This window comes from Scleropages formosus, chromosome 24 (genome assembly GCF_900964775.1).
Source record: "Scleropages formosus chromosome 24, fSclFor1.1, whole genome shotgun sequence".
Taxonomy (NCBI): Eukaryota; Metazoa; Chordata; class Actinopteri; order Osteoglossiformes; family Osteoglossidae; genus Scleropages; species Scleropages formosus.
The window spans coordinates 16,252,751-16,318,070 of record NC_041829.1 but is presented as its reverse complement, the minus strand read 5'-3'; the positions used below and the strand labels follow the sequence as shown (position 1 = coordinate 16,318,070).

Here is a 65,320-nt window from a genome sequence, read left to right as displayed (position 1 = left end):
CTCCGGCTATCCTCGTCTACCTTCAAGGTCTATGAAGAAGGTGGCCAAGAAAGAGCACAGTCTGGATTCTGCAGTATTATAGCTCAGCCCTTCCTTTCCCTTATATGTGTGCACAGGAGACTTATTTAATATTGAACAATGCCCGGCTGTGCCCTTGCCAAGGGAAAGATGATGGCTAATTAGACACAAGGCGCTAGTTGAACCCAGAGAATCACCCCCAGCTAAGCGGTTTGCAATTATTTCCGGCATAAACATGAAAATATAATTAAGTGCTGAAGCAACAACCACTGCCAATTATCAGGCCTATATATTAGACAGGCTCTTTTCTTATTAATTCATTTACAGCACATTAAACTGTTCTCCTGACCCATCTTTCGCTTACGATACATTAACTGCCTCCCTTTTTTGTTGGGAACAGCAACATAATTTGTTTACTTGGAGTAACATTCTGCAGAATATCTACAGTGACTTTGGCAGCTACCTAAGGAATTTCTAAAATACCGCAAGGTCCTATCCCACAAGTTACAGTATGTCAGGCTGGGTGGAAAATTAATATGGTAATGTCCTCCAAGCGAAAGACAAATTACTCTGGTGCGGGAACATGCTCCTTGATATGTGTGAAATTCCATGTTTAAACCGGCTTCATAATGTTATAACCCCCTGCAGCTGACCTCACGTGACCCTCCACATAAACATTGTATGCATACATACATGCATAAACATGTCACTTTTTGTGATCTTGAACTAAAACCAGATTGATTTTCGCTGAAATCGGAAAGGCACCATATAATATATGACAACGGAGCAAGTGAATCATCTGACACTGAGACCCTCTGCATCGTATGAGCGCACGTGGTCCTGCCAGTTTGGTTACTATGGATACAGACTTCCTGACTAAGGAAGCAGATGGGGGGGTCTTCTCGCCAACGGAGGTGTGGGGCATCATCCTCCAGGGTCATCTGCTTCTAAGTCAGCTTATTTAAGTCCTCATTGAGGCAGGGTTCTGGGAGGGAGATGTAAACAAAAGAACTTGCAGCTGAGCAGAACAGTGAGTAGGGTGATTTGTGACACCATGGAGAGAGGAGGTCTGTGCTGGCTATGGGTCCAAGGCGCCAGTTCAGCATGCGACTTTCTTTATTTGTCTCTCTGTGTTTTTAATTCTGCGCATCATAGAACTAAGCGCCGTGATAGCAAGGGGACACCCTCCAGATTCGCCACACGTTCATGATTACCAACCTGCCCTGTGGTTGACGGGGGGTGGCTCTGCGCTGTGCTCTCCATGAGCTTCACATGGCATCAGAAATGACAAAAATCCTTATCCAGGCCAGCGAAACATCTCTTGTAACTCATCTTCCTGCGCAGCACACCTTATTTTTTCCCTCTGTGCCCATGTAAAAATATTTATATCCATGCCTGTCTGTATCTATGCCTAAAATTACTGGATTTCTGTTTAACAAAAACACACAAATGTTTATTTATTTATCTTCCGGTGATTGAGAGTTCTGCAGTTCTCTGCAGTCAATAGAGCAATACAAATAAAAAAATCCCACCAGGTGGTAACCCTCGGTTTGGGTTCAGCGTTCAGCGCTGTTCTGCCTGCTTGGTGTCTATAGAAAGGTCGAGTGGTTTGTCCCATGGGACATGTTAGTTGACACAGAGAGAAAGAAAAATAGACTGAAATACAGTATATGAGGAATGAGCAGAGAGAAAAACAGAGAGAAAAGTGTTGGTGGCTCGAAATTTTTTGCCCAGATTTACCATGTTATGTTACAGGCTCATGCGGTAAGAGGGAACATGTCTGCATGCAGGCTAAACACATTTCCGCTGAACGTGGCCTGAGCTCTGCTCTGATTTCAGGAGCCCTGTCGTCTTGGTACCTAAGTGTCATACATGAACACGCACATATTCATCTGTTCACTTTATCTGCTGTGGCTCATTTATCACTCCCAGGAAATGCCTCATTCCCCGCCTAGTCAGGCCATGTTATGAACATGTTCCTCCCCAGCTGCTTCGTATGCAGGTCCATCTGCCCATCCATCTCCGATTCGCTCCACCTGGCCGCGATATGGGCTCAGAAACAGGTGCGGCGTCATCTGGACGTGCCCCGCTGCTCTTTGTGTTCACACGGCCGTGATGCTCTTTGCATGCACAAATCGCATTTGTTCCTACTTATTGGCGCCGTGATGCACTGATTTCCTTCGTTCCCTCGGGAAAAACGGTGCCAATGGCGGTAAAGTGGGCAGCAATCGTGAGAATCCAGAAAATTGTTTCATGCAGTCCATTCTCCTCAGCTGACAGGCAATCTGTCTGTTAACCCCCCCTTGCCGAATGTTGCACTTTATCGTTAACGGCTAGTGTGGCTGTCGCGGTTGTTGGCTAATCTGAAGGTTCTGGGTTCAAATCCCACTCCTGCTGTAGCACTCTTGATCAAGGTACTCACCCTGAACTGGTAGAGTAAGAATACCCTGCTGAGTACCATAGAAATGTGTGAGTCACTAGAAGGCTGATTATGCAATGTTGCAAGTCCTTGTACAAAGGCATCAGCTAAATAAAAAACATTAAATACAATGATGTATTTTGGAATTTACTTAGGAAATATTGTTTTGCTAACAAAATAAGTTTCCTTTAAAGTGATCAATTTGATATGTGCTACAAAGCAAGCGATAACTAGATAGCAAGTGGTTATATGTAATTTATATGAATTTTGCATTTTGGAACAAGAAACCATGACACATCTATTCTTTTACAGTTTTTACAGTAAAACACTGTATCATGGCATGAAATGTAAAATCTAAATATCTGAAAGTAAAAGTGGATTTCACAGATAAAGAAATTTTTCTAGTGTTTAAGTGTAGACATTTACCAGAATGCGTTTTTAATAAAACACAATATAAATGAACAAGGGGAAAAAGGGAAAATGAATGTCATTAGATTTATATTCATGCTTGTTTTTAATATAGTGCTGCTTATTATTGATGTAATTACATAGGTGTTTGTTTTTATGTTGAAATAAAATCAACGAATAAATAAAACCAGAACAGCTGGTGGCATAGTGGTTGGCGTGGCTGCCTTTGGGTCACGGGTTCGAATCCCATCTGCAGCTGTAGTACCCTTGAGCAAGGTACTTTCCCTAAGTTACTCTGGAAAAATTACCCACCTGTATCAATGGGTAAATAATCATAAGTCAGTTTGGAGGGAGGGGAGGGGTGTGGCGGCGCAGCAGGTTTGGCCTGTGCCTGCTCTCGGGTGGGTCTGGGGTTCGAGCCCTGCTTGGGGTGCCTTGCAGTGGACTGGTGTCCCATCCTGGGTGTGTCCCCTCTAGCGTTGTGCCCTGTGTTGCCGGGTTTGGCTCCGGCTTGCTGTGACCCCCCCCCCCCCTGCTTGGGACAAGCAGTTTCATGTGTGATTTGGAGGGAAATCTCAGCTAAATGAAAAAATGTAAAAGCAGACCATCAATAGTAATGCCAGACTTCACTCGTGAAGGTCGATGACAAGTTCATCCATCGGGTGGCGATACCGCTTAGAAGCTGTACCATTTCCCAGCACCACGGGATACCTTATACACTGTGCAGTTGTGTCTCATTTTAATCTTTGTGCTATTATTGTGTATCCCTGAGGTCATAACTGGTGATGTTCTTTGAATCATCAAAGGAACTGATCCATCTGGTCTTTTCTTTTAACCTACAATAGCACACACACACACACACACACACACACACACACACACGCGCGCCAACAAAGAAGATTTGCTGCAATGTGGACAAACCGCTGTATTTTCCCCAACAGAAATGTTACCGCAGAACTTTTGATGTTCAGGACTTGCGGCGTAACCTGTCCTTTCTCTGCCCTATGACCTGAACCGCTGAAATATTCGTCCACAACATGCAGTGCGGCTTCAAAGCACGCGAAGCCCTTTCGTCCCTTACTTGTAGCGCGCAATGGTTATTCGGTGAGAATCAATGTTTCTCACGGGCCATAACAGGCGTGTAATGACCAATTCCGTTGTCGCTTTAGAGGAAATCGTGCGTGTAGCGGAAACGCACAAGTAGCGCAGGTGTAAAAATAAGCGAAGCTCAAGTTGTATTGGTTAAACAAAGTAGGTAAGTAGTTAGGTGTGTAAATCATAACCATTTATTCATTTTATAAGTTTGTTTCAAGGTGTAACATGTAGAGTTTATAAGTTTATTTCACTATTCTATACAAGATTATTGACCATCCGGCCTATGTAGGGTTCGCGCACTTTGAAGCCGCACTGTATGCGAGCGCCATTTTGTGCAACTGCTTGTCTCCTGTCTTGTCTTAGTGAGTCTGGAGCGAAACACTTAGTGCTCTGGCTTGTTACACACATTCACAGGCATATTATCGCGGCGCGATCGATGAACACGATATGCCAGGCCTTCTCCAATGTCCTGCACCGCCCCGGGACCCTTTTTTTTTTTTCACCCACCAACGATAATGTGTGTGCTGCGTCAGAGGTCATCTCTCATCACGCCTCAGAGTCCGACATACATCATTTTGCATCAGATATATTGGGCCTGCTTATGCTTCATGGTAAGGGGAACAAAAGAATGCATATTTTAACATTCTGCACTGAAATACATATGACTTATTGTTGCCATCTAGTGGTTTAGCGGGATCAATTCGGTGGAACGAGCCCTGTATATTCGTTTCAGTCTGTTACATTGAAATAACATTAAAAAAACATATTGAGTGTATCGTGTTCCAACATTCCCCCCACCCCACCACGTAGGTTCGTTGATTTCCCGCTGTACAGCGGTGTTTAACACTTCGCGAGCTCGCGCTTCTACTTCCGTTTTCCAGCACACAAATAACAAGCCCGGTGGCGTGAGGCGGCTGCGTGCGCGCCCCCGTTCGCCGCGCTCCCTGCACGTTCGTGTCGACGGCGCCGGGGGCGTGGTTTGTTGTCGGGAATGACGTCATGGTCAGCTGTGGCCGCGTGTGAATGATTCAGCGAGCGCGGCGGAGGTGAGCAGCAGCCGGCGAAGGGAAGGAAATCGCACCGCAAGCCGGGATCTTTGTCCGTGTCGCTCGGTGCCTGTCGGTGAAATACAAAGGAGAGAGGCGCGGCCTCCGGGGCGGACAGATCTATCCATCGCCGCGAAATTACGTGTTAGTTCTCCCTGTTCTTTGGTGCACGTCGGATTTTGTGCGGCTCAGGGGGCGCGCGGGGAGCGCGAGCGGGGCGTTTCGCGGGGTCCAGGTGATCGATCATCGCCACGCGTGGAGTGGAGATGCAGGCGGTACGCGCGAGCCACGGCCACGTCTCCGTTCCGTGACCCGCCCGCACCGCTTCGGTCCTCTTTTTTTTCAGCACTGTTCAGCGCAGATCCGCCCTGCTCGGCCGGGTTCGGCCCTGTTCGGCGCGGATCAGACCTCTTTCAACCCGGTTCAACCCGGTTCGGCCTCTCTCTCTTTTTCTGGGTCCGCTCGGGCAGCGCCGTGGGTGTTTGCAGGAAATTCCGCGCGTGTCTCACATACCATCCCCCTGGCGTTTGAAATTGAAGGGATCCGACCACCCCGTCCCCGGTTAAAAACACACATTTCTTGTTAATACTGCGACGGGGGAGGGGGCAGGGAATCCTAATTGGTGAACAGATTTAGGTTAAAAGGGGGTGGTGGTGAGGGGGGAGAAAAAAACATGTGTCCGAAAGTGGAAGTCGTGCGCTGCCCCCAGCAGTGCGGCTCAAGGTCCTCCACCTGGAGATCATGAGGATGCCCTCCCAGTCAGCAGAGTAAGGTAAGAGTCCGAGTAAGCCGGTGTCACTTTTCTAAGTCATTTCTTATTTCTGCCTGTTTGCCGGTAATGCTGGACTGGTGTGTAACTGTGTTCCTTTGAACATCCCAGCAGCAGATGGCGTAGCGGTTAGGGCTTTCACCTTGCGATACGAACAGCGTGCTCTTGGTCAAGCGGCTTCACCTGGAATTACTACAGTAAGAAAAGCCTGCTGTATATTTACTGAATCATTGCAGCTTTGATAACGTGCCTCCGGGTGCTCTCTTGGACAAACTTAGGTGTCCGATTAAATGATAATCAAGATAATTAGAGCAGGACTGGACATCGAATTGTGTGCAACAGTTTACCTGTGTCTGTTTCGTTCTTGCTCCGCCCTCCAAGATGCGTTGCTGTTCGAGGCGTGGTCTCGGTGGCGTCTTCATGAGTCATTGTCCATCTCCAACATCAGTGTGTTTGCTGTATGGCTTTAGTCCCGCAGGGCCCCCCGGATGTGTTGGACACCATGCGACCCCACGGAGGGCCAGGAGGGCCTCCGGCGTTCGATCCGCTGCTCGGGAACGGTCATTCGGGAACCTGAATGTCCGTTTTCCAGTTTTCCCTCCAAAACGTGCTAGATTTAAGCGGCGAATTTATGCGTTTTAAAAAAAAAAAAAAAGGCTCTGTAATGACATTTTATGCCGTTGTACCGAGTCTGATTGGCGAGTCCCGCTATAGACATTTAAACTGGGAACGGCACTAATTAAACAGATGGCAACCCCCGTTTTCCATTTCACGCAGATGAGCTTCTCGTTGTCCCCGAAAATTGTCTTTGTGAGCCCACCGCAGAGTGCTCGAATCAATACTCTAACGACTTTATTAATCTATATTGTTAATTGAACCTATGAAGCCCACTGGTAATATTTTAAGGGCACGGTCTAGGAGCATGAAGGTTAAAGGGTTAGGTACAGGTCTCCTACGGGCAGGCAGGCAATATGAAGAATCGCAGCGAATGAGCTGGGGTGTGCACGGTGGAGGGGGGTACTAAACATTTGAAATAATAAATGGGTGGGGAGTGTGAAGCTCTTCTAGATGCGGTACGGCAATAGCGAGGGGGATGCCGTCAAAGTTACGTCCACGGTCAGGATGTGGGTGTGTGTGTGGGGCAGAGGGGTGAAGAGATGGGTGTCATGCTGTTCACCATTGTGTTTTCTGAGGGTGGGGGGGGTGCAGGGCAACAAAGCTGACTGTCCCCACCCAGAACCCTGCCCTGGTGTGTGAAAGCTGGGCCAGTCCCTCATGAGCAGAGGTTCCAGGGCCCTGCACCGGATTCTCGCGACCAGGCCCTCTAGTTACCCCTGTCCTCCTACACCCCTGTCCAGTCGTGTTTGCTATGAATGAGCCATTATATTATTATTAGATTATTTATGCATTAATCTGATACTTTAGTGACTTACTGTGGTAGGATGTTTAAACTGGTATAATTTGCCCATCTATACTGCTGGGTAATTTTTACTGTCGGTTTAGGGTAAGTTCCTCTTGTTTTTACTACAGCGCGAGGTTGATTTCGAATTTGGACCTTTGTTTCAGTTGTAGGGCGTTGGCTTTAACCACTACGCCACCTGCTGCCGGTCCCCGTCTAGGACCGTTTACTGCATCTTTGTGTGAACGTATGGGGCACGTCCTCGGTGTGTACATCTTCCAGTCGGAGACAGACACGTGTCTCCGGGGGACGTCGGCAGTACTCTGCAGGGGTGTGTCCTGGTGCAGTTGCTGGTGCCGTTCCCAAATGCGCTCTACGCTCGGCTCGTGTGGGATTGTTTTTTTTAATTTATTTATTATTTAAAAAAAAAAAGAGCAGAGTCATCCCTCCACTGGCACCGTTCTCCAATTCTCCCCTCGTCGTCTCTGTCCTGCAGACCAAACCTTGGATGCGCTCATCATAAATTTATGGCTCTGGGCCCAGAGAAGCTGAGAGCCGGAGATGTGTCCCGCTGGGACTCTCACTTTCCTCTTCTGGTGTAGAGCAACAATTAGTGGCGCGGGGGGGGATAAGGGCTTCAGCATAGGACCGGGATCCGAGCCGCAGCGCTGCTGGAGACGGGCTGTGCCGGGAAACATGACCCCTGGCCGACCTGTGGTCCGAGGGTGCCATGGATGCGCTAATGTGGCAGACCCTACATCACACTGCGTGTGTGTGTGTGTGTGTGTGTGTGTGTGTGTGTGTGGTCCTGAAGTGTGTTAAAGTCCATTATCAGCTCTGTGCGAGTGTGTGAGCCTGGGAGAATGGAAAGACGTCTGATAGGTTTATTTATCAAAGGGACACTGGACTCTGCGTTGCCCAGAGTATGTTCGTTCGTTCTCTCTCTCTCTCTATCGCGCACACAGCCCCCCTCCAACATCCCCTATATCCATTTATTTGTTTGCACCACAGGTGGAAACTCGTCTTTTTCCCTTTTCGCCCTGCCACGAGTTGGAATGTAGAAAGAACAGCAGATGCTGCTGTGGCTTAAGGACGCGAGCAGAAGCCGTCGGGTTCAAATCCCAGCCGGTGTCTTGCGGTCGCGCCCGTGGCGTCATGTCGTTAAAGTGTACTTGTGTAAGATTTGTAAGTAGCTGCCCATGAAAGGCGCCCTGTGCTAGTAGAGAAGTTGACGGCGTCCTCGTTGGTCCGGGACGTGTCTCCGGGGAAGCTCCAGATTTGCTTATGCTTCATTTGCATATCTGCCGGACTGAACCCGACGGACCGGCTTTTCCAGCGTTCCCTTGTCTAAGGGCGCCGTTAATAACTGGCATTGATTTTACCCCCCCCCCCCCACTTCTCCCTCCATCTGGTTCAGGGCTGTTGCTGCACCGTTGCTTGTTTCACTTTGGGTGGGGTGACTTGGGGAGGGTGGTGTTGGGTGAAATTTAAGATTTATAATTAGCCTGACCTCTGAAGGAGCTGTTGCTGAGGGTCCTGTAAGCGGTGGACCATGCCCGCACAGTTGTTGACCTCGCTCGCGAAGGAGCGTTCCTGTGGTGGGACCACCGGGGTGGTGGTGAGGCTCGCTGATCTGAGCTCTGCGGCTTGGAGAAGAGGAGGCACGTCGGCCTGGGCGGTACCGGGTCTCGGAGATGTTGGGGATGGAAGGCAATGTGCAGCTCCGCCTCCGGAAGGATGAAGGTGAGCCTGGCTGGGCAGCCCACGGTATGTGTTTTATAATTCAGTAAAAGCCCAAGAAATGTGGGACCGAACCTGCCTCGGCAGATGTTTCCAGGAGCCAGTGGGTGAAGAACATTCCTTACTATTTATTAATATTAGGTTAGTATACCAACCTGCAGTCCATCTGCGGCACAACAGATAAGTCCAAATATTTTTTTTAATTTTTAATGGAAAAAGGTGAAAAATAATAAATAAATAAATAAAAAAAAAATTACACTTAAGAAAAACAATAGAACACACAAGGTGGGCTTTAAAATAAAGTATAAATTGATATGCACGCACGTACATATTAATGTACATAGACACATACCTGTTCGCTTTTGCATGACGCGGCTTCGGAGGAGAGATGCAAAAAGAGGAGGAGGAACACAAATTCTGTAACATTAAATTTCGGTTATTTCTTTTTAAATTTCACTTGCATAGTTTTTTCAGAACATACACGTTCAGTTATTCATGTTTTCATATACTAAAACATTTTATGTACATATAGATAAATATATAGAAGTGTGTATTCACATTTTAGACCGTATAATCTACGAAACATTGATAACGATGGATGTTTGCAGCACCGGATGCTGCCATCCCTCATGCGGTGTGTTGTTCTGAGGACGAACTGTACTTAGTGATTTACCTCTTTATACGGCTTGGTAATTTTTTACCGTCACTTCAGGGTAAGGACCTTGCTCGAGCGTTCCGCAGCAGGAGGTGGGCTTTGAACCTGGGTTCCTCGAGCGAAAGGTGACGCCTCCGACCACTGCGCCGCCTGTGACCCTTTCTCAGCTGAGTGTGGTAAAATCAGGGTGGTGACGCACTTACTGGCAGAGGTGCTGGTACCTGCACGGGGGGGGGGGGGGAGTCGCACGGCCGGATGCGTCTGATCTCGCCCTCGAAGGTGCGAAACTGGAGTTGAGCCACCGGGTTGTTCCCCTTCACCGATAACGGAGGAATGCGCCTTGTAAAAAGGCCTTATCTGACGGCTGCATGTGTGCCGTGGCCTTTGTGTCGTCAGCGGAGAGTGTGTTCTGCCCCCCCCATCTTGTGTCCCCGCAAACAAAGCGCTTCTTATCAGACTTTTGTTGGCAGACGACTCCTCGGCTTGTCTTTCCCTCACGGAGTCCTCCGGAGTCACGGAGAGCCCCGCTGGGGGCCCTTGTTTACAGCCGCACCCGAGCTCTTCTCTTGTGCCTGGATCCGTTGCCCAGGTTGGCGGTTGCAGCTCCCTTCTTACCCCTGTCAGTCACCATGGACGCCTGCCCACCTCTGTGGCTGTCCTAGATGGTCAAAAAACACACACACTGTGTGATGGATCTGTATAGCCCAGCAGCTGTGAAAACTCTTCTTCCCAAAACAGACCATATGGAAGGAGGAATAAGTGTCCCCCACTGAGTATGCGTGCCAGCATGGTGACCCTTCAGGGTCAAATATGGTTAAAACGCTGTTTGCTGGGAAGGAGATGCCGAGATGCGGAGAAAGCTGCTGATGTTACGGTCGGGAGGGAAAGGCCGGTGGATGAGGAGGTGCCTCCTTTTGTCTTGGGGCAGCGAAGGGGAGTTTATATGCTGTTGGGGGGGTGAAGTGGGGTGGTGTGGGCCGGGTGGTGTGGAACACCTGCCCTCCCCCTTGCCTTCTGCTCATGCTTTAGTCCTGTGGTGGAGTGAGTGAGTGAGTGTGTGTGTGTCTTAACCATAATACTAGTGTAGGACTGATTATTATTTATTATTGACATTTATCTGCTGTCTGAACCCTTTGTCTAAAATGTAGGGAACTTCGTGTTTTTTTTTTTTTTTAAAACTTGATATGACTTTACAAAGCTTTGCTCGTTCGTACAGCAGGGTAAATTTTACTGTTTCCATAAATGTGCCGATTATTTGGATAACAATGTTCGTGAAATGAGTTGCAAAGGTCCACGGACCTTTGTGCGTCGTGTAAAATGTAAGATCATAATCTAAATTGTCCCTTCAGAAATGCCCTTGCGGATCTTTCTAGAAGAGCGCATTGCTTGTTCTTTTATTGGGGCGAGTCCTATTGCAGCAGACGTATCCCAGAATAAAGGTGGTGATTTAAAAAGAGCCGAAAGGTACGTGTCCAGGGTTGTGGAACTCTACTCAGCTCTCCACATCAGAAGCTCCCAAAGGAAAATCTCAGATTTTCTTTAAACATTGCTATGAGTTTTAATTAGGTGTTCAGTGTGCAGTAGTAGAGGAATATTTGAGTGCACAGGTTGGAAACTAGCGTTTGTTCATGAGGAATTTGGTGGACAAGTGTGATCAGGTCAATGATGTGGGACACCAGTGTGTTGCTTTGCTTTCACTCTTCTGTCCAGTTCGTCCCACACAGATGTTGCTCAGGTGAACTCTCACTATTCACCGGTACCCTACGTTCCATACCCTCGTTGCCCTCTTGACCACACCCAGGTACTAAGGACCTGATTTGTCCATCGCTTTGGATGTAGGTGTGTGTGAGACACACGATCTCCCCTCGCTTGCCTCCATGCCGTGTGACTAACGCTTGCCGATTACCGACACGTCTAAATCATCTAAATGGTGGAGAGGCATAAAAAATGGAGACTGTTAACATCTCTGGGGGGTACGGTGAAGATGCAGAAGACGAGTAGAGATGGTATTCATTTTTTTTAGGCAGTTTTTGTTCAGCCTGTATGTTTTTATGCATGTTGTAAATGCCTGCGTGGACAGAAATACCATAGACGCTGGAGGTTATTGAGCTTTTACGCCTTGACAAGCGTGTATGTACCTGTAGGAAAGGATTTCTCCAGGATGCTGGCGCTGTGTTTTGGGTTTTAGGAGCATGTTGGTGGTGATCATTCTTTTCTCCGCTTCTCGCTCCCGAGCTGTCCGGACAAGGTCGCGATGAAGCGACTGCCGGATGCAGCCCGCTGCCCTGACCATCTGCCTCTTAGCACAGTGTATTCCCGAGATGTGGATCTCGCCCGCTTCGTTTCCCTGCCATCAGCTTTGATTTGGCCACACATGCTGATACCTGACTATTGTGAAGGAGGGCTGGGCTGGTCTCGTGTCATTTTCAACCCAATCTTCCCCCATCCATTTAAGAGCAGTCGCTGGTAATGAGAGCGCCCCGATTTGGCTCAGCTGGTTGTTTGGCATCCAGCTTGACCAATAGTAGCCCTACACAGTCCGGTAAATGCACCGCCCACCCAATGAAGTCCAATGTCAGGCTATGGAGGCTTTCCAAAATGTCACGTGGAGATGAGGCACCTTACAGAACACAGTTGTGAGGGAGATTACCTCACTTGTCTTTATTAATAAGCTTTCACTGCTGTGTGGGGGTCTGCCACAGAGCTCCATGTGGGATATGTTACCCTGCCCTTCGCCCCCTCCTCCCACCCCCCTCTCGGCGTTAATGATTGATCTCGGCTTTGGGCTAAAGTGGCTAATGGATTCTTATTGATGAGTGCGTAAACCACAGCAGCGTTTCAGCTTCCAGGTAATCATTTCTTGAGCAGAGTGCAGGAAATGTGGTTTTTTTGCGCCACCTTTCCTTCTCAGAAAGCTGGACATGTTCTCTGCGAAGAGAACCTTGAGCAATACCACAAATCTGGAACTGGAGAGCTTTGAGCAAGAATCTTATCTTCTAAAACCCGAAAGTCCACCTAAAGAACGCAGTGACCTTTCGTGTTGGTTAGTTGTCTGTTCGTTCGTGAACCGAGAAAGGGCATGATTCCTCTCCGGCGGGAGTTTATCAGAAGAACCGGATGAGTTCGAGGAAGACCCGAAGTCTACGGCGAGTCGGTCCGGATGCTTTGGGTGTCCTGGCCTTTGCCCTATTTTATGCTGATGTTCTGTCTGTAAACCTCCTCTTCCCACCTCTGCCTGTACTCGCTGAACCAACTGGGTTATAACTCCACTGAGAGAGAACCACTGAATAAACCATGGAAACAAGACTTCTGTCTTTGCCCTCCATGCAACAGCCCTCCCCCATTCCTGGTCCATGCTGGAGGGGGGTGACACTCCATAAAATATTCAGGTGCCTCCCTTCAAGGCCTTGTTTGGGTTTGCCTATCCTTAGGAAATGGGCACACAATTGAAGTGTCAAACACTTTTTTTGCATTGCTGGGTTGCTCAAAGGGAATTATAGGATTGTGGTTCGACGGAGACTTTACTGGCCTGGTAAGAGTACCATTTTAAAAAAAAAAAAAAAAACCCAACTCTTTTCATAGTGAGTCAAGACATCCCTTGCCATGTAATCAGTTTATCTCCTGTTATTTAATTAGCCTCTTCGTATGACTAGCTTGCGGGGTTTAAGGAGGCCGTCCCATGGCTCAGTAAAACTCCAAGTCCGCCTTCCCAAATATTTGGGTTTTTAATGGGTTTTCAAGGCTTATGCCTCTTGTGGTGCATTGCAAGGAAGTGGTGGAGGAATATGTAACTGGCTGGCTGATGACATACAATGCTTGGAAACCCATTTAGGTCTTCATCCATTTCCTGGTTGTGGGCTTTCAAATATCTGGATTGTGTTATTTCTAACCTGTGGCTGTAACGCTGCTCAACAGACAAGAATCGGCTGCTTTGCTGGGAAGGGTATGAAACGGAACACTGGTCTAATGCCTCCTTTTACAGGGTTTCCATATTTGAATGTTACAGATGATGGGGAAAGGTGTTGTTTCCTTCCTTTAGAGTTTGTAGGTAAGGTCTTGCACTTTTTGTTGAATTTTGTATATGTGGGCCCAGTGGTTTTCAGGGGTTTTGTAGACCTTGGCCCAGTAGCTTTGTTGGGTTTTGTAGACATTGGTCCAGTGTCTTTGAAGGGCTTAGGAGATGTAAGCCCAGTACCCCTGAGGGGGGTTTATAGACTTTGGCCCAGTAGCGTTGTTGGGTTTTGTAGACATAGATCAAGTACTTTTGTTTCGAGAGCTTCCGCAGGTGACCCACGTGACACCAGCAAACATTCTCAAGTTTTGCTGCATGTCTGAGTTCGGGAGCAGACAAGGTACTCATTTGAAATGCCTGTTTTTAATTTACCTGTCAGTTCCTATCCAATGGGGGCATTTTTTTTGCATTTTGGGTCCAGCGGGTATCATCGGGGTTTGTGCTGCTGCCTTTATGTAAAGATCCCAAGTTCAGGTCCTAACTTCTACCCTAAAGTATTCCAGTTTAAAAAAAAAAAAAAAAAAAAACTTCCTATCTGTACAAATGGGTAGATCATTGTAGGTAGCTTACGACTGTAAGTTCCTTTGGAAAAAAGCACCAGCTGAAAATAATTAGATGTAGATGTAAGTGAAGCACATTTCCGGAAGGCTGTCTCAGCTCCGTGGATCCACTGTGCAAAGAGACACTTGATTAATTTCTCCTGGTAATGTTACAATGGACTTCCCCACTCAGCCAGCGGAAGGGAGGTGCTTGAAGCAGCAGATGAACACGAATAACGGGATCTAATTTCGGGAAGTTGCCCGCTGCACTCGCGCTCCTGTAAGTATGGGCCAATAATAGATTTGTTGGCTCTGTGGGTGTCCGTTTCCTTGGGTGTTTTGGCAGCAGATGACCTGCAGGGAATCCTGAGACATCCTGAGTTGGTCTGATGCATTCTCATGATATGTGGGACATTAATTGACGATAGCCACAGAAAATGGTTATTGATGACTTCTCCCATGAGCACTGTGGGGTTGTATTCCATTTGGTTGACTTTCAACTGTTCTTTCCTATGTGTATCCTGTCCTTAGGCTGTATAATGACCTAATAGTTAGTTTTTGCCCGTCACCCTAGCTGAGGCGTAGCTCGGCAACAATGGTTGTCAAAGACTTGCGTCCCATGCCAACGATGACCTAATGACAGTGACCTTTTCTGTTGGTGGTTCTCTCTTTTGGATATACATGCACACTTTTAAAGTTTCCCGTTTCGGTGTTTCATGTTTGTTTTCTCTCAGCAGATATTTTGCCAACCCGTTGACCTTCTCTGGTGAAAGTTAGCTGGCCGCCGAAGTTTACTTTAGCCTTTGGCCGATGGGGTGCATTTTTTTTTTTTCTTTTTTTTTCTTTCAGTGGTGATTGGTGTGAAATTCATGGAAATTTAATGCGCGCAGGATTTAATTTAGGGAGCTGCATTCAGTAGGGTGTTTAATCGGAAGGCGCAGCAGGAGAGAGGTTACATCCCTGTGATGAGGTACCCTGCAGTCCTTCATCTTCCTCATTTTCTCTAAGTCCTGATGTTTCCCGTTATCCTCCTACGGAGAGGAGATGAAGGCCTTCCAGCTGCCAGGGTGTGTCATCATTTCCGTCTCTGCTTCAGATGGAACTGTTAACCCGTTTTCCTCATTAACAGTCAGGACAGTAAGGGTCTGTGATTTATGAGCAAATCTGTAGTGTGTCTAAAAATTCATTTGGCTCCACAGTACTTAATTCACTTAGCTTGTAGATAAATCTACGGGAGACCTGATGCAGCAGCCGCATCTCTGTCTAGCGTTCGATGCCGAGAAGTATCCCGAGAGCGTTTCGCTCATCCATTGTTTTCCGGCAACTGCGATTTCATATCCGTTTTCATCTACAACATTTAGTTTGTCAGGAACTGAGGAACTCTGAGGCTGGGCGAGGACACTGGTTCCTTGTTTTATGAATGGCAGAGTCGTGAAGATGGAACTTCTTTTTTTTTTTTTTTTTTTTTTCTTTTAACTGCCTGTTTTTCATGTACCCATTCCCGAGAATTTTTGTAAAGCAAGCGCAACATGTTCACCCTCCCAGCCAATAGATGGAAGTAAAACACGGTAGGAAACGGAGTAGGAATGTGGAGCTGCCTTAATTCAGCTCCCACACACACACACACACACACACACACTATTCACAGCTCCTGCCTCGAATTCCCGATCGATGGTGGTCAGCAACAAGAGGCGTAACACCGCACATGTTTACAGGATGAATTGTAAACGGTTACTGTTGAAAAAGAGTTTATGGAGACGATTCATTTTTATTTTCATTCTTTGCAAATTTAAATAAGTGCTCGAAGGCAATGAAATGCTAATACAGAAAGTAGACATTTTAAATTGTATCCGTATGCAAGAGGAGCAATGCCACGTTTATTTGTGTGTGTGTTTGTGTGTATGTGTCGATGGGTGTGTGTATGTTTTTCTATATATATGCACATACATACAGTAGTGTCTATATATAGATATATGTATGTATGTTTATGCACATATGTACAGTAAATAACAAACTATTACATAATAACATAACAAATTATTTGAAACCCCTTTAACTTCATGCATCAATGCCTGTACCACTTTCCTTCTGTAACAAGAATAAATGGAACGGAACCCGGGTCGGGTCAGAGCGGAAGGTGGCAATGAGGTCAATAAGGAGCGGCTGGTAACATAATGCATGGAGCACAACGTTACAAGCTGCCCCTTTTAAAAACAACACCTATAAATGGCTAAATGCAATGTTAAGGTACCCACAGTTAAGTTGCTTGGGAGAAAAGCATCAGTTAAATGAGTTAACGTAAAAGGACTTCTGCTTAACTTGGTATTTGGAACCCAGGTTATTTCTCGCGACTGTTATTTAGTGTTAAAAATGGGTATTATTGTTCCTGGTCACATGGGCCAGCGCTTTTGACGGCCTTTGCCGATAAGCGTCTCGCTCTTTGGCGCTATCTGATGAGAGCGGAGCGTGATGGGCCGCGTGGGTATGGAGGAGAGGGGTGCGGACGGCTCCGAACAAACGCCCCGGGATGTGGCGCGAGCACATTTCGCTCCTGCTTCGGTAGGAGGGCCTTCGCGGACGTTCTCCGTTCGCCGGTTTCGTTCCCCTCCGGCCTGATGTGTTCTGAACAGCTGGGATATTTTGACCATATATATAAACTATTTGCAGCCCCTTTGCCTTCATCCTTCAAGGGCTGTACCAGGATAAATGGAAGGAACTTGAGTCAGAGCAGAACAGGAGGTGCGAATGGGGTCAGTAAGAGTTTTTGAAAAGGGGCAGCTGGTAGTGTAGTGGTTAGAGCCGCTGCCTTTGGGTCCAAAGGAGGAATGGTGGTGATGATTCTAGGCGCCCATACCTGGAGAGAGCCCGCAGAAATTTCAGTGGTAATATTTTATTTGGCGGGGGGGGATCAGAGCAATATTTTGTCAAGGGATCCAAAATTCATGGCTGCACCTCATCAGTGATGTTCCTTCTCTGGAGTTATTGATAACGGATAGGATAGGATGGCGCTTAATTAATCCAGGGAAACACACACACACACACTCACACACACACTCACTCACTCACTCACTCTGTTGGTTCTTTAAGAAATCTGGAATGCCCATCACCAAATACTGACTGTACGGAGTCCATGACTCCTTTAGAGCTTGTTCCCCCCCCTTTCAGTACCATTAAAAATAACACTCTTTATACAGCTGGATGTTTTACTGGAGTAATTCGACTTGAGTACTTCACTGAGGAGGCACAACAAGGGAGCGCTAAAGCGGCACTTAAAAACAGGCGAGCTCGGAAGTAATGCTCCCCCAGTTATTGTTTTGATTTGGTTGAAACCGTAAACGCTGGCGCAGAAAGGGAAAGGCTCGCGTCTGTGGTAAAGTCCCTTTCTTTGGTGCGGTACGAACCCGTCTTCCTGCTCCCGTCCGAAGAGGGTGGATCCTCGACTCTGGGACGGCGAAGGAGCCAACGATCCTTACCCTTTGACTGTAACAGTAACGTGAACATGTGTACAGAGGCTGGGAACCCTGGTACCGGTTCAATTTGGGGTATCGTAATAATTCTGGGCTGGCGTGGTGGCACAGCAGGTAGCCCTGGTGCCTCTCGGCTCTTGGTTCAGATATGTGTTTGGATCCGCATTGTACGTGCGGTTACTGATGACAGATGGGTGAACGGTTGTTGTATTTTTTTTTTTTTGCTTGCTTATCCAGCATGTCACACGTTTGGCTCATAACCCATTTTGCATCTCACGCAGTCGAGCGATGGGGGCAGCGGCGCCACCCGGGACGCAAACCTGGAACGTTGTAGTTAAATCTCCTGTTCCCTGGCCCCGCATACCCGCCCTCAATCCTGATCGCGCGTCGTGGAAGCGTCACACCCGTCGTGTCGCAGCGTGGAACCGAAACGCCCGCACCCTGAGGCGTCCTCCTTGGGGCCGGCGGGAGTTTGGGTTCCGTTATGAGAAGCCGAGCAGCTTCGTTTCTCTTCCGTATCATCTGGACTCCCTCCTGTCCTGGTGTGGAGGTACGAGTTCCTTCGTGAAACCTTCCCATAATGCTGCCTGTAGCAGAAATGAGGCCAGATGTGTTCTCTACATCTGCCAAGCGCACCGGCTTTCCAGCAGATTCTGGAAAGTATCGTCTTTCCTTCGCCCGCCGAATACTTGAGGGCAGCAGGTGGCGTAGTGGTTAGTTGTCACTTTTACTCGGGTTCGAATTCCCAGCCCTGTATATTTACATTTATTCATGTGGCGCTTCAAAGTGACTTAAAATGTTAAGCTATTTATAATTATTTACCCATTGGTACGGCCGGGTAATTTTATTGGAGCAATTTAGGGTTAGTACCTTGCTGAAGGGTATTATAGCTGGAGGTGAGACTCAAACCTGGGACCTTTGGGTCCAAAGGCAGCAGCTCTAAACACTACGCTACCAGCTGCCTGTCACTAACACAGTCGATCAAGGTATTGTACCTGTCCTGATTTAGAACAGTAAAAATTACCCCGGTATACACTGTCGATACAATTAGCTCAGTGTAAAAAGCTTTGGTTTAGCACAGGAAGGTTGCAGGTTCGATCCCCGCCTCCGGCTGTGGTGCCCTTGAGCAAGGTGCTTGCCCTGCAATTGCTCCAGCACCTTTCCCAGGCTGCGTGCCCGGGAACATAGCTGTGGCCCTGCGATGGACTGGCATCCCGTCCGGGGCGTGCCCTCCCCGCCCCTTCAGCCTTGGGTCCGACGTCTCCGGGATAGGCTCCGGCTCCCTGCGACCCCCCCCCCCCCTCGGGGCAAGCGGTTGTTGAAGTTGGTTGATCCGTTTAGTACATCGGGAGAGTTGCACACGGACTGCTCCTACACAACCGTCCCCTGGCGATTCGCGGAACTCTCCTTGTGCTCGGTGACCATTTGCTCCCAAGGGTGGTGCGGCACGGGGGGGGATCCACGTGTCCGCTGTTGGTGGCGCGCACCGTTGTCCGCTGGTGGTCCCGCTCACAGACGCTCATTGTTTGGGGCATCGCGGCTCTGCTGTTTGCCTGCTCTGTGCTGACTTGTCATATGATGCCCGGAGGGGCGCGTGGCCTCGCAAGGAGGAGATGGAACACGCCTGTGGCGCGGGGTGGTGCGGGAGAGCACGACGCGTTTGGCGCGTATATCGTGTTGCTGGGCTAATGATATTTACATGCGAGGGCAGCTCGGGTTGGCGGCACAGCGCTTTGTTTACATGCCTGCTAGGGTGGAACTGGGCTTCAAACTACACCTACTGGAAGAACAGGTGTGGATTTGTCTGTTTGAGTCAGGGTGTGTGTGTGTGCGTGTGTGTGTGCATGTGGTGCAGGTCAGGGTGATTAGTGGCTAGGCTATCGCTTGGTCCTTTGTCACTTGGGGGTCAAAAGTGCTCCTACACTGTGTACTTGATGCTCTCTGTAACAGGACTGGGTGCGGTGCTAATGAGGTGTGTGTGTGTGTGTGTGTGTGTGTGTGTGTGTTTAATTTCCAGGAAGGGGCTGTGTCTAGACAAGCCCAGACTGTCGTGTCTCGTTGTGATCGCAGCCCCTCCCAGTACAACCACAAGTCATTTACTCTTTGCAGGAGGGTGCTGCTTGCAGAGGTGCATTATGGGTAATTTCCCCATTTCCTCAGTTAATGAAGGCCAGGGTGAGTCACTGAGATGTTCCCATAGGTGGCTGGCTTGTTGCCCTCTGCTGAAGTTGCTCTGTCTGTCTCCGTGTTCCCAGCTCTGTTCCCCCTGGCACTGGGAGATGATGGAAGACAACGCTCTCCACAGACCTGCCATGGTCTCCAGGCTGCCCAAATTTGGGGTGCGTCCTGCCAGCTGCGCCGGCCCGCTGCCGAATGGCTCGGAGCAGCCCGTTCCTCGGCGCGAGTGGAAATCGCAGTCCCCGGGGAGGACCAATGGGATGCTTCGCATGTCCTACCCCTCAGCGCTCAAGGTGAAGACGACCGGCGAGAACGGCGTCGGTTCGCCGAGCTCCGGACTCGGGCTCAATTCGGAGGAGCCAGGGGAGGTGGCTGACCCCCGACGCGGCGCCGTTGTGACCAGAGAGATTAGGAAGCCCTCCGCATCCTTCTCTCATCTCCGGCGCTCTGCCCCGCCCAACACCCTGCCGTCTCCGTGCGTGACCCAGCCGGTGCCCGGCGCCGCCTCCCGAGGGACATCCTCACTGAGTTTCCATGGCAACAAACCAAAAGGCCAAAACGGGTTAGGTGGCGGGCCTGCGGGGCTGTACCGCCCGGGCCTGCGGCGGCAAGCGGTTGACCCCAGCTCGACGCAAGTGAACCTGCGGCCGAGCCTCTCTCACTCCAGCGACAGCCTGAAGGGTCCTGCTCTGGACAACATGGTGCGCTCGCAGAGCTTCCCCCACTTCCGCCAGCTCACCTCCCCCGTCTCGCTGCCTGCCCCCCGCACCCGAGCTCGCTCCCGCTCCCTGCTCGGCAAACCGACCTCGGGCCTCACCGCCAAGGGCCCTGCCGCCCGCCCCGGTCCGGCGGTCGCTGCCTGTGCTGCGCCCCCTAGTGGCGTAAAGAAGTCACTGCTGCCCAACAGCGCACTCGGGAAGCCTGTGGCGCTTAGCTACAGACTGATGCGGCCCTCCCTGACCAAGCAGCAACGGCCCACGCCTCCAGGAGAGGCGCAGGGGGATGCGGAGGCGGGCCGTAGGAGCCGGGACTCCGTGGAAACGCCACCCGTCTCGCCGGACCCCCCGAGCGAAACGGAGTTGGTGCCTGGCACCGAAGGCCTGCCGGAAGACCCCCCGGGGCCCGTTCCACGTACTCTGACGGAGGGCCTGGAGGACATGTCGCTCTCTTCCTCCTCCTCCCTGGAGCGCAACGACACCAGCGAGGAGTACCTGGATGACTTTGACAACCTGGGAGACGCGAGCGGGCTGCTGCTGCTGCTCCCCTCTCCCAAGGCCGGCCTCCACCAACTAGAGCCCGGCAGCGACGACAACATCCCAGGGAACCGAGGAGACGCTCCGATCCGGGCCAGCCTTCGCAGCCTGCTGTCGGACGACATGGACTGGGCGGGAATGGGACTCTCAGGTTGGACAGGCTGCCTGCTCTGCTGATAAATATGACAGTATGCGCTTATTTTTACGAAGGGGGGAAATTGTAATGAATTTCTCATCGAAGAATCTGTTACGTTGCGATATGAACGTTTCGTATAGATGCATAAATGGATAGCACTTGGCAAAGTGGTTTGCGCATATAAGGAATTCGGTGTGCTTGGTGATCTGCCAGGTCCCAGGCATGTTTAACAGGACAATATGGAGTAATAGAGTAAAATACATGTGAGCTTTTATCAGTGTATCGCAGTAATATGAACATTGAGGTGGATGTGGGCGGGGCTCTTGCGTTGCACCTGGACTGCTTGCCTTTTTACATCCTGTGTGTGCCCCCCTCCCCGCAGGAGGCCGAGATGACTTCGGGGTGTCCGGTCGACGTGGCGACCGGGTCCGGTCTCCGGAGGGCGAGTTCCCGCACGGTTCCTCCCTGGACCTCTCGCCCTCGGACAGCTCCGGGGGAACCTACATGTGGGACGAAGAGGGCCTGGAGCCGCTGGGGGTGACCACGCACCCCTGTGGAAGCTACGACTCCGACATCAACAGCATGGTGAGTTGTCACCCCCCCCAACAGCCTAACCAGTGTCACCGCTCGCAACACGCGTGTGGGGAAGCCCTCCGTGTGGCCTCTGCTGCAGCTGTGCGGAGTTTGGGTCATCGACTCAAACGCTCAGCGGGTTCTCAGAAACAAATTAAGGTCAGTACATACTGCATGACGCAGGCACGCACGCGGCGCAAGTAGACCAAAATTTTCCGCTCAACCTGTAATGTGACGTGTGAGCCAAGCCAGTATTTTCTTCCACGGTGTCAGTAAAGCGGCGCTGTGGTGGTGTGTCCAGCGACTGCTCCGAACACGCACGCGCGGACACACCACCACACACTCACTTACTTTCATTGTCCTACCTGCTCCAGCTGCTGAAGAGCAGCTAATGGGGTTTAGAGGAGAGAAGGGGTCCTAGTGGAGGGGAGTGATGCAGGAATGCCCCCTGCTGGAGCGCCACCCAGGGTGTACTGCTACCCCGTGTTTAAAGTGGGACAGGGGTTTTTATGTTTCGGTACCCTTGTCACTGAGGTGCTCATGTTTCAGCAAAAAAAAAAAAAAACAGGTTAGAGCTGCTGCCTTTGAACCCAAAGGTCACAGGTTCAAATCCCACCTCCAGTTTTAGTAACATTAAGCAAGATACTTATCCTAAAATTGCTCCAGCAAAATGATCCAGCCGTATAAATGGTAAAAAAAATTGTATTTATCTTAACTTGCTAAAGCCCTGTTTCAAACACGACGTTGTAAATAGTTCGTGAGGATGGTTCCGCGTCTGTGTGGCCAAAGTGGTCGTAAATATGTCGATCCAGCGGGTTTTTTTTTTCTTTTTTTTTTTTTTCCCCCCCTTGACTGTAACCGTGACAACAGCAGGTTCACCATCCAACGTTTATTTTCATGGTAGGAAGGTTTTTTTTTTTTTATTTTTCTTTCCTTTTAAGACTGTAACGTTTTTTTGTTTATCTGTTTTCCTGCTCTTTAGAACTACCTGTGCAGGAATCCAGTGTGTCGACGTGTCTGTGAACTTTTACCCATAATCCACTACTCGGAACTGATGATACAAAGCTGTTCCCCGCTCAGAGGGTCCCAGGGGTCAGTTTTCCATGGAGCTCTTGCGAGGTTTCCTAGTAAGATGTACAGAGAAGTCAGCTGCTGCCCTACATTCGCTTTCCTAACATATCTCACTGCTGTTTCCATGTTTCGGGACCCTTGTCACTGAAGTGCTCACATCTCAGCAAAGAAAGAAAACGCTTCACCGCTTCGTATCGTTTCTCCCTCCGTTTTCCACTTTTTAATGACTCAGATTTCTCCAGCTGCTGTTTAAATCTGTTTCTTTGCGCTAATGAACACACGAACGCCTCTGGTGACATGGACTTGATGCTCAGAATGTGCTGCAGTTGTGAGTTGTCACCTGTCGCCATGGCAACCTCAGGTGCTCATGTCCATATGTTTAGACTGTTAATACTAGGGCGGGCTTGATGCCCTCTCTTATTTTTATTTCGATTAACAAAACCCACAGCAAGGTTAAAAAGAACACGGAAACGGCTGCAGAGTGTGCAGGGCCCGTCTGCGTGGTAGCCGTGACACGCTGTCTGCGTGTGGTGAAGGGTAGCAGGTTGCGTGCTTGTTACAGCCGTGGCCTTGCAGTCTCAGGGTCACGGGTTTGAATCCCACTCCTGCTGTAGGTACTCTCAGTCCAGGTACTTACTCTGCATTGATACAGTAAAAATACCCTGCTGTACCATCGCATTTAAAGTTCTCGCCTCGGGCGACCTCGGGGACACTGCCGTGTAATACTTATGGCTCGTTTCTTTTAAAGGTTGACCAGAGGTGTTTAGGAACTATTTTTTTTAACCAGCGATCCCAAGTTTTTCGTGCTAATGTGAAGTCGGTTCTGCTCGAACAACAATAACGTGGCTTCAAAATGCCACACATTTTTATTTTTTAATGTTTATCTCTTTCATAAACTGAACTTGTACTGTTGCGAACAGCATTCAGTGCTCCAGTTCTTATCGGAATGCCCCATGACTCCCTGTTATCTGTTTTCGGGCACTTTTTATTATCCAGGCGTCCCTGATCAGCATGGCCAGAGAATGGTGTACTGATTAAGGGCATGGACACGTAATCCGGTGGTTATAGGTTCAAACCCCAATCCCCACTACTGCTGTCGCATCCTGAAAGCTTCTTAACCTGAGCTGCTCCAGTAAAATACCAGGTGTGAAAAGGTTAAAGGGTGAGCTAAGTAAGGGATATAAAGTCTTAGAGCTGGATATAAAGCTGTGGATTTTAGTCGTTTGAGCACTTTGAGAGACGCAGGCTGTGTTCAGTTTGAAACCTCGGCGGCGGCCCAGCCGCCTGCTATTGTCCTGTCAAGGGCAGCCGGCACGGGGTGGTGTGTTTCCGGATCTCTGTCCGAGTCCGATAAGACGGATTAGGTAAAATCTGTAATTGGGCGGGAGGCCACGGCGCCTGTGATACCAGGTAGGGGTGCTGAGCGCCACCGGTAATCGCTTCCCCGCCGACGATCCCGGCGAGGCTGCGGCGCACTGCACGCCGAGCCCTGCGTGATGCTGCGAAGACCCCCTGTGGAGACTTGCTGTCGGTGACCGCGACTACGGCGGCTTTTCCGTCTCGCATAAGATGAATCATGAGCTGAGTCACCCACTCAGCTGTATGCCTTTTTTGGCTCAAATCCCCCAGGACCAAAATACATGTGGTCCTTGGTTTACGACAGTTTCGTTCCGGCAACCTCATCCAAGTTCAAAATCTCCTTACTACATAAACCATAAGGATATATAGTCAATTAACATGCATGAATGCTACATTGTATAAAAGGTCTTTTGTTACATTATTCTCATATTACGGTAATACTAATATAGAATGAAAATGACAGGGCTTTTCATCCATATCTTGGCACCTTATTATAAACATTTACATTACATTTATTTAGCAGACTTTTCTTCAAAGCAACTTCCAATGAACTCTATGTAGCGTTATCAGCCCACACACCTTATTCACTGCGGTGACTTGCACTGCTGGATACACTACTTACAGTGGGTCACTTGTTCATACATCAGTAGAACACACACACTCTGTCACTCACATGGGTGAACCTGAAACAGCATGTGTTTGGAGTGTGGGAGGAAACCAGAGCACCCGAAGGGAAACCCCCACAGACACGGGGAGGACATGCAAACTCCGCATAGACTGAACGGGGATCGAACCCACATCCTCTCGCACCACCCAGGCACTGGGAGACAGCAGTATCCTTATGGTTCAATTAATATGGATGAATGCTACATTGTATATAAAGGGTCTTTGTTATATTGTTCTCACATACTGTTAATATTAGAATAATACTAATATAGTATGAAAATGACAGGGCTTTTTACTGTTCTTAAAGCAACAGTTTGTGGATTTCTGTCATGCAGAAAACTCAGTTTATTGAATATGTAAATGTCACAGAAGCGGAGAATCCGTGGCGCTCTGGTTTCTCTCCATTCCTGGATCCTCCTTTAAGACCCACTGTAGAAGGCGAGAGACATTCTACTGCTTAGACATATTGAAGCTGGTAATTGAGTGTGTCCCGTCCTCCAGTGAGTCCCCCCCAGCCGTCCCAGTGCTCATGTCGTAGCAGAGACTGATGATGTCGGCGACCAACTCTGTCATGTCTGCGGCCCGCGGCGCGCCAAGGGAGGATGGCGTTTTGCTCCCGATGAATTTATTGCGTTTGTGCAGCAGGGAATTAAAGTGCAGTAAGTGCGATTGTGTGTGTGACAGAGGCCCACAGCCGTACTTAATAGGACCGCCGCTCCGTTTCATGGACCGTGGCGAGCCCGTTTTTTGCCCTCCGTCAACAGGAGTCCGGCTGCTGAGCGCAACGTGTGTGGGCTGGATTTTTACAGCACCCTCTTCTTGATGGTAATACCGCTGTCTGCCCGAGGGGGGCGGTATTTTGTCAGCCTCGTCACATATTGACCCTGGTCCTGAGCTGTTGGAGATGAAGGCTGTTGGAACACCTTTCAGACTTGGGAGGGTAACACTGCCAGACTTAAATAACCGTTTGGAATTTTTTTTATACAGGGGCGGAGCTTGAGGGGAAGGGAGGAGGTGTGGCCTAATGGGTGGGGTGGTTTTTCTTTGGAACATGTTTGTTTTACCGATCTCCCCCAGTCAACTAGGGTTGTTACCCTGCTCCCGCACAACCTTATGGGATGTGCATTTGAGCTCAGGTGGCTGTCTGACCTCAGGTGACCCCCGCGACCTGGAGCGCTGTATTCATTTGAATGCAGATTAATGCAGATACTATATATTTCATACCTATCTCTGCATGTACAAATCCTGCTGGTTGCTGCACATTCTGTTTAATTTTTTTTAACCTTAAGGCCATGGTGCTGAAAGGGCCAAGGAACAAAAATAGTTGGGGGATGCGATGAAAGCATCGACGCGGATCTTTTCACCCGATTTCTTACATTAAGCGCATTAAAGCTCGGCGGGGGTCTCTGAGCCCTCGAGGCGAAGATGCTCTCGTGACACTTCCAGAGCCGCAGTTTGTTCTGCTCGGGTTTACTTTCGGCCGTTGCTAACGGTTGCGGAGCTGCGGCCCGGTGCCGTCCGGCAGGGGGAGTAACCCCGTGTGGGCGACATCCACTAGGTGGCACTGTTGCTCCGCGTTGAGCGGAGGGATGCGACCGGGGTAGCCTGGTGGAAGCTGCGGTACTTTTGGGCCAGGCGAACGCGCGGGGCATCACACCGAGCTCCGTTCACGTCTCTCCACAGTGCCCCCTCTGGGCTCTCGGGGCTCCCGTTGCTTTACATAATCATAATCATAATAATTATAATCTGGCAGGGCCATGGGAGCTGGGAGGCAGAGAGCATATTATCCAGAGAAGAACTACGCTAACTAAAAATATGTAGCCCACGGAGCCCCGTCGTGGTTTTGTGCTGGAATGCGGTGGCCTGTTTCTGACATTTGGTTTCGGAGATTGTTTTCATGTTTGTTTATTTCTTCCCCCTTTTCCCGCCGGCGCTTGTGGAACAGGGAAAGCTGGAGGGCAGATTTAAAGCGACAGCGCTGCCGGTGCCGATGGGGGCTCGGTGGTGGCGGCAGGGATAGGTGTCGCGTTGGGAGGGAAGGCGATCGGCTTCACGGCCGCGGCGTTCGAAGGCCTCCCGTCTCCCGGAACGTGCGTTTCCGCAGTTTGAAAAACGTCGTCGCGGCTGTCGGACGCCGACCCCGGCGCTCGATCCCGTGCTGCGCCCTGCGGGCTCTTCCGCTGCTCGTTTCCACCGCTGGATTCAGCCAACGTTCCTTCCACGCGCTGGAAGTTAACGTCAAAAAGAGACAGGCGGTCGGCGCTCCCGGATCCGCTCCCGCCGCGGGCCGCGCACCCCGGCGCTCCCCGTTCCGCAACTCTGCGTTCTCCTTGGGCCTCATCCCTTTAATCGTCTTTGCTGACGCGCAGGTGGCACCGCGGTGCTGATTTAATCTTTTTTTTAAAGTTTTGTCCCGCACTCATCGCTTTCAGACGGGGCCTGTCAGCCCGCAAAACAGTTGGGTTCTCCGGCGCTTTGTTTCGCGGGTGGAAAGAACTCACCGCGTTGGTGGTCATTTCACTCATAAGTAGCCTTTATTATATCTTTACATAAACCGGCTCCTCGTGTAACAAAGGTTGACCTACAGACTTTTAAAGATTGTGGAACCAACTACTTGGCTTCCACAACGTTCACAGCTTGGGTGGTGTCCATTTCTCTCCATGGCACACGGTTATGGGATAATGTGGTCAATAACTGGCACTAAATAGGCATTTGTTTAGAAATGTTGTTTTTTTTTTTTTTTTTTTTTTAAAAACTTATATAAAAAAAAAATAGTGGTTAGGACCCAAAGGCTGCAGGTTCAAATCCCACCTCCAGCTGTAGTACCCTTGAGCGAGGGATTTATCCTAATTGCTCCAGTAAAATGACCCAGCTGTATAAATGGGTAAATAATTGTAAGTGGATTAAAATAAGTCACTTTGGAGAAAAGTGTAAGCTAAGTGAATGTTAATATTAGTAATCTAACTCAACATTCATAAAAATATTTTGTCAGGTTTTTGTTATAGCTGTACCCGACATTTGATACTGTAATGACATTTAACCTGTAAATAGATCTGTATTATTATGCTTAGTAGTTAGTGACTTTAGAGTAACAAAATTAGCTCTGAACAGACTTTTAGAAATTTCGTTGAAAGAGTAACCAGGGTATTTTTGGATTTTACGAGCCACGCCCAACCGAAGAGCCTCCCTTTGCCGAAAGGGTTCGGAACCACAACGCCCTTCTTCGTGCGCTGAGAGCCGCCACAGTAATCAGTGCCTCCGCCTGGATGTTTCCATTTAAGAAAATGAAGATTAATTCGTGCAGTGTATTTTGACCCCCCCCCCCCCCCCCCCCGCCCAACCTCGCCGCTCCCTGTAACAGCCCACCCTGGGTGGTCGGATCGTGGCCATCAGTCACGGCTCTGACACACGCAGAATTAACTCTCTCGGAGAACACAGGAGCCCTTTTTAATCGCGCCGCGCCGCTGATGGGCCTGACCTTTCCCTGCTTTACAGACGCCGCCTGAAAATTTCATTACCCCAAAGCTCGCTCTTCCGTGCTCCCGAGTGCTGAGCAGTAAAGGTTCGCACCCGGGCCGTTTGAGCGGCTCTAATCCGGGACGACTTAGTGGGAGGGATCTGCTCCTGAGTGCAGGAAGGGCTACAGACCTTTGCTGCGTGGTGAGTCGGCAGCATCGGTGGGTCCTGGCCACTTAAAGGCACTTAGACTCGACCTTTGGGGGTTTGGGGGGGGGTTCACCATCCAACACCTGTGGAACAATAGAGGGGATCCTGCAGGATCCCCATTTCTGTGCTCTTTCCCATTTGGACTCCTGGCTGTGGGTAGATGATCGGATCACAGCACGGCATGAGGTTCTAGTCATGGTGCTGCCCTGGCCGGAGCCTTCTGTCTGGGGTACGAGCGGCTGTCCTCACCCAGCCGCTTGGGCTTTCTTGTTCAGCCCGGACCGGAGCCACCGCCTCGCAACTGGAAGACCCGGGTTCGAACCCCCACCTCCTGCTCTTGGGCCCTCGATCAAGCTTCTGACCCTGAACCGACAGAGTGAAAAGTACTGACTTTTATCAAAGGGTAAATAATTGTAAGTAGCTTATTGCTGAAACCCAACGTTATAAGTTGCTTTTGATGTCAGATCAATGAACGCATGAATAAATGAATCCCTCATGAACATTATTTATTCATTTAGCTGATGCTTTTCTCCAAAGCGACTTAGTGTTGAGGTTACAATTATTTACCCATATACACAGCTAGGTAATTTTTACTGGAGCAACTTACGGTTAGTACCTTGCTCAAGGGTACTACAGCCAGAGGTGAAGCTTGAACCTGCAGCCTTTGGGTCCAAAGGCAGTAGCTCTAACCATTACGCTACCAGCTGTCCCACCACAGAGCAGAATTTCAGTTTCTTCTGGGCACCTCCCAACAAAACAACCCAAGTTTCCAAGGTGGTTTTAGGTTTGAACTCCTAAAGAGGCTGGTCTTTGGTTCCAGAGCTGAGGAGGGCTTTGTGCCCCGGGGGGGGGGGGGGTCCCTCTTACTGTACCTTCGGCAAAGGACGAGCCAGACGGTAAAGACGGAGCAAGTGGGGCTGAACAAAGTCAATAAATAATGAAAATGTACCCACCCAACAGACGTTCTGTTAAAAGGCCGTGTGGTGAATGCACCGCGGTACTGCGCGAGCACGGTCGTCGGGGGTTTATAGGACGGAGCCGTGCCGGTCCGGGCCGACCCTTTCCCTTCCTACCCTCTTTCAAAATGGCATCGTGCGAAAGGGTCCGAGGGCATTGTTCCGGAAAGGCCAGGCGGCGGACAAAGATCGCGGCTCACATCTGCCGCGTTTTTCATACGCCAGCGAGCGAGCTTTTTGTGCGCGCCTCTGTGGGGGGGAGAAAGATGAAAAATGGCCTTGAAGTTGGAAAGGAGCACCAAAGTACCGCGTTTGCTCTCAAAGGCAGTGAAAAGAAGGCGGGCGAGGGCAGCCAGTGGAAGCAGGAGGAAATCGATACGCGACTCCTTGACCGCCTTGACGTCATCGCACCCCCTACCCCCCAAGGTTTTTTTTTTTTTTTTTTTTTTTGTGGAAGTGTTGCTATCGATTTCGTGCTGTGCAGGGTTATTTTTTGCGGCTCGTCAAGTTAATGAGCGATCTGTGAATGAGGGACTCGTCCGCTTTCTCCTGGGTCAACAGGCCGCCGAGGTCCTGGTTTCCGTGGTGGAAAATTCCGGAACTGAAAATGTCGCGATCGGTGTGCTTTGTAGCTTTATTTTTATTATTATTTTCATTATCTTTAACCATTTTTTTTAGCTGATACCTGTGTCCAAAGTGACTTTGGTTTGTGTACCCTGCTATTTACAGTGATTTATGCAGGGATTTGAATTTGGGTTCTTGGAGGTGCAATCAAAACTAGCTTGTTTACATAATGTGCAATGTATAGATGTATATTAACATCACGCCATCTGTTATTATTGACTTCATATTTCTCATCAGACTCAATTCTGTAGATGGCTACTGGTGTGATGTGTGCTGGGGAAAAGTGATGGTACCGTACAATTTAATTTTGTTACCGTGCCTAGAGCTTTTTGTGTGAAATGCAGTTTTTTTTTTTCCTTTTAGATTTCCATTGCTATGGAGGAAAGTGTTTCCTAAGTTAATAAACATAAATGTAAATTTAATTTACATTTGTAAGTCGTAATAGCAGCAATATCCTCACCTTACAAACGCAACTGGAACCAGAATTTTTTTTTTTTATGTTCTAGTGCCAAAGTCACTTTTAGCACTGTCACAATCACTAAAAACTACATAATTGATATGTTCTGTAAAACCCTCAGGTGTGTGTGTGTGTGTGTGTGTGTGTGTGTGTGTGCGCGCGCACGCGCGCGCACACATATATATACACCCACATAGAGGCTTCTATAATAAATAGCAGTACTCTAACTTTTTGCTGTCAATCACTGCACCAACAATATGTGTATGGTATAAAATAATAAATGAAATGCTATTCATTTATGACTAAAGTGAGGTGAAGTTGCCAGTGGGCGGGGAAGCGCCACCTTTCAGCGTGTGACGATTCGTTCTGGAAGAGGATGGAAAAAGGCTGTAAATGAAGTTCCATTATGGGCAGCTTCCAGGTCCGGCTCACACGCCACATACAGTCACGTACGTTCGATCGCTTCAGATCCTGCCTTGTGCTGGGGGGGGGTACCGAGCAAACGGATGCTTGCACGAATTCCTTTCGCCAGGGCGCTGGGTCAAGGCCCTTAAGCGCCGGACAGGCAGCCGTGACACAAAATGCCATCGGGGCATCCTGGACACTTTTTTTTTTTTTTTCATGCCAGGGGATAATCTGGTGCTCTTGTGCTGCGGTGTGAAGTGGGCCGTCCCTGCAGAATGTCATTTCCCCGGGAGCAGCGTTCTGTGACTAAGTCCCTCCTGGACGGAGATGGCGACGGGGGCAGAGGCTAACTGGACAGAAGTGGAGGCCATCCTGGACATGGACAGACCATGTTACGAATTGAGGGCCAGCGGTAACTCTGGGTCCGGAGAGCCTCACCCTGCAACTCCTCTTCTAAATAATTTAATTAAATTTAAATAACACCCACTGCGCTACCTGACCGCTCGTTGGTCCGCTGACGTTCCTTGGTTGCCAGAAAAAAATTGTTTGAAATACATATTGATCGTACAATGTTCAGTTTTGTTAGATTAATTATACATTTGGCTTTAGTTTGTACTATATGTCAGTTTTTAGAAAAACATTCACATTCTTGAAATTAGCAAATTTTGGTGAATTTTGACACGTAATACTGCAGTACCTTTTAGCGTCTGATGCTTTCTAGAATGTTTGATGCTTTCTAGAATGTTCTGGTGCCTTCTAGAAGCTTTAAAGTACCAAACTAAAAGTGACACTCTGGAAGAACTAGTGGTATTTTTGTAATCAGTAAACTTTAGGTCATCATAATCGATGACGTATCTAAGAACTTCGGAAGAATTTACTGCGTAATTCCGACTTACTTGGTAAAAAATAAGTAAATATATTTTGTTGCAACAGTCGATATCAGAAGCTCCGCATAAAAACGTGATGGACTCGAGTGTCTCGGTTCCACCGGAGGAGTTTACGTTCGAGTTGCATCGCAATTCCACAGAATTTTGGAATATTTGGTCGCCTTTCTGGAACTTCTTGATACCACACCAAGGAAAAAAAAAATACTACAACCTTTTGCCCATGTGCTTGTATTCACCTATATCTGTCTATTTGTGTTTCGTGTTTCTTGGCATACCGATTCCGCACGGTGCTGAGGAAGGCCGGTACAGGTGGTCCCCAACTTACGATGGGGTTACATTCTGTGAAACCCATCGTAAGTCCAAAATGCATTTAATACAGTGAACCTACCAAACATCATACGAGCGATGGCCATTACGGGCTTGTCACCTTCATGCTGGGCAATTAACTTGAGTTTCTCCTCAAGAGTAATTGCCCTCCTCTTCTTCTTCCCATCGGTAGCAGGAGTCACAGATGGGTGTTTCCGTGACATTATGGATGTACAAAACAACATAGACATGGGGGGTATCTGTATAGTGACCACGTGGTAGACTGGTAGATGTGGATCGCTGTCGCTACCCAACATTGCGAGAGAGTATCGCACCGCATATCGGTTGTCTGGGAAAAAATCAAAATTCGAATTATGGTTTCTACTGAGTGTCTATCTCCAGCTCACCATCGTAAAGTTAAAAAATCATAAGTCGAGGAGCATCTGTAGCCGAAATGCACCCATGGTTGAATTCGCTTGCAGTTATCGAAATCGGTCGCGACGCTGGGTGCGGGCCAAGTTAGATTTTTAGTTTCTTTGGAAAATCCAGCACCAGTTGGAGTTATCTTTTCCTGGACTCTTTGGTGAGCGCATATGAAGTTTTCTACCAAATATAAATAGAAACAAGAGTGTGGCTAATGGAAGGACCGATGGTTACCATTGAGAGCTGGTTCTCTTCAAAAGATGCTCATTGAACCTGTACACCCCGGGCCCGTTACCATACAGGACTGCAGCGCTTTCATCCAACGTGCTCTCGAGAAGCCCGTTTTCTGCTGTTACGGAGCACTTTTATTATTGAGGTTGTTGACCTTATTGATCGGCGACTAGGCTTTGTTTGCCAGCTTTTGCTTTGCGCGGGAGAAGCGGTCATTTGTTTTACTTCTAAAAGGACCCCGTGTTGCTCGTAATCAACGAGGTTTTTCCGTTCTCATTATTGAACACTTTGGGCCTGTGCTGGAGAGGACAAATAATTACATTTATTTTTCTGTCTTCATCCTGAAAACAGGGATAACTTTACCTTTATAAGGCACGACATTGACAGTTTCCAGTGCTGATTTTAAATGGGACAGCAGGTTGAAGTAGTGGTTACCGTAGTATAGTAAACCTTGCATTTGTTCACTTAGCTGAAGCTTTTCTCCGGAACGACTTGCAACGATTTACAATCCGTTTATACGTCTGGGTAATTTCGGCGTACCTTGAAGAGTAGCACAGCGAGAGGCGGGGTTTGAACCCCTGACCTTCGAGTTCAAAGCAAAGCTCTAACCACTACGCTACCTGGTCTTTTAAAAAATGTGAATAGTTGTAAGCAGCGTACGAACCTAACACGGTACGTCACTTTAGAGGAAAGCATCAGATAAATGAATAAGTAGTAACGAAAAAGGTGAAGTACCTCATCGCACCGTAAGCGTCATGTCTGCCGCAGCGTTGAGTTGCTCTTTCAAACAAAGACATTTCTTATTCTCTTTGCTGCCCGCAGGATATTCTCAACAACCTGGACAACTTGGAATCATGTGACTTGGAGGACGATGACCTCATGCTGGATGTTGACCTCCCGGATGATGCATCACTGCGAAGCGGTCAGTGATCTCTCTCTCTCACTCACGCACACATGCACACACACTGTTGCTCAGGCACTGTGGTTGTTGACCTCCTGTCCACCTCATGAGATACATCAGTTGTCTAATGCCACTTACCTGTCTAAGAACATGGTGCCCTAACGCCACTAAACACTTCCTCTAAGAGCCCTCTGCTCAGGGCCACAAAGGCGCCCGTCCTGGGATTCGAACCCCTCGTCCTAACGAGTTAATGTTAAAGCCAGCCAAAACGTACAGGTGCACTTCGATTGACGGAAGCCCCGCCCAACTCCTGACGTCCATCTGTTTACGTCCAGGTCGTCCTCTTCCCATCCATGCGTCGCAGTTTCTACAAGGTTATTTTTATGTACAATTTCTCCCGAGTCTGATTGATCCAGACATCGATTAAAGGATAAAGGCGTCAGCTAAATAAAGAAATAATTACCAATAAGAATACAAATGATATGGGACTGCAGTGGAAGACCATATATATTGTTGTCATTATTGTTATTACTACTCTTTGTTTAGCTGACATGCAATTTTAGGGCGTCTTGCGATGTCAGGATTGTTGCAGTAAATTAGCGCTGCTGAAAGTACAGTGACAGTCGCAGGAGACGTTCTTGGCCACGAAGCGCCATCGTATCGTGAGTCATCCTGATGTTGTGACATGTGCGTGTGATGTGAACGGAGCGCGTTTAATGTAGTGCGACGGGACCGGAGGGAGGTGTGCTTGACGTGCCCCCTCCCCTTCTCCCAGTCCCCAGCAGTCTGACCCATCTACTCTCTGCAGACACAGATGGGACGTCCCGCAGCGAGCGCTCGGAGAAGGGGGGGCGGCAGGCGCCCTGGAGGAGGCGGCCGCTTCGCTGGACGGCGCAGGACGACACCCACGATGACAACAGGTTAGTTGCTGCGGTGTGTGAGGGAGCGTAGAGGGAGACGGGCTTCCGGAGCGTCTGACTCTCTCTCTCTCTTTGTGTCCGTCCGTCTGTAGAGGGGACGGGTACGAGGTGCCGCGCGTCGATGGAGGCGAAGCTTTTGGCGTCGCGGTGGAAGAGTTGATGCTTAAAGACATGGCCCAGGACTTCTCCTCCGTCACATCCCAGCTGCTCACGCTGAGGAGGCTGCTGGAGGTCTGAGATGCCATATATCTCTCCCTCTCTCACACACACACACACACCGCATTTGTCTCATCCCCAGGCCCATCCGTATGCTCTCTTGACAAGATCACATGCGACTGTAGTTTTAAATAGACCGTGGTTTATTATGTATAAATACCTTGGGTGCTTTTGCCGAACAGCGGCGCTGACGTTAGTGCCGAGTGGGGGGAGGGGCATAAACGGAACACTTTCATTAACATTTTTTCATTTAGCTGAGGCTTTTCTCCAAAGTGACTTACAGTCTTAATCTATTTGCAGTTATTTTACTGGAGCAATTTTAGGGTAAGTACCTTGCTTAAGGGTACTACAGCTAGAGGTGAGATTCAAACCTGCAACCTCTACGTCCAAAGGCAGTAGCTCTGACCACTACGCAACCAGCTGTCACCTGACACGTAACCATCACGTGTTAGTTGTGCTCTCCCTGTCTTTCTGGAGTCCAACAGTCCCATCCTTCACCGCTCAGCCACCTGCCATCAGGGACACTGCAGACGGGACCTTCCTCAGAGTTCCCCTTCTGGTCCGTCTTGTCCGAGACGTGTTCTGCGGTCGCGTCCCGTTTGGAACTTCACCGATTCCCTCCTTTTTTTTTTTTTTTTTTTTTTTTGCCCTTCGTCTTTCAACTCTCAGAAAAGCCTCCTGCGTCCTCCAGTTTCCAGATCTTAATGAAGCGGAGTGCTTTCTACACATCCGCTCAATTAAATTTACCGTGTTTACATCATACTTCAGTTTTGAGCACTGAATTCTGTGATATAACAATTTCATCAGACGTTGGGTCGTTAAGTTTCTGGGATTTCCAGGAAGAAGGGATCATGCTAAATGGTGTGTGTGTGCGAGAACAATGAGCATGAAAGTGAGCGTTTAGAAGGTATTGTTCCAGATCCTACTTGGATGCTCTGTCCCGCCACACTTCCTGCTGAGGACAGCTAGTTCTGATGCGACTCCTCCGCCCGCACAGGGGGTGTTCCTCAGTGCCGCGCCCTTTGGCACAGAACGGTTTCATGGGGTGAAATCTAGGTGATGGTCCAACACTCGGTCTTTCCGCATGTAGGTAATCCCGACGCTTTCGTCGGTTGTGTTTTAGTGGCAGCGCCTCGAGATGGCAGTGACTAAAAGCTCAAGTGGCAATTACTACACACATAATTAAAGGACCACAGACATCGTTCCGCTGACCTTCAATTTTCAAATCATGTCATTCACAGAGAACCAGTTATGATGCTCAGTCATATAGCAGCAGCTGTGGAAAAATACTGTGGGACCGGTCACACTGGATCCATAATCACTTAATTGATCTTTTGTCATCTGGAACTAAGTAATTATCGTGTGTGTGTGTGTGTGTGTGTGTGTTGGGGGCTGTTGTTGCTTAGGAAGAACTGTTACATTTTCTGGTCATTTGAAATACTGCTTCCATGTTTAACGGTCAGGTTGGCATACCTTGGGGTTGGGGTTGAGCACCTCAGCAATGTCCACGTGCTCTTAAACCTGATGTGATGGACCCTAAGTCAACCCCCCATTTAAAGGAGATTTTTTGGGCCTGCGGCCAGCCGCAGAGTGGCAGAGGTGAAAACCTCCCTCGTAGGCAAGGAGTTTTACCCTCGAGCGGTCAAACGGGGGCGTTTTTATGACTTGTGGTTTTGAGATCATTAGTCATCTTTCGAAAGGATGGAGGAGGATGATGGACCCAGTTGGGCAAAGTGTTTCTTTAGGGAGTGGGTGCTCTGCTGTGGTTGTGTGTGAAGGTTTACTCATACACCTGCTTGACCCGATCCCACAAAAAAGCGGAATATTTATTATTAGAATTACAGCTTCTGAGCACATCGTTTAAGAGATTGTAGCAGCACTGGCGTAGATGGTCACCCTTCCTGCGTCGGTGCTATTAAAGTTTTCCGCCTTCCTTCTTTATGTGATGTACTGGCCTGTGAATGTGCCGTACTTGGGAGAAGGGTCAGTGGAGGGTTAATCTCGTGAACTTTACACCAAGCCAGGTGAGAAAATTGTCTTACAGTAATGGATCCTGAGCATTTTTGGCCACAGTGGTGCTCTTATTCCCTTTAATGTCTTTAAATAAGAGTGGTTGGTCATTTTACATTTATACTTTTAGCTGATGCTTTTTTTTTCCCTCAGAGTGACTTACAATGTTAAGGTATTTACAATTATTTCCCCATTTCTACAGCTGGGTAACTTTACTGGAGTAATAAGTACCTTGCTCAAGGGTACTGTGGTCGGAGGTGGGAATCAAACCTGCGGCCTTTGGGTCCCAAGGCAGCAGCTCTAAAAACTACGCTACCAGCTGTCCCCTGGTTTCCGACAAATGATGAGAACCCGCGGTGCTGTGGGGTCATAGAGAAATTCGTGACATTTTCAAGGTGTGGAAGAACAGAAGACAGATCTTGTCGTCATCTTTAATCTTAATTTGTTGATGAGGCATTATGGGAGAATCAAATTTTGCTTAAACCTCATCTGCAACTGTGACAGGTACTTAAGGTGTAACGGTCATGGGATGTGTTTAAACGCCATCGGTTCCCTCAAAGTATTTGTATCATTTATAGTGGATTGGGATTTTCGAAAACGGTATTTATGCATAACTTCACGTTTTCAGCAAGATTTTATTTTGGGGTTATATATGCATTTAATCTGAGGATATTATGATAATATTTTTAATAACGTTAAACTTGTTTAAGGCTAAGTAACTGAAATCTCGACGTTGACCCAGGTACAGCGGGGCAGCACCTGTGTGGGAGCAGCCGGACAGGACAGCGAAGAAACTTGTTTCCTGATAGTGGAGTCAAACTTTTCATTGGCACTGTGTGCTGAAGTCAAGATGATCTGCTCACACCTTCTCATTCACTGTTAATGTATGTCGTTGGGTTGCTTTTGGTCCTACCTGAGGTCGCTCTTCTCCTGGTAATGAGCGCTCCGTTTGTTTTCCATCTTTTCCTTCTTTCCACTTGGCCCCAAACCAGATTTGTCTCCTGCCTTCATGACTATTGGGCACTCAAAGGAATCCCTGGTGACCGTTTATTGATCTTAAGCACATCAGCCAACCGGTGGAGATGATCAGCACATTGCACTGCGAGGGGGTGGCCGTTGTGTCTGCGTGCGTGCGCGTGTGTGTAAGAGGGGGGAAAGAGTTAGCGTAGATGTTTAACAGTTGAGTTGATTAATTTGCCAATTCTGTGAAAATCACAATGGTGAGATCTTCCCCTAATAGGCATCGGGCCCCTACGAAAGGCAACGCGTCGTTGTGGATTTGAGGATAATCACCGGGTTCTTAGTGCGAACCTTGGTCAGATCAACAAACATTTCTGGGAAATCCAGCTGCGAGGGTTGGAGGCTGGAGTTCAGGCATAGAGGCGTCAATGGACTCGAACCCGCACACTGGGATATAGCGCTTTTGTAGAGTTGATGGGCTGCAGATGGGAAGGAGGTGTTCCACTGATGGCCACTAACACACCATAGAGTTGGAGAAGCATCTTGGGCTCCACACTTTGGGTACCATCGCTTTCCAGTGGTCCCAGAGGTCTGGTGAACTCATATCGCTCAGTATCTACAATTCTGATCTTCCTTGTGACTGGAAAACGCTAACCCTAGACTTGTTCCCGCTTGAATGTAACCTTTCGGCGACCTTGTGTTTCCACGTGAGGGGCGTCGGCAGAGCTTTGTTCCGCACTTGGCGACACCCTTCACGAGAACTGGGATGTGCTCTAGGAAAAGCGGTGAATGTTTAATGTTAACACTATCAGCACATCAATTATTGAGCCTCATTATGACCGCTGGGCGTTTTTTATGAAACGGGATGGATTCATGCATAATGCACGATCAGCGCGTCGCAAAACGAGTCGCTGACATCTGCCCGCCGCTTCCTTTGGACGAGCTCGTCCTGCAGTTTACATTTACCTTTATTCATTTTAAAAGGCACTTTTCTCAAAAGCATCTTACAGCTCATGATACATAAAAGTGCATTTTGCCAACAAAGCGATTAAGATAGACACATGACTATTGAAGCAGTTTTTTTTTTTTTTTCCAATGCCCTCAATTTTGCCGGTGCACATTACAGTGGCCTGTAAAGCTGAGTTCCATAGGCAGTGCACAGATGATCGTGACAGATTTTTCTAGCTGTTAGGGACAAGGCGAGTTGAGAGCCGCCTTGAATGCTGGAAGGGACTCAGCAGTTCTGAGGGACATAGGGGAGCTCGTTTCAACTTACTGGGAGTTCAGTTTGTTATGGTTGGCCTGACCTTTTCGTCTGGTATGGAGGTGCCTCTGCGTGCCCCCCCAATGTGTCCAAGATTAACTGTACCACAGAGGAGAGAAAATTATGGTAAGTTTAATAATTTGTCTTCCGTTAAATTATCGTTGCGTTATCTCAGCCGTGACTTGCGGGAGCAACCTCGCTCCTTAGGGCGTCGCAGCAGGTAATCTCAAAATAACATTCCAGTCCTCTTGTCCACCCCCTCTGGAGCACTCCCTCGGCAGTCTTTAAAGCATGGCCTTAAGAGTTGCTCCGCGAACTTGCATCACGTCACATTTTGCGACCACCTTCGCACAGCAAGTCCTGGGAATGCGAGGTATGCGACTTACAACTACCTGCACTTACGAAGGCCACCCTGTTGACCTAACATTATTTTTGCCTCAAATTTCATTTCTAACGACGAACGCCCTATGTGCTGCATGGTAACATCGGCTGCTCGTACTGCCGCAAGGCACCGTTTTTATTATTGACTCGCTCAGTGCGCATCAGCCGTTGCGGTTTGTGTACGCTGCCTGCCTGGCCACGTCGTGTGAAACATGCTGACATTTAGAAAGTCTAGTCAAATTTGATGTATTTCGCTTTGGAGGAAAGTATCTGCTAAATGTAAATTTAGAAAATTACACTGCCATGTATTTTTCTTGTTGCGTGTTGGATCCCATCAGTGCGGTGGCCTTTCCAGGCTTTTCCCTGCTGCAGGACTTGACAAGGGCAGTAAAACTTCCTTAACGATGAACTTTATCCAGCGCTACACCCCTGCCCCCCCCCCATGTTTGCGAGAGCTGTGGGGTCCCACATGGCACAGTTCACCGACTGCACCTCTCGCTTCTGGCCCGGGGTTCATGTCTGGGGTCTGAGCGCGAGCAGCTTCGACCCACAGCGCTACGCTCCCGCCCGCCCGCCGGTCTCCCCCTCCCCATCCAGGGCCGTCTGGGATCAGAATGTCTGCCGCTGATTAATTTCTTTTATTATAGATGTCAGGGCCTTATTTGCACACATGCGACATTGCTTTTTTGCGCGTGATAATTAAGGGAGTTGCTTACTGCTAGAAACCTCGGGCCATTAATGTCTGTTTGTTTAACTGGGACATCGCGTCTTGGACAAGGACGGAATATTGATTTGATTTTATTGTTATTTATATGGCTGCGGTGTAATTTCTCGGGGAAATTTTTAGCACAGCGGGACAAGTGGCCCAAAGGAGGAGCGTGGCGGAGGGAGAGAGGGAGAGAGCGTGTTCGATAGAGGAGACTCGGAAGGAAGACGGGGTCGGGGTTCGAAGGCTGGGGTCTCGCTTAAGAACAGGCGTCGAGTCTTGCCGTCTCTCTGTGCAGATGGAGAACGAGATCGCGACCCAAGACTACCACGAATCGGAAACCCCGAGTCCGGAAGTGAAAGATGACCCCAGCGCTGCGTCACAGGTAAGACTGCCCCCCCCCACCCCACCCCAGCCGGAGCTGTGACTTCAAAGAGCCCTGCAGATCGAATAACGATTCCCTCCTTCTGCTGTAATCGATGTTCTCATCAATGGTTGGTTGTGTTCGTAACTGAGCGACTGCACTTTCTGTAGATGTTGGGCATCTTTTTGGATTCTTTTTTTATTTCTGTAACGCAAAGCCCAGACTTTGAGCGGACAGCGCAGAGAACTGGCGAAGCGCGAGTCAACATATCAGTGACTGTTAGCGTCACTCCGGTCCAGTAGGGGGCGGAAGCGCAGACATGTCGGCCCCACGTGCAAACAGTGCGTCGTCCTGCCCGTCAGCCAAGTGGTAAAATGATATATATTTATTTTCGCACAAGAGCTGCCTCTGGTTCCTCTCCTCCTACATCGCAGGCACTAAGGTGTGTTAACACTGGGAAGTGACTCGTCCTACAGGACAGTGCGCTTCCCCGTCCCGTCGCCAGGAAGCTACTTATTCCTCGGTGCGAACATGACAGGAAATAGAATTGAACAGGAGCAGGAGGTAGCCCAGCTTTTTTTTTTTTTTTTTTTTTTTTTTTTCCTCCTCTTTCAATCAGAAGCCCCCACCACCCACCTCTGACCAGGAGACAGCGTGGGGGCTCTGTGGAGGACAGGATTGAGCTCAGGATGGGGCCTTGTAGCGAAGCAGGCAGGTACCCTCCCGCTGGGCGGCAGCGCCATCGGAATTCAGCTCGTCTCCCAACCCAGGGGCAGTACGCCGCGCCTGGCGCTGCCTCATTAAAACTGCATAGACCGGGATTGCTGGGGACCCTCGGATGTTCGGCTCTTTGTTTAAGGATCATGTTCTCGCCTTGATTTTTTTTTTTTTTTTTTTTTTTTTTTCCCCCCCTCTCCTCCCCCACTTCCACAGGGGGCGTTTCCCTCTTTAGAACGAGTGCCCCCGCTGCCTCCTGCCACGTTGGGGCTTTGCTTGAGTTACAGGAGAGGTCACCTGTCATTTCTAGGCCCTCCCACCTCCTCCTTCGTCGATAAGAGGTTGGGAGCAGGACTCTTTCTGTATGTCACGTATAGGTAGCTGGTAGCATAGTGGTTAGAGCTGCTGCCTTCGGACCCAAAGTTCGCAGGTTCGAATCCCACTTCGAGCTTTATTATCCTTCAAGGTGCTTATTCGAAATTGCCCAGCTCTATAAATGGGTAAATAATTGTGTTGCTTCGGAGGGAAGCGTCACCTGAATGAATAAATGTACGAAATGGAATTCCTTGTCAGGTGGAGGCGCTGATGAGGGAGGCGCGGGAGCTGCGAGAGGAGCTGAGGAAGAAGGAGCAGACCATCTTGCTGCTGACCCAACAAATGGTGAGTGCTCTGCGGCTCTCCTGCAAGACTGCTCCCAGGGTATGGACGTGGCCGTGTCGAAAAACGAGCTTGTTTCTTGTTCCGTTCAGAGAACACCTTCTTCAGAACCAGCATGAAAAATAACTAGTGAATTGAGTTGCAAACAATAATAAAATAACATTTATTTGTTCTACTGATGCTTTTCTCAAAGGCCGCTTAAAATCTCTGGTTTTTATACTAAGACACTTATTACCCAGCTGTAGGAGTGGTAATATATTTACTGTATCAGTTCAGGGTAAGTACCTTACTCAAGGGTACCATAGCAGAAGCAGCAATATGAACCTGGGACTTTCATATTGCATGCTGACAGTTTTGACCGCTATGCCACCTGCTGCTACAAAAACAAAATACGTTTCATGACATCGCATGGTTGGTAGCGCCGCCGAATAGCAAATTGGTATCGCAGCTGTTGTCTCGAGAATTTACACAGTCACAGATGATATTTGATATATTTCCAGATGTAAGAAGGGTGGGTGCCTGGATTCGGTTCAGTTGAGTTTAGAGTGTGGAACAAAGTTACTGGGAATGATCCAGGGTTTCAGGGTGTCATAAGAGTTATAATTGACTGTGAGGGAAAGTCAGCTGGCAGGTGAGGAGAGGAAAACAAAAAAACACCGGCAAAGAAAGGGAGACAGATAAACCCATCCTTGGCATTTTACCGTGGTGACAAGGTACCTGTCTGGATATGATCTGGACAAGATTGAGCTGTAGATTATGAAACTAAGTCTGTTGTCCACACTAGTTTTTGGTCCTCTAAATTTTCCAAACTTGATATCCTCTCATTTACTTGAGGCCTAATAATTATATTGCCTTTGGATCCATCTCCCATCTGCAGCTGTAAGTACCCTTGAGCAAGGTACTTACCCTAAATTGCTCCAGTAAAATTACCCAGCTCTATGAATGGATAATTAATTGTAACTGGATTAACATCAGTTCAATACCAGTATGTTTATAAAAAAAAAAAAGGTAAAACCCGACACCAGCGGATTTGAACGCTGGCCAACGCCTGAACACTCACCATATAAATGTAGATTTTATTTTTTTTGTGCAATTTGATGATGCCCTAACCGTGAAATTTAATTCCTTTAAATGGTTTATTTTTTCGCTGAATAGTCTCTTGATTTTTAATGTTTTCTGGAAGACCTTGAAAGATGGATGGAAAATTTGCGCGGTGATGTTTTAACAGAATAAAACAATTTACTTTGTCTTCAGGTTTGTTGGCTTGCACAGCTGTAGCGTAACAAGAAAAAGTGAAACACTTGTTACTGAGCTGCTTCTGAGGTTGTTAAAGAAGGAAAAAGCATAAAGAAAAGAGCATCGAGCCGATATGACGGTATTAGGACAAAATGTTAGTTGGGTTAGGGGGATTTATTCTGTACTGACATCTTTGCAGAGTTAACTTTGTGCTATACGAACAGGTTTACAATGATTTACCTTTTTATATAACGGGGTATTCTTACAGTATCTGTTTAAGTATGTTGATCAAGGGTACTGCAGCAGGTGTGGGATTCGAACCAGCACCCTCCAAATTACTGCGCTGCTGTAATGATGATGAAGCGCTGAAGGATGTTTTTCACCTCTCTGGGTGAGCATTTCTACTTGTTGACTGAGGTTCGTTCGCCCCCTGCGTGGAGTTCTTCCTCCATTCGTAGCCCCCCCCGGCCTCGAACCGGAGCATTTTTTTTTTTTTTTTTTTACGGTGCTCTGCTCGGACCCAAGTGCGGGAGCCCCGGGGAGGGTGAATGAGCCGAGAGCGATTGCTTCCCGCCCTTGATAGCCTTGTTGTAGTTACTCTAACAGACCCTGTCATCTTGAGCTCTGGCCACATTTTTTTTTTTTTTATTAAATGGAAATATAGAAAGAGCCTCTTGAAATAATGACTGATCAATACACCTCAGCGCCTCTAATTGTGCGACCAATAGTCGATATGATCTCGAGGGCCTCCGGCTTCTCGGCTGGCTTCCGTCCTCCCGCGTGAAACGGAGTTCAGCACAGCTGTTCTGGTCCAGGTGGACGCAACACGTGGTGCTTGCGTGGCGGTCAAGGAGCGTTCAAGTCCCCCAGGGCTCCAAGCTGTTAACACCGTTGAGGAAGGCTCTTCACAGGAATAGCGCCATAAAAATATCTAGAGATAAAATTATAAAAACCCTCTGAACAAAACCATTTCAGGAGAGGATCTGGAGGGATTTTCTGTTTTCCATCCATACAGTCATTCAATATTGTCCAGTGCTGGGTCTTGGTGGTCCAGCCCCTATCCCAGAATCATAAGGCTGTGAGCTGGGTACATCCTGGACAGGCCAGAAATCCATCACAGGACATTTTTCTGTTTTATGATTGTGTTTTGTATTGGCTATTTTTTATTTATTTATTTAAAATTTTTCTTTTCTAGTCAACGTCAGCACAGGGTGGTGACTGTCCATGTCAGCAGAAGGCAGCGGGGGACGAGCGGTCCAACCGTGACCAGGCCACCCAGACGCTGTGGAGAGGACATGTGGTGAGATGAGGCCTCCTGGCTCTACCTAAGTTTCCCGCAAAGGAAAAAGCCACGCCTCCAATTGGCTGTCTCTGCACACTCGCACCCTCAACACCCTATGAACATTTTAGCGGAGCGGTGCTGGGGAAGAACCGAGAACGGCTGGGTGGTGGTTTAAAAATTCACTTCGTACTAGGTGGTTGCAAGTTCAGATCCCTTAAGGGACTTGCCTAAACTGGTCCAGTTGAACGTAAGACAACGATGATCAATGGTACGAAACGGCGATCGATCGACACATCAGTCAGAGCGTCACGTTGTTTCTGAAGGGAGGGCGAACGCCCGTATTCCGTCCCCCTCTTCTCCCTGAGGTTGGCAGCTGCAGGGACGGTGTTGGTTTTGGGCTCCTGCACACCCCGGCACCTCGGAGCACCTCTTTCCCCGATCAAAGGTGGGCGCCATTGATCATGGAAATGCCACCAAGGGTCAGCAGTGCGTCTCGTGGGGTCGACAGGCTTTGTTAGCCGACCGCGGTGCCGTCGGCAACGCCGTGGTTGCCGGTCCAGAGGCAGCTACTCGGAAACCACCCCAAACTGGAACTGTTGCCGGTGCACGTGGCACACCGATGGGCTTGGGGAGGAAGCGGCCGCATCGTTGCTTAATAAACGTCCCGCAGAATCGGATCCGTTTCAGCGTAGAGGTATCTAAGGACATGGGCGACCTGCATGGGGCCAGGGGACAGACGCGGTGTTTAATGACAGCGGTGCGCACCCTTCGTACGGTCGCTTTGCAACTTCGTTCACACTTGTATTTTTTTCATTTGCATTTTTAAGCTTTGTGTTTTTTTATTTTTTTATTTTTTAAAAAGTCTCAAAGTACCGTTTGGGGCAGGTTGAGGGTGGGAGAAGGAGTCGGTCGCATTTCACGGCTGGGATTTACAGCCCCGTTTATAGCGTACCGTAGCAGGCCGATAAAGTTCTCCACGACAGGTGGTTGCGGCGGAGGGATGCGGGGAGGGAGAAGGAGCGGGAGATAAGGCGCGCTCGCACCTATAATGGCACGCAGGGTTCGGGGGCGACGCTGCGTGCCGCTAATTGAATTCCTGTGCGCCGAGAGCGCCGAATGCCAGGCGGCACGCGGAGATAAGTCCGGTGGAGGGAAATTAAAGCGCGGCATTCTGTCCGTCGCCCTCTTTTTGTCGGGCCACCTTTCGTTTCCGTGCGAAACGGTTGGAGTTCACAGAGACCGTGGCGTGGGATAGCACGAGCATTTCTTCTCGGTGTCGCTGTGCCTCTCGGTCCAAGGTAAAGAGGAGGGGTACGTGCATTTAGTAAACCGGCCCATGACGACTGCTGGGACGTGCCGTCTCAGATGTGTGGCGAGGGTTCAGGGGTAGGGGGGTGGCACGCATGCAGTGTGAGGTGTCCTGATCACTGGATGGAAGGCAGTTACCACTTTGTGTGAACTCCACTATGGTTTTATGCCATATAAAACAAATGTGTGCTGTTTATTCTTTTATTCAACACTTTTCTCAAGACCTGCATAACCTTCCTATGCTTTTTTTTTTTTTTTTTTTTTTTTTTTTTTTTTTTTTTTTAACCCTTTTATACAACTGGGTAATTTTTACCGTGTTAATTCAGGGTGAGTACCTTGTTCAAGGGTATGAACGCTGATTAGAACCTGGGTGATGAGTCGAAACGCGATGCTAATGTGGAACGCGGTCGTGGGTTCCCATATGTAGGAATGGACGTATTTTCCCAAAACACAGAGTATTAACAGGATTACACACACACACACACACACACACACATCGTGGACGGGTCTAAATAATAATCAGCTGCCGCCTGGCGCGGGATCCAGGGTGGAGGCGCTGCTCCGAGGAGCGGGTACCTTTTCAAAACGGGTGCGATGGAGTCATTGGTCATCCTCTCCACTGGGTGGCGCTATGAAATGGCCGTTGTAAAGAAAAGGTGTGGGAGACATGCTCCCCGTTGACCTGAAACGTCTGATCTTTGGGACTGAGACGGCACAAATGAACACCATGCACCAGCGGTAACAAATCCGTTGCTCTCCTCAGGCTGCGAGCCGTACCGTAGCTTAGGTGACGGGATGTTGGCAGGGGACACCCGACTATCCGACTTTGTCCGCAGCCTTTGCCAAGAACCATTACGTTACAGTTATGCATTTGGCAGATGCTTTTCTCCAGAGTGATGTACAACTCAGAGCAAACAAAAGTGCATTTCACAACCGAGGGCTTAGAGACGCACAATTATTGAAACACAACTTGTTTAATAACGCCGTTTTCCCAGTGCGCATTCAAATGGATGCCTACAAGAAGCGATGTAGCAATATCAAAATATGTTGATAAAAGTAACCGATGTCGTAGGACTAATTTAGAAAGCTGACAGGATATCAGGAGGGAGGTGAATTTGAGAGGCAGTTCTGAGACTCTTTGAAGGGAGGGATTCAGCAGCTCCGAGGGACAGAGGGAGCCACATCTGGGACTAAACTGAGAACTGGTGTAGTTTGATTTTTGGATCTTTATTAGGGGGGTCACCAAGCATCCAGAGGTGAAAGAGTGCAGTGCAGGCAGCGATCACGTCCTGAAGGTTTCGGGGGGCGGGGCGGGGGACAGATTCTCAACTGTCTTGTTGCTTTAACCGAAGCGTTGAACTTGATACGGGCAGCTACAGGAAGCCAACGGAGAGGGAGGGGATACCATTCGGTGATTATATTTTATGTTTGTATCATCTTCTGAAATGGTTTACAGCACAAATAACTGGTAGAGCAGGAAGGAAGGGTTGATGATGATTAGGACATGAAAGCGGGCTGCGATGATTATGCAAATTAATGCAGTGGTGTTATTAGCAGAATGGTTGTATTACGTTGACTGCGATCGCTGCGTCGTGACGAAACGTGCGGGACGAGGCGAGCATCATCATGTGGTCATTAGTCGAAGAAATATAGACATGTCGCACCGAGGAGGAAGGAGACTCTGCTCCCATTTTACATGGTTTACCCCTCTCCCCTCCCCCGCATCCTCCCTGGAGGCGACGCCGCAGGCCCGACGGCCGTGAAGCGGAGGGTACGAGTAATTGCGTTATACAGGGAAACGGCGAGGCCTGTCCTCTCCCTGAGCCAACTGCGGTGGCAGAAAGGAGGAGGAGCGGTCGGTCACAGGAAACAGGCTGGTCTCCCCGGGGGGTACGCCCTCCCCCTCCTCTGCAGCCCACTCCCCCTCCAAACATGCATTTGTCCAATTTAAAGATCGTGACAAAATGCCCCAAGACGAGCCGAGCTGCGGTTGCCACCCCATCCCCACCGCTGCTGCGCCCGGGGGTGTCCTTGTAGGTCCCTCCATCTGTGCTTCCTGCCGCTGAGACACATGCACCCCCTCCGCCGCTCCTCAGAATCCCAGAATCGCCCCGAGGATGATCTGTTGGCCGACAGTGGGTGAGATGCAGCGACTCCCCCCCTCTCAGCTGCCGGGGCTGGGAGGTGCAAATTACAACGGGAGCTAAGGAGGCGGCGCAGACCCTGCACCCGACCCCTGGCCACGTACGTGGCCGTCGCCACGTGTTCGGTCAAAACGCTTCCCGCAGCAACTCGATGCGAGTCGTGGAAAAAGCCGCCATATTTTGGTACGAGGTTTATTTTCCGTGTGCGCTTGCTTCCGGTGGTCCGGCCTTCATCCGCGTCGGCCTGCAGCCGTCATCCGCACGTGTGTTGGGTGCGGCCATCTGCGGGTGCGGGGGGTCAATCCTCTAATGATCTAACTGTACACTCCATACCTCATCCTACTTTTCTCTCTCTCTCTGTGTGTGTGTGTGTGTGTGTGTGTGTGTGTGTGTGTGTGTGTGTGTGTGTGTGTGTGTGTGTGTGTGTGTGTGTGTGTGTGTGTGTGTGTGTGTGTGTGTGTGTGGAGGTCAGAGGTTTCGAGACGATGGAGCTAATAGGGATTTGGGGGAGTGGCTTAAGCAAGGTGTGGCTGCGGGTCTCTGTTCCACTGCATCACACCTCCTTTTCGCCTTTCTTCTCCCTGTCCGTCTCTCTCTCTCTGTGTCCGTCTCTCTCCGCCTCTCTCTCTCTGCACAGGGTGTGCTGCCTGCTCCTTTCCTCTCTCCCTGGCGGGGCTCGTACCAGGGACCCTCCTGGCCTAATGTGCCCCACCACAGACAAAGTGAGTGACTAACACTGCCTGGCGCCCCCCCCCCCCCCCCCCCCCCAGCATTAATTACATAAATGTGGTTATAAAGGAGAGCGCAGTATTTTTGCCATAACGTTGTACCTGTTTGACTTTGTCTGGAACATTAACATTTTATTCAGGTAATGGAGAATAATATAATACATGATATATACAATTTGTGTGTGTGTGTGTGTGTGTGTGTGTGTGTGTATATATTATATATATATATATATATATATATATATATATATATATACACACAGAAAAATATATATATATTTTTTTAGCTGTTTTGCTAAAAATTGTGCTCTCAGTTTTGTCATCTGTCTCTCCTTTTCCTCCCAAGCACCTGCGTGTTTCTGTCAATTTGTGTGTGAGAGAGAGAGACTGGGCACTGGTGTGCAAGGTTTTGCTATGGACAGGTACAGCGTGTAAAAAAAAAATCAGAAGTTGCACCGAGTACTTAAAAAAAAAAAAAAAAAAAAAAAAAAAAAAAAGTTTCCCCTTTTTCTCAACTTCCGTTGTCCGACAGGCATTAAATCCATCTTCCTGCAGCAGTCAGGCGGAGAAAGTGTGTTTGTGCTGCTGGCCAGCGCTGCGTTTTGAGCACACAGGCCTATTGTAGACCAAATCACATATTCTCTTTTTCTCTCCCCCCTCCTTCTGTTGCAGATACATGTAGCTCTATTCCTGGCATCTGTAAATATTTTATTTATGCTTTCGCCCCCCCCGCTCTTGTCTCCGATTCATACTGTTGCAATACCTGAGCGGCGGAGCTACACGTACGCACTCGCAGCGTAGTGCGTTTGTAGGATCTAATGAGGACGCCGATTGCACCTTCGCCAGGCTGCGGCTCCGCGGGCGAACGTTGAAATCGATGGCAGCTGTAGTCACGCGCTCGCCCTCGGGGGCGAAGAGACGCGTTAACGCGTCGATTGGCGCTTTCTCTCCGCTGGACTGTAGGTGGTGCGCGATGCTGTGCGATGGGGAAGAAAATCAAGGTTATTCCCATTTGTCTCAAAGTGATTTTTATTATTATTAACAATAATAGTATGTAGTTGACACATTTGTCCAAAGTGACTTACAACATTGTTTGTACAATGACTTCTTATTAATACAGAGTAATTTTTACTGTACCGGTTCAAAGTACCTCGATCAAGGGCACTACAGCAGGAACTGATCCTGGCTCCTGTGTGAAATTTTGAGGTCTAGGGTGGGGGGACCGCTTCTGAGTTCAGATCCCCACCCCCCCGCCACTGGCTGCATATGAATAGTTTTAATGGGGACACAGAGGAGAGCAGATATGGAATATTTTTATACATACTGCTTTATCAATATTATCGGGGACCAGCTTACGTTTTTTGATTGAATGACGTCTTTATTTCAGTGTGTGTGTGTGTGTGTGTGTGTGTGTGTGTGTGTGTGTGTGTGTGTGTGTGTGTGTGTGAGAAATAGTTCCCTGATGTGCTTATGCAAGTGCTTTGCTGTGCATCTCCTGTCCGTGTGTGTGTGTGTCCGAGAATATCTTTGCCACGCCATCGGGAGCGAGACGTGCGCTCGCGTGCGTTCGTGCCTCTGCCCTCGGGCTGACGATCTCCCTGTGACCACCTTGTCCTGTTGTTTTTCTCTCCTTCTGCTTCTCCCATAATGCCTTGGGACAGGAGTGGAGCAGCTAGTGCATTTCTTCCGCGATAAAGCGTGGTACAGTACCGTTTCAGATTTCTCTACCATCCGCAACCTCACGGTGAAGCATGTCCATTCCGATTACCCTCCCCGGTCCCGTCCCGCCCTGCTGCATGACCCGTGCCTGTCCTCGCCCATGTCCAAGTGGCGCAGTCCGCTGATGCCTCTCCCCGCCTTGACAGGCGTCCACCGGTGTGAACATCGCCGTTGTTCTTCTGCGCTGTGTGTCAGACAGCATTCCATGCATGTTCATCTCTCATTTCGCCCCCTGCTGTTTAGCTGTTGCCCCCCCCCCAAGTCGGCCGGTTCTCGTCAAGCTGCAACCTGAGCGTCCCGTCCTCTCTTTGTTTACTTCACTCTCCCTTCCGCTCCTTTGCTCCCCTCGCCTCTCCTACTTGCCGTATCCTCGTCTCTCCACATCCTCGTGGATGGGGAAAAAAGCCCTTGCAGCGAAAGCCAGTCGATCAGTCGGTGTTCGCTGTGGAGGGAAGGCTCTTGGTGTTCTTGGTTAGCGAGGTGCGGACATGTTGTTCTTGTGCAGCTCCGCTGCAGGACAGGAAATATATACTTTTTTAATAAAAAAAAAAAATAAATAAATAATTTTACATGTTAAATCAGGTGATTCACTTTACCCGTGTGCAAAAAAGAATAAGAAGTCTGTTTTATGTCAAGGTAAATTCAACAAAAACTCATCATATAAGGTGTCTAACAGTAATGGGTGGGCCTCGTCATTAGAAAAATAAGTTGCAATATGATCATCCGCAATGCTCAAATGGTACGAACGCTTCCCGATCCTGGAATTTGATTAATTTCCTCCTCCTCTTGCTCCGCCGGTGTAGGTTCTGGCTGCTGCGCTGCATCACGGCTCCTTCCTTGGCCTCTTCGCCTTCGCCTCATGGAGATCGAGATCGCCAGCATTAGATGCCTTCCGCATTTCAATATGATTTTTAATTTCCCCTCCCCTCGCCCCCCTTTGTCCGCGGTTGACTGATGGTGTTCTTTTTTTTCCTCCCCCCCACTCATTTTATTATTATTGTAATTATCATTTAAAGAGCAGAGTGCTCGGTGGAATTGCTTGTGGGTATCCATTGTCATTATTCAAATGGGCCTCGAGTCAATTTAGATGGGAGTGAATGAAATTAAACGGCAGGGCCGCAGTTTTGCGAATTGGCATTTGCTGGCGAGTTGACCTATTGAACGTGGTGCTCCGGGGCAAGGTGGCCAGCTTGGGCTTGTAGGCGGGGCCTCCGGAGGGGCAGGCTCCCTGATTGGTCACAAGGGGGGAGGGTGTGGCTAAACGGGACAAGGTGAGCTCCTCCTTGAAACACCTGCCGTGCGGTTTGAGGAGGTGCTCTCCGGTTGTCTGTCTTCATCAGCTGGTGCCTCCTCATGTGAGTGCGCAGTCATTAATAATGAACGAAACCCCGAACAGGTTGCGAAGGACTTGGTTCTACTGGGTACGAACGCGTATTCGTCGCCCTCCCTTTGTCGTCACCACCTGTCCCTTTCCAATTGGGTTACGCTGACTTTGGGGGGGGCTGTTTCTTAAATATTTAAAGACCGCCAGCAGAGGAAAGGGATTGAAGACGCAAGGCCGGTTGGTGGCGAGGTGTTGGAGCCGTAGCTGGTCAGCTCATTTCAACAGGGCTGCAGTGCATCGAGATGATCGGTAGGTGGCGGTGTGGGTCAGCAAATCCTCCTCCGCGTGGACTCATGGGTAACGATGGGCTGGTGGCTCGAGGAGCTCGGCTCGTTGGGATCAGCTTTGATGTTAAACCTCAAAGCCCATTGCGTGGCCCACGATTATATAGACATATATTATACAGACAGTTACGTTTGTGTGCCAATCGGGAGGTCTTCCCGGCATCAGCGCAGGGAAGCGCTTCCCCCCCCCCATGGTTGTGGATCGTACCACATTCTTAGGTCTCAAGCTAGATGTATGCCAGGTTTTTACCCTTTCGTTACAACTCCAAGGGATCCTTTTCCGCTCTAAACTGCGATGCTGCAGTCTTCTCGCAAGATTGAGATCGGGGAGTTAAGACGTACCCACTGCTTTTTGAACCGTGGACCTTTTTTTATTCTTTCACTTTATTCCATGTGCTCTGTGCGCCCGAGATGTTTAGAGTTGGCATCATTGACTATGGTTCCCATTTAGAGGACCTTTCACCAGGACTGCCCCTGTGCAACAAATAGCCCAGGCTCTCTGATCGCACCGCGGGATGCACTTCAAAGCCTGCGCTCGCTTCGCGGCTGCGCGCCCCCACCTGCCTCCTCGGTGTCCGAAAGGCGGAGGGTTTTATCTGACGGAATTATTCTGTTTGAGGTGCCCCGGCTGAGGCTGCGATGGTTCGGAACAAGAGGGCTAGGAAGTCGCCGCGTTTCCCCCGCTTAATGAGCACCGTTAAATGTTAATAAGGGGTCGGTTTTTCGTAGGCGGCCCACCGCGGGTACTAACCTTTCCCTAATTGAAGAGCGGTACCTTTGCGCGGTCGCGCTCAGGCAGACCGCTGTGGCCCGTGCGCACCTCGGTGCCCCCTGCGTGCCGTCACCTTGCATTCTCTTTGTTAGCCAACGGCAAACCCGACGCGCTTCTTTTCGACGAAGCGTAGCCCAAGTCGGCGTACGCCTTTCCAGTTGCTCGGGCTCATGGAGACCTTGAACTTGGCACTGCCTGTGCTGTAATAAGAGCTCAGACCTTGCCATGCTGTTCTGCAGCAGCAGGCTTGAAGGAATTGAACTTGCTGTGCTGCGGTACATCTCAGGAAGGCCGTATGCGGACGTGATGTTTATTCGTGAAAAGCTTCGGGAGGGAGGATTTCTCAGAATCGATCGTGATTTTGCAGTTTTTTTTTTTTTTTTTTTTTTTTCCTCCCCCCCCACCTTCCCTCTTAATGACCATCTTCTGCTCCTTGTTTCCTCAGCCTCAAGTACTACAGCCTTCCATCCCTTGTCCCAGCGTGCAGCTTGCCTCGGGAAGACTAACGCGAACAACTTCAACAGAGGACCCCGGTGACGTCCCCAGATCTGCTTCTGTGGATGTCTCACCGAGGAGCGGGTCCGGTTCTCCCCTGGACCTAGAGGACTCCGCTGCTGCTGCTGCTGCTGTTTGCTCGGCGCCTGGGTCACACGGCCTCAGAACGCATCATGGAGCGGAACTGCCTGGACGCTCCGCCTTCATCACAGGGGCGACCGGGGCTATCGGACACCCAGGACCTGTCGAACAGCCCCCTCGCCCACTAAGCGGTCCCTACGCCGATGTCCGACACCTCCGATTTCCTAGAGAGAGGGCGCCCGCTCCCACCCAGCTCCCAGGCTATCCCTCCTCCTCCTCCACCACACGCGCCCCGCTGCGAGTCAGGGCAATGGAGGGCGTTGCCAGAACCCGTGTGGGTGCTGCAGCGCCACTCAAAACAAAGCAGCTGCCCCCGCCCTCCCGGGGCCTGCCCTGCTTCAGCTCCGGGCCCCCTGCTCCTACAGCTTCGTCCGTGAACCCGTCCGCCCTCGGACCCCCTCGCCCTCGGGGGCAAAGGGAGCAACCCGGGGGGAGAGAACCGGAAGGTGGTTTGGGCAAAACCCGGGGGCAAGTCCCTCCTAACCAGTCGCGCCTCCCCAAGCCAAAGATTCACTAAAACTGTAACTAAAAAATAAACAAAACGGCACAAGAACATGACCCCTCGCTGTCCCTCCCAACACTGCACACCCCCACCCCCCAAAAAAGTGAGGCTGTCTATGCTCATTCAAGGGATTAAAACCTAGCCTTATAGTTACTGATTATTATTTATTATATCGCTGAACTGAGCGTATAATGCATTCTCGGGCCATGCTTTTGAGAAGTTTAAAAAAAAAAAAAAAAAAGGAGAAAAGAAATCATAAATTCGTTGCAGAGCGGAAACGTCCTGTGTGTTTGAGTGTGTCCGCTCCTGGCGACTGTCCTGCTTGAGCGCTGTCTGTGTGCGCTGCCTACGTGCAGACGTGTGTTTTTTCAATGGCGCGCCGTCCGTTCCGTACGGGGCCCCTCTGTTGCGCTTGTAGCATCTTCCTCCGGCGCTCTTCAGTCACGCCCGGGAGCGCCCTGCCCGGGAGAGCTTCAGAAAGGGCCCGAAGGTCGGCAGCGTTCGTCTGACACGCATCCCAAATGAAGCCGGTCCCAGCAGGGGCCCTATAGTGCACCACGGGGCGATTTTGTAAAAAGAGGAGGACGGAATAATAAACCCCACATGACACAGAAGTAGTTTTCGATGCGGCGCCGTTGTGGCTTGTGGAGACTTTAACAGCAGACTGCCCGATGTATAGAAGTGCTCCACCGGTGACTCTTGCTGGTATCCTCTGTTGAGATCTCGCTTCGGCCTCCTCCACATGCCCGAGGAGCTTAGCTGTTATCGGACTCTGGTAGGAGGCCCGATCAGATAACGTAGTAAAACTGTGCTGTTGGCCTTAGCGGAGTTTAATGTACCTACTATGCTCCCGAAGGTGGCCTTTTAAAGACCGCAAGCAAGGGCTTCTTAGTTTTTTAACTAGATGTCGTTCCTCGAGCTGGATCGCTGTGGTGCGAGATGCAGCCCCTCCCTCCGTCTCTTGCTGCCCTGGGACTCCACGTGGGAAACGAGAACATTAATAAACGATTTCGCCGGTTAGTTGATGTTTAGTTTCCACCATTTAACCTTCCTCTCTAGTTGCTCAAAGCTCTGGTGTGCAACCGTGCGCTGAAATGCCTCCCCCAACACTCTCTCGTTCAGAGACACACACGCTCCCCCGGTTCCCTCTCAGCAGCGGCTTGGCTTCCTTCGACGCCCGCTTCCCTCGCAGGCTTTGCTTCCGTCCTCGTCCCTCATCCCGCTGCTTTGTCCTTGGCAGAACAAAGGAAGCCGAACAAAGACCGCGCAAACCTGAGATTAGCGCTCCGTCTCGGGACTGCGCGGGAGGCTGGGAATTGGCAGGCCGACGTCGTCGGAAGCCCTAACGTTTCCTTCCCGGACGGCTCTGTTGTAACCCCGATTGTGCATGCCAGGGGTACGGTTTAGCTGAAACTGGCGTGCGCGGTCCGTCATTGCTACCTGCCGCATCGATCCGAGGTGGGTGGGTGCGTATGCAGGTGTGCGCTCTTCCGAACCGTTCGGTGGAAGTTTTCAGATGTACCTACCTGTGGCTTTGTCGTGAGGTGCTGGTGTTGCGGGCGGACTCCTGTCTGCAGGGCCAGGTTTCGAGGACCCTTGTGTTCTGCGGTTTTTGTGATCAAACCAGAGTTTAATGAGATGTTCCTTAGTTTAACTGCCACAGGTGTCTTTTGGGTTGCCCAAGAGCGGAACCACGGCGAGGACACGAGGTAAAGCGCGGGACGCTGCAGGGTCTGGAACCTCTGACCTCACCGAGGGATCTTCCGTCGTCCTGTAACTCCGGACGGTCGTGAGCATCAATGAGAGCGCCTCGTCGTTGCCCTCGGTCTCCCGGCGATCTTGATCGACATCCTGCTGTTACCTTGTAAAAATGTTCTACGGCGCTCTGCCAATTCCAGCCCATAATCGGAGGCTTGTTAGGCTCTGTGTGCCTGATTGACCTTCCCTCCCTCTGCTTTCTGGGGCCCTGAAGGTCTGTAAAAGGTTTGCCGAATGCAATTAAGCGCAAGCCGCTGTTTTAACAGTCCCCTTAAATCTGCCCGCTCCGTTCACTCGGCTCGGGGTCCGCCCTGAGCGTCGGATACGATGCTCCTTTTCTAAAAAGCGTGGCCCTTGAGCAACGGCGACGGATGCCGGGGACGTTCGCGTCTGCAGGATTAGGCACCGGGCTGCAGCTCTGCCCAGATCACAAGCCATTATGAGGCGTAATTAGAGAGCGGCGTAGGAGTGGAGCTTGTTACCTCCCCGAATGGTGGAGATTAGATCGAGACTTTGCGCTCGGTGATCCCCAAAGCCAGGCTTAAGAGTACTTCATTGTTGTAGAACTTCCTTTTTTCAGCACACTTTTCCCCTTTTTTCCTTTAATTTTTTTTTTTTTTTTTTATTTTTACTGCGTGATCTTTTCTCCCTCTTTGCGCAAATCTCACTGGCTTGGAGATTATCCCTGTTTCTTAGTCTTATTAATTACCCCCCGCCCTCGGCCCCGTTCCAGTGAAGAAAAACTGCTCCTGCGTGTCGACCCGGGCCGTAAACACGGCGGAGCTCGGCGTCAGGAGCCGTCTGCCGTGACCTTTTCTTCTCCCCAAAAGTATTAGAAACATTTTAAAATCGAAGTTGTGATGATTCCCTGGCTGAGGTCCTTGGGTTAATCAAGGCTTTACGAGGCTGTCGGCGCATTAAGAGGAACAATCAGAGTCACAGGAAGAGCTGCTGCTTCAGTGCCTTGCAGACCCAGAAATCAGACGGGCTCCCCGGGCTAAAGTACCGTGGCCTCGGATTTCGAGTTTTTCCTCATTCCCTTCGGTCTCTGCGCTGCCCCCATGTTCTGTATTAAGAGGTATTTATTATCGGTTTAAGTTCTGCACTTTGTTCTCGTTTTTCCACAGTTCAGTTACATCACGAAATCTGACGCCGGCCTTCCTTCGCGTTATTTCTGTTGTAACTGTATCGTGCTAAAATGATATGCAAAAATTGGAAAGGACGTTGGATGAGGGGCTATGATTGTTTTCATATCAACAGCTAGATATTCTCTGCCCTTGGGCTTAGTCTTTAACAGAAATGGAGGTGTTTAGAAAGGAGGTAGTGTTTTTTTTTTTTTTTTTTTTTTTATTTGCAATCTGCTCTAATGGTGTTCCTTACTGTACTTGGAGAGGAGTTCGTGCTGAGAAGAAACAGGCGGTTTTTTTCTTGAGTCTTTGAGCATTTGGTCGGTGTCTGAAATGTCATGCGGTGGAGGTACCTTTGACGCTTTGCCTTTGGAGAAGAGCATTGTGGGAGAAACGGCAGCTGACGAGTGACCTCTGCCTACCCGCTCCTCAAGATGAACCGTACGCATTTCGTTCCGAACTGGCTCTTCGACCGGGTCGCGTAACCGTTCCTGATGTACGCGCTGCGTGGGAGGCTGTCGGTACCGGTTCGGTCGTGACGCTGGGGACCAGACGGCCGAGTTTCAGTTCTGCAGTTTGAGCTGGGATTGATTTTTTTTTTTTTTTTTTTTTTTTTTTTCTTCTCCTCCCTCCCCTTCCCTCTTTCTCCCAATAAATTTATTTATTACATTTTATTTTCCTTCTCTGCCTTTGACTTGCATGGTGGGCTGGTTTTTGAAGCCCCGCAGAACCTCTGGGCGATTATGTCCAGGTGACGAGGTGAATCCTGGACCTAGCCTTGTGCTCCACAGAGATGCGTAAACTTGCCCGGCCCCGTCGCTCACAGCCTGCTATCGCTGCGGAGGGAGCGGTAAATTATCGGGATTTACTGTCTCTCTTCACCAATCAAGCTGTCTCTGTGGGATTGTGTGCGCGCATGTGGCCGAGCGTGAATTTAGAGCGGCGAGGGAGGGGGAGGCAGCCAGAGCATCTCACGGGGTTGCGCGTGTCCTCCTGACTTCAGATGTAATGTGTGAGCTATCCCCCCCCCCATCTTTTCTCCATTGTTATTTAAGAGTTTGAGCTGGAAATGGTGAATGGTCCAATTTACAACACATCAAGTAAAACAGCAGGACATGTCTGCTGCTCATTATCATTTGTCTCCTTTATGGTTATTGTTATCTCATTAGGCGTTTATTTATCTTTCGCACTCTGAGGCCAGCCCCCCCCCCCCTCCGGCGCCGCTGCGGTGCATGTGCCCCCGGGGTAGCAGACGGACACCATGGCGTCGTCACTGGGTATCGTGGGGCGTTTCTGGTGCAGTATGATGAACGCCGGCGTCCTGCTTAATTGATGCTTCATTTGGCGAAAGAGAGGAGGGGGGTCTGCAGCACCGCTTGACCATCTGTGCCCCGTTCATATAGGGTGAAAGGCTGCCAAACCGCAACAGACGATACTTAGCCCTGCATTGTATCCTTTTGGTACAAAATAAAACCATTGCTGGTGTTGCTTAGCCTCAGCACTCTTGTCGAACCTTTACAAATGCTGGAGTGCGGGTGTAATACTACGGTAACTTTCAGTGACTTTACCAGTATTGTATATACTCTACACACCTGCATAGGACTGAAATTCATTGTGTCCGCATTACTTGCTCCACGCGCCGCTCCCCGTTCCCACGCGTGCTACACACTACGCTATGCAAGCTGTCTGTTCTGGAGCGTGCAGACTTCCCTTCTGGAACTTTCTTTGCAAGATGATGACTGATAACATCAGAGACAAACTGGACACTTTAAAGAGGCGTTAATGTGTATTCAATCACTTAAATTATTCCAATCTCATTTCAGGTTTACTGCTGTATTTTTTTTATTTTTTTTTATTTTTTTTTGTTGCATCCTCATATCTTCCTGTTGTATAATTTGTGCAATACTGTGAGAAACCCAAGAACATACGGTTATGGTTATAGGTGTACATGTATACATGATATGTAACAATTGTCTAAGTTATAACAAGGAAAAAAATCAGATGCACTTTAAACAATATATGGAGATGAGGGTGAAGAAAGCAAGCGTACTGGACTCATTCCTTCCTGTTCTGTTTGCGTTTGTGTTTGTGAGTTAAATAAAGATGGCAGCAAATGCACGGTGACATCGACTTCTTCCATTTACCGCACGTGAGCGCCATCCACCCGTCCTGCGGAGTGACCCAATGGTCAGAACGTCTGCGCGTGTTGAGCTTTGCCGTCAAGCGAGGAGCTGCAGAGCCATCCAAAGCCGCAAATGTATTTTGGTAAGCGTCATTTGAAATTATTGGCACTAAAAATAAAAATTAAAAGCAGGAACGGTAGATGACGTAGTAGTTGGAGTCATTACGTTGCAGCTGAAGGACCCATTTTCGAACCCCTGTTCCTTTTGATCAAGCTCTTCATCCTGAACTGAAGTACTCAGCTGTAGAAATGGGTAAATACAACCTGCTTAGTGTACAAATCAAAAAAATGCCTTTGAGAAAAACATCAGATTAATTAGTCGTTCGTACTAAAATCGTCTCATTTGTATTTTATTCAGGGTGATCGACCCCCACCAATAATATGAAAGACATCCTCAGCCAAGCAGTCACTGCAGCCTATTCATATGTATTCATGAATGAAATTTATGTCCAATATGATGATGGTTTTTTTTTTTTTTTTTTTTTCCCCCCCATGTAGAGGTCACCAACAGGAGGTGCTTCCGAAATATTTCCCCCCGTAATGCACAAGTCTGCTGTTTTTGACAGGTCGCACTCCACCGACCACGCTGAAGGTGCTAAAGAGACGCTCCGCAACGTGCTTGGCTTCATCCACGATGCTGTGTCGAACATTGAAAGTGCGAGCGTAAACAGGGTGAAAGATGATATTTACCTTTTTTGTGAATTAACAGCTCATTAAGAAAGAGCTCGGAGTTTCATTAGCTTTGAAGGACAGTTTGCAGACAGAGTGTTTTTATTTCGCTGCTCTAATGGGCTCGTGGGGCTGTGAGGGAGATTAAAATCACATGAGTGTGAGCTGCAAAGGTTTTATTACCGAGATGCCGGGCTTTGCCGGCAGGGCTCGCGTTGCGGAGGCTGGAAAGATGGAGAGCCTGTTTGAAGGTGCCATCTCTACGTGCGGCAGGGCCGTGATTGACTGCTTCCGGCACTTGGACATCTCTCGGGGTGCCCCGAGGACTCCGGAACAGACCTTTCGCTTCTAGCAGAGGGCTTTGACTTTGGCATTCCTGGGGGTTGCGAAGGTGAGGCCACCTACAGAATGAGATGGCTCTCCTTTTCAAGAGCTCGGTGCACTGCACTCCCTTCAGGAGAATGTGCTGCTTGTCTGGGACCGTGACATGAATCGCCGGTTCTTTCAAAGAGGACCTTCTTCATTACGACCGGGCGGACTCTCGGATGATCTGCCGCAACGGGAGGGGTGCAGAGGTCAGGCTAAATGGGAACACCTGACAAGGCAGCTGATCCACAGCTCACGAGGACAATGCTTTCTACTGGAACTGAAGCATGGCCAGTGTGGTGGTTATTTAATAGAAAAAAACGGGGGGAAAAAAAAAATCCAGATTCTGTGGTCAGTGGGTTGGCTGATTGTGAATGGACTGCCAAGCAGCGCAGAAGCGATGTCAACAGAATGCTCTTGAACGTGGGATCGCATGAGTCACACGAACGATCGGTTCTTTTTAATTATGAATGCGGTATAGATGGCCCTCCTCGGAAATGCAGCCCTTAATAAAAAGCTGAATTATGAATATGAGCAATACACGCAAGATTTTCAGGAAGGGTGGGGAAGTCTCGACGAAAGGGTCAACTGAGAACGTTCGTCTCCGGGGTTACGTGTTTGGAGGCAGACCCAGCTCTGTTAAGTTCACTCAAGTGAATTTCCTCCCATATTATTATCAAATTTTGCCATTTTGGCTCTTCGCAACTTTTATGCTGTATATTTTTTTGGAAAAAAACTGACTTTGGGCAGATGTCTGTTATAGGTGTGTCGGATGAAGTCGTCCGTTGTGCGCGCCGGGTAGATTCCTTCGAAGATTCCAAGATTCCCTCACTGCTGTGGATGCAAGGTAATGGGGTGCAGTTATGAATAGTGCTGAAGGGCAACATCTAGGTGGGGGGAAAAGAAAGGGGGGGGAACCTGACCCTTCCTCCTAGCTCGTGTTCAATCGAAAGTCACCTGCTTGTTTTTCCAGTTAAACGAAGGCAGTGGTTTTAAATCAATCTCACGCTTCATATCACATTTTTATATTTTTTTAAAATTCTGGTCACGGTGGCATGATTTGCAGAGTGAAAGGGTAAATCAAAACTTTTAAAGCATGCTGCCTGACAGTTGCGGAAATGGGAAAAGTATAGCCCCAAAGTTTTACACTCCGCCATCTAGACGGTAAAGTAGATTTATGGGGAACCCTAATAATTGTCAGCACGGCAGAGCGGTAAATTTTGAGCCTTTGTTGGGCGAGGCCTGAATTGCACCGGTCCGCTTATTTGAAATTGCACAGGTAACAGCGGATTGATCCCTGCTACCTGTCAATATTAATAGTTTTACTGCCTGTCCATTTTAATGACAAGAGTTTGCCTTGGATAAGGATCTTAAGCCCAAGGCCCAGCCAACTTCTCAGCGATGCCATGCAGGCATGAAATTCCATCCATGCTGCTGTTATGATGGAGAGGCAAAGATTTAATCAGCCAATTACCCCAGAGGAAGATGAAGCTGACATTGACAAGTAGGTTAAGCAGCTTCCCCCTGTGCAATAAGAGGGTCATTAACGGTCACAGTAAGACAGAGAACTTGGCCCAAAGTCCAAAAGTCGTTGTTCTGTACAGCGCAGTCGGGCAGGAAACTGCGTCACGCTGTAGGGTAGCTTAACGTTGAAGCGGGAATAGCGCCACCTGCCCGCCCACCCACCCACCCATACTTGATTTTCATTGGACGGTTGCGCTGCTCGTATTCGCTAACTTTGTTTCCATTGGCCGCATGCTCTACAAGTACCGACCCAACCGGGTACTGACATTTATCATAACTGGTATTTGCATCTTCCCTCCCCTGACAGTTTTATTGTTGGGAAAAATTCAGTGAGAACGATGACATCCTGTCAGGCGTTCTTATTCAGAATTCATATTGGTTTCTTTGTTTGCTCTGTCGCATAATGTACGGAGTTATTAAGTGTCAGTATTGTCACCCTGGGGACTGGGGGGGGGGCGGGATACTAAGTTAAATAAGGAGTCTCCTAACATACATGACTGACATATTTTTGTATGCATTTCAGATGCTGGTTACTCTGTTATTCTTATATATGGTGTCTATATATAATATATTATATACACACTCTTCGAAGGTAGAATATATAGTCCTCCCACGTTATTCAGTCTCCCGGTGAGATTTTTCACTTCACGGTTATTAATACCACTTACTCTTGATGAGTCCAGATCTCCAATGATCTGATCCAAGATGCTGGATTCTGTCCAGGAACATTCAGTGCGGTGCAGTAAACTGAGGCTGTGTCTGAAACCCACGCCAGGTGGATGGGTGAGAGAGACCGTGAGATGTATTGCGCTTTGGGAACCTGGTACCGGCGCTCCGAGCCGCGGTCTGGCACTCCGTGCTCTCACCTGCATGCTCGCGTGTTTTTGTTTGGATCCTCCGTTTTGCACCATTGCGCTTTAATTTTCTGTTTATTTATTTATATTAAATGTGACACATAGCCTTCGTCGTCTTCAAGCCAATCCACGCATTATCACAGTAATGTGTTAACCCTTCATGAAGAACTGTTGAGCACTCCAAAATGTGAGCGTGGGACTCGATTCGTTCAACTGGTTTCTACAGTGTTAACAGCTCCTGTCTGGCGTTCGGAAGCGCTGGTGATCAATAACGAGATGAGGAATGCTGCGCGTGGCAGGATGACTTGTTCCGCAACTGGCAACGAGCAGGAGTTCGTGCAGATGATGTATTTCTGTTTCCAGTCATTTTAAATTAGTTCTAACTAGGGGTTGCGCCACTTCAGATTTTTTCAAGTCGACAGTCATGCGATGAAAGTTGAGTCGACGTTGACTAATCGCTGATGATGTCGTGAATAAAAACACAGGAGAAGGGAATGCTTTGCGACAACCGACAATCTGTGTTCTCATAGCCGGGCTCAAAAAATGCAACTATGTTTCAAAACCATTTTTTACTCAAAATATTAAATATTTAAAATATGCCTTATCTAGAGTTTCTTGCCATCTAGTTTTTTGACCTTGAGTTATTTCGTTTTGTGGTAGTCTTGAACAACCCGTATTTAAACAAATTGAAACCTCGGCTTCGCTCCGAGTTACTGATCATAAGTTCATATGGATCGCTAAGTGCTTTTGAGAAGCAACAAGAGAGTGTTGGGCCGCGCACAAAATCTTCAGACGCTCATTGTAGAAGAACCCCGCGCAGCACCATCTTGTACTGGATTGTCTGCGATCTCTGAATACGTTGCTCTGGTTTCTATCATATCATTTACCATTTGCGCAAATGGCTCCAGAGTGGACATTTTTTCCGAAGAAAAGACCGCCGACGAAGCTCACTTTTACGTCCAGGTTAGGCTACTTGTTAGACGTTTACGTTTTTTAGCAGACCGTTTTCTCCAAAGCGACTTCCGATGAACTCTATGTAGTGAATCGTAATTCACGTTTTGTTCTTCAATTTCAAATCAAAAAACAAATGAACGTAACATACCATCCCTCTGCTAGCGTTAGCAGATACCTTTTCAGATGTGTGTGGATTGCGCTTGTACTTTTGTTGTACTTTAGGATGGACTTGCATATTTCGCAAGTGACAGTGGCACAGGCTTCATCTTTAGCGAAGTCTTTCCACACACTTGATAACCTGCTGCTGGTTTGCTGCAATGACCCACCAGGCTCCTCACCTGTTGTCTTCTCGGAGGCGTCCGTGTTCTTGTTGCCATAATCACGGGATCAGGGACTATTCGCCGTCAGGCTTGAAGCATCATCGCAGAGCGGCAAAGTCGAGAAATCGACTAATCTGTGCAACCCCTCATTCTAACACAGTCCAACGTCCAGCCAATGGCAACCACCACTCGTCCCGAGCCGGAGTCTAACCCGGCAATGCAGGGTGCAAGGCCGAAGGAGGAGGGGACACACCCAGGAGGGGACGCCAGTCTGTCGCAAGACACCCCAAGCAGGACTCGAACCCCAGATGCCCCACACAGTCGGCACTAGCTAAACCCTTCGTGCCACCGCACCCCGCACAGTCCACTGTCAATTAACATATTCAAGCAAAAAAGGCCTAGTAAATATTCCTTGGCTGTATCGCACATTCTTAGAGGACCTAAAACCAGCAAATGAATCATGGACATTTTTAGTGTTAACCTTTTATCGACTAACTTTTCAGTAAAAGTGGCTGTGGAGTTACAGTACGTACGAGATACGGGCTTCTGGTTCCAGCGATGTTGGTGAGCCAAGCAGCCCGTATATCTCATCCGTGCCCAAATGGCCAGTGTCTCCTGGTCGTTCACAGAGCCCTTGTCTCACCTTCCCGCCCCGCTTAATGACCCACTGAATCATGTGCCTGTGCTGCACTACATCTTTTCGAGCAGTGCGCTGCCCTTGCCTTCTACATCCGTCTTGCTGTGATACCGTTTACGTGTTTATTTTCTGCTTTCTCAAAAAGTTAATCACAGAACAGTGGCAGCAGGAAGAGTAAAGGCTGAAATTAAAGCTACGGTTGCAGCTGAGGACCACTGATGTACCCACGAGAAAACACCCAGATATGCTCTAGTAGGTATCCAACTGTATATAAAATATCCATAGACGTAAAACTTAAAGATATGCAAACCTCTCGGGGGAGAAAACTGCCTGCTAAACAAATAAAAAAAATCCAGTATTGGAGGGTTTTTGAGGTGTTTCCACCCTTGGCTCTTGACTTTGCCTTCCTGCATTCTTTACTTACCATGAGAGGCCTACGAATCCAACTGAAGGCTTTTAAAACGCACGAATAGTATGTGCTCATTTCAGCCTGGGAGTAGGAGCTCATCTCTTTTGTTCCAAGTTATTTTATTGTTATTATTTTTAACTACTGGCTTGTAACGTACTTCTTTTAAGAGATTCCAACCCTGCTATATTCCTCCTGGGGATGCTTTCAAATATTCACGTGTCTGTGGGCTAGGTGGTTTGTTTGGAGGCGAAAGCAGTATAGCAGGCGAAGAACGTGCCTATAATCGTCTCCCCAGCGGTCACGCATCTCCTCCTTTAATTCTTATAATAATAATAATAATAATAAAAAAAAAAAAAAAAAAACCTGTTTCTGCAAGTTGTGCACATTTTCAGCATCCGTACCACAGGCTGGACAGCGTCCGGGGGGCCTGGGCTTCTGGGATGCACTACGGCGGGCCTTGCGAGGGGGAGATAAGGCAGGTCGGCGGGTAAACGTGCCGCCAAATAATTGGGTGGGGGGTGGAGGGCGGTTTGGGGGATGAGGAAATCGCAAAATAATCCTAGAGAGTGTAGTCCTTTAGGAAGTATCCTTCACTAAAGCTGGGAAGTTTATTGTTGCTCAGCCCGGCCACCGTGAAATAAATAGAAGCAAGGGGAGGTGGAGTGAGGGAC

General features: G+C 48.9%; 1 protein-coding gene across 1 annotated transcript; it reads left to right on the top strand.

Moving 5' to 3' along the window:
- Nucleotides 1-4,957: 4,957 nt before the first annotated feature.
- Nucleotides 4,958-53,873, top strand: LOC108939701 (serine-rich coiled-coil domain-containing protein 2-like). The gene is made up of 10 exons (XM_018761256.2): nucleotides 4,958-5,758; nucleotides 19,823-21,149; nucleotides 21,517-21,719; nucleotides 33,581-33,680; nucleotides 34,468-34,579; nucleotides 34,672-34,810; nucleotides 40,415-40,501; nucleotides 41,771-41,857; nucleotides 44,286-44,390; nucleotides 53,157-53,873. Exons 2-10 carry the CDS (start codon nucleotides 19,847-19,849, stop codon nucleotides 53,862-53,864), a joined length of 2,844 nt encoding a protein of 947 aa, XP_018616772.2. The 5' UTR covers nucleotides 4,958-5,758; nucleotides 19,823-19,846; the 3' UTR covers nucleotides 53,865-53,873.
- Nucleotides 53,874-65,320: the final 11,447 nt, after the last annotated feature.

Bases quoted from the DNA above. Each gene is read 5' to 3' on its own strand.
- LOC108939701 (XM_018761256.2), top strand. From the start codon at position 19,847: ATGATGGAAGACAACGCTCTCCACAGACCTGCCATGGTCTCCAGGCTG. The intron at 34,811-40,414 runs GTCTGAGATGCC...CTCTCTGTGCAG, and splicing joins CGCTGAGGAGGCTGCTGGAG to ATGGAGAACGAGATCGCGAC. The intron at 41,858-44,285 runs GTGAGTGCTCTG...TTTCTTTTCTAG, and splicing joins TGCTGCTGACCCAACAAATG to TCAACGTCAGCACAGGGTGG.